Raw genomic sequence first — 71,389 nt, forward strand, 5'->3', positions numbered from 1 at the left:
CCCACTGTCGCCAAAGTGTTTGCTCATAGGGGGTTGTTTGATTGCTGGGTTTTTCTCTGTATGTATTATTGTAGGGTCTAGCTTACAATATAAAGTGCCTTGAGGTGACTGTTGTTGTGATTTGGTGCTATATAAATAAAATTCAATTGAATTGAGTTGAACCGTGTAACTTTTTTCCAATCTTCTGTGGTATAGTTTACAAAATGTAACTTCAGTTTGCCTGTTCGGAGAAGTCGCAGTCGGTGTGGTCTTCTGCTACTGTAGCCCATCTGCTTCAAGTTTTGACGTGTTGTGCCTTCAAAGATGCTCTTCTGCATACGGTATTTTGTATAAGAAGTGTTGACTTGAGTTAACTTTGCTTTTCTAACAGCTCAAAGCAGTCAATACGTTCTTATCCTTTCACATCTGGCATCAAAAAAGCATTTTTGCCTGGAAAACTGCAGCTCACTGGGTATTTTTTCTTTTTCAGAGCATTCTCTGTAAACCCTAAGCATGGTTGGGTGGGAAAATCCCAGCAGATCAGCAGTTTCTGAAATATATCAGAACAGCGCATCTGGCACCAACAACCATGTCACATTTAAAGTTACTTGAAAGACCCTTTTTCTTCATTCTGATGCTTACTTTGAACTGATCGACTTGACCATTAAATTGCCGAGATGTCACTGGCTGCGTTAAGAACCAGAATTAGCTAGCTAGTGAGTGTATACATCAGGTCAGAAAATATTTAACACGAACTATGTCAAGCCACAACCGTTTAGTTGTGTAAGAACTTACTAAGAGGCGTACATGGGACAAAAAAGTGTCTGCTTTCATTTAAATCCATATCACGGAAAACTGCGTAACAGACACACCTGTCCACCATGTTGATTTCACGCTTTGCCTCTCAAAAGCGTGAAATCGACACAAATGCAGAAGTTACAGTACCAGCATGAGGAGATAACATATTTAAAGCCTTTTGCACCCTTTTTGTCTGTTTGCTTCATCCAAGACTTTTGTCCCCTGCAGCCCCTTTTTTCTCTCTTTCTTTCTGTCCCTTTTCTTTTTCTGTTTCTCCTGTTTTTCGCCATAAACAGGCCTTCAACACTGTGTCCGCTCTGGTATAATACACACTCTGACAATAATGTGAATAATGTAATAAACAAAAGAAACAAGATTAACAAGATGAGCCTACAGAGAGTCTACAGTGCTCCTCTCTTTGTTTTTGTCTAATTTTGATATTAGTATGGCTTGTTGCGTGTTATTAGTGCATCTTTGAATAAGGTACAACCCAGACCCGACAGACAGGGAGCATTCAAACTGAATGTGAAATGAGAGAAGTGAGGTTTTTTGCCTTGCCTTTGCCATGCCTTCTTTTTTTGGTGACATCACTTTAATTACAGTTTCCTTTAGGAGCGTGAGGCAGAGACAGGCAGACTAGAGTTGGGGAGTTAACTGTTAACAGTGCAGCAGGACATCTGAACATACTTGGAAAATGACTCTTAGACCTACAAGGTATGTATGAATCAAATATACTCTCTATATTTTTAAAATCTTTCATGTGAGATATAACCAAAAAAAAATCCCCTAAGAATGAAGAACAATTTTCCAATTGTTTTATTTTTTAGAATCATTTTGTCAGTAACCATGTGCTCAAGCAGGTTAAATATACTCTGATGTGTGTAAAGCAGGTAATACTACTACTGATAGCTGACAGCTGCTGTTAAAATTAACTTCTTGCCTTTGTTGTTACAGTGAGTGAGACTAAAAGAAAAATCATGTGTTTTTGGGTGTAATGTAGAATATAGAAGTATAGAGTTACATATCGACGATGACCAGAAGAAGCATGTTTTTCTCTTTATTTTGTTATTCATTTATTCTTTTTTTGTTGTACATTAAAACATCAGTTGTAGTACATGATATGAGAGCTCAGGTTTTGCCTAAGCATGTTCTTCTAAAGACGAGTTTAATCCATGTCAAACATTTGGTGATTTTAACCAACAGAAGCTTCTGCCCTCCATTGTGCCTTCTGCCACATTGCTGCCAACTGCTCCTTATACCAACAGAAACAAACTTTGGAGCAACTGTCAGTGATCTTAATTGCTCTTAAACATTCAAACACATGGATGTAAGCATAGGGTACATACAATATGATTTGAAAGAACAGATTTCCAGTTAGGTAACATGATAGGGGAATTAAGCAGAAGCATAAATGACATTATGCTATGCCTGATGCTCATTAGTGGAACAAGGTGGTTCAGTTTCAGACAAGCTTATATCATTTTTGAGTGAAACCGACAGCCGCAATGGCGACATTACTCATCTCATTCACATGCATTTAGAGATGGAAAAAGTCTGTTTTTATCTTTTTTTATTGGGGTTTTCATTAGCACCTTAAAACTCTACTGCTGATCAGCTTGCTGCAGATGGGTTCAATACAAAGGTCATAGCTGCAAAGTACCTTGCTCCACAACCAGAAATGTATTCATCACATTTATTACAGGCTTTCATGTTCAGCTCTGCTCTTGTTGAAACAAGAGGCTAAATCAGTGGGTGGACATTTCTTCAGCAATCAGCTAGTTGGAAAACTGAACCTGGTCGAGAGAGAAAGGATGACAAACAGCACACAATGGATGTACAGTTAGGACATCTGTTCATTAATATGCTTATTTACTTCTTTTCTTAGAATAAGATAAGAAGAATGACATCAGTCTCATATCTGTATGGTAAATATTGTATGTAGCAGGGCAACTGTTGGGTTTGCAGAGACGATAGCCAGCTAAGTGCTGGCTAAAGCTACATATTTATCGCATGGTATTTTACATAAACTAAAGGAAAGAACCTAATGTACTGTTGATGTTTAACCGCCTATTTATTTCATGTCTCATTTTGTCTTTACAGCATCCCAGACTACAGCACCACTATATCATATGGAAACAATAACAACACCAATGAGACTCATTGTCCAGATCACGAACTATGGGAGTGGCTCACTGCACACCAACCAGTGTATATTCTGCTCATCACCGTGCTGGGAATTATGCTTAACATGTTCGTTCTGATTGTCTTCTGCTTCCACAAGAAGGCGTGCACCATAGCTGAAATCTATTTGAGCAACCTGGCTGCTGCTGACCTAGTCCTGGTGTCCTGTTTGCCCTTCTGGGCCGTCAACATGCTCAATGATTTTAATTGGCCTTTTGGTCATTTCATGTGCAAAGTTATCAATGTGGGAATTAAGATGAATGCCTACTGTAGCATATACTTTCTTGTTCTGGTTAGCATTGATCGCTATGTGGCGCTGGTACATGCGATGTCACATGGAAGAATGCGTAGTCCAAAATATGCCAAACTAGGGTGTCTGCTGACATGGGGTTTTGGTTTGCTTCTGAGTATACCTGTGTTCATCTTCAGGGAACTGGGATATATCCCTGAATATGGTACAGTGTGCTATCTGAACTATCCAAGCCACAACGTACACGTTATCTGTGATGGGATATTGATCATTTTTAGCTTCGTTATTCCCATTTCAATTATCTCCTTTTGCACTTTAAATATTATTCAGGCTTTGAAATCGCAAGCAATTGAGAGGTTCAATGCTGAAAACACAGAACGAAAGGCCACCATTTTGGTCCTGGCAGTCCTTGTAGCCTTCCTAATTTGCTGGGTGCCATTCCATGTAATCACCATAGTGGATGTGCTTTTACGAGGTGGGATACTGGAAGGCTGTCACTTTGAAAATGCTGTGGACATCAGCCTCCAGATCTTCACCTACTTAGCCTTCTTGAACAGCATTCTTAACCCTATCCTATACGTTATTGTAGGAAAGAACTTCCGGAAAAAAGTCCGAGAACTCTTCCAGCAGTGGGGTCACCGGACGAAAACGTCATCTGACTCCACACGTTCAAACCTGTCCTCTACTTTGAAAACTTCTGTATAAAATGCTGTCTGCAAATTGCTTTTTGCACATAAAAGCACAGAAGGATAGTGGGCAGTCATTTAATAATATTGTCTTAAACTAAATGGTTCAAATGAAATCTAAAATAAAATGAAGTTCATGAAATCGCAATGGATGTAGCTTTGTAATAATCAGACTTGATTCATACATTGTTAAGAAACTTTTTAACAAACTCTTTCTTTAGTATGTTAGCTGATGCACAACGTCTCACTGTTACGTTTAGAAAAGGTGGTTGTATTACAGATTACTACCAAATGCAAAACACTGTCGTTTAGCTTGAACTGGAAAAAAATGAAGATATATTTTATATATTGCAACAACTCACCAGTGTGTAATATTGTTGGATTCATATATTACAAACTTTAGTAGTCATCAGTATCTTGGCTGTATTGGTTGTGTGATGTAAATATGTGTACTGTAGAATAATTTATGTAAATACAACTTTTTTGTTATATAGTTTATTGTTGAAAATGCAAATGATGCCACTATTTGTTTTACTCAGAGCATAAAGATGTATAAATCAACATGCAGTCTTTCGCTTTATGAATCTTTATGATGCATTTGAATGTTAAGTTGAACATCCAAAGGTTCATGTTGAAACAGCATCTTGCTAAGTGTTTCTGGTGTTTCTGACTCAGAGTTTCCAGACTTAAAAATGTGACTCTTTCAATGAGTTTCCAGTTGTGACGCATAAACATGCTTCTTTTTGTTGGCTGTATAGACATAACTTTTTCTTTCTTTCTTTCTTTCTTTTTTTTATTGTATATCTGTCCCCAAAACCACCTTTTAATTGCCAAGTGTTTACTCAAAATGGGTTGTGGGCAAGGGTACACCCATAGGTGTCCTCAAAATGAAGGCAAATCTTGCCAAGCAGGATATCAGGCTTCACCACAATTGCTAGTGCTGAAAATTGTTGTGGAACAAAAGGCATGCAGAAAAAGTTACCTCAAATTGTAGAATGTCTGCCAGAAAATACACAGTTCAACCTCATTCCATGTGTTTTTGTCTGCTTTTTAAAAAGGTTCTGATTTTGTGATTTTTAGTCTTGTCCTTCAAATCTGAAATGTATGTTACTCCCACATTCATGTTCAATGTTCATTTTATTCTGGTTTATGTTGTGCTACTAAATGGGAATATTAATTAAAATTTTGACTATTCTGTAATCACCACAGTGGGGGATGACAGTCATTGAAGAGGTTTTAGTGCAGATGCCTCATTCATGTTTTCATAAGAGTTCACAGACTGTTTATTAAACATGGACACAGTCAGTATGACTTCACCCTGTTAGTGAAGTTCTGTTATGACACCTGAAAGTGAACACTTTCGACACCGTTTTCTTGGTGGTTTGAAACCATGCGTCATAAACACTGGCTAAAGACTTGTGTCAGTGAGCAACTCTACTGACTCTACTGAGGACTCCCTTTTTTTAATTCACTTTGACAGAAAACTGAGGGGAAAACATTTATTGAGGTCACACAGCAATGGCAATAACTGGAAGTTATAATGCAACTAAGGGAGTTGCCCCCTGCTCTCCAATAAAAAGAATGCAATCATATTTGGCTCAACTTTCAAATCATGAAGCTCATTTTGACTTTTAAGTGACAGTGTGTAAAATCTCATCAGTAGATGCCAGTAGATTGCAGATTGTAGTCAAATGAATTCAATTTCCTTAACCCTCCCAAGTAAAAAGCATAATCCTAGAAGTGGTGGTCATTGTAGGACAAACATGTTTTAGCTAGCTGCTGTTCATCTGTGCTAAGTGTAGTAAGATACAAACGTGACTCCAGTTTCTGCCCCAGAGTCTGTAACTATTTTGGTAGGCTGTCAGTCTACTGTTTAAACTCAGCAATCGATATGTAGCTTTAACATCTATTTACTCTAGAAATGTAAAACTTTGAGTCTGATATGAGTCAACGAGTCAGAGAAAGTCACCTCTGTCTGATGAGCGAATATTGAGGTGGGTTGTTTAGGACATTACTGTTGGCTGCTATTTGCTGCTGTTAGCCTCTGTTAGCCATGGCTAACTGCTTTTAGATGGCATAAGTGAAACTTTCGTTAAAATGGATATAACATTGTTGGACTTTGATACTTAGTTAATAAACTCTCATATGATGTAAACTATAGTCAGGCTATTTAGCAGAAATAAAGTAACATTAACTGGCATAATGTTAGCTTATAACCAGTGACTGCGCTGGTCAGCACGTTGTCACCTATCCGGAGACAATCTGCTGACAATAATTAACTGTGAAAATATTGGGAATAAATAAGTATTACTATGTATGTTTTCAAGTGTTGTAGCTCTAACTTCAGTTCAGGAGATAAGGCTCAAGGTGAAGTGGATGACATTTCATTAAGATGCAAGTGGCTTTGGCTTTTATTTTTAATTGATGAATACTTAGTACAAGAGAATGTTTCAGTTTGGTGGGAGATGTAATTACACACTAATCAATGTATATTTATACAATATTCTTTTCTATTTTACTAAATAATCCCACAAAAATGACTGACTGTACTTGTAACATGCAACATATTTTTGTGGCCTTCCTTTTGCAACACTAGAGATGCTCATTACTGAATTGGTTGCTAAGACGGTCTACTTTGAAGATGGCATGTGTGTAGTGTGTGTTTTGGCTGATAAACCATCCATTAGCCACACTCCATTAAATCAATTATCCCCTCTCCCTAAGAACTGAAATCATGGGACAAAGGTAATGACAAATGCATCAAACCTCCACTGATACACTAAAAGGTTAGACTAGAGTATATATTTGTTGTGAACATGCATTTTTTTTCTTTTCTACTTTTTGAGTCACTGTCACCATCCAACAGCTTCACCAGTTGGCTCAGACCCTCCAGCTGAGTTACTTATGGAGAACAACACAACAGCTGAGTTTGTCTGCAACCACACGGATGCATGGGACTGGGTTTACACCATGCAGCCTGCCTATATGTCGATCATCTGTCTTCTGGGAGTAATCGGCAACTCCTTCGTGCTTTGCGTCCTCTGTCTTCAGAAGCGGAGAAGTTCTGTTGCTGACATTTACCTGAGCAATCTGGCAGCGGCTGATCTCCTCATGGTTTCCTGTCTGCCGTTCTGGGTATCAACTATAATCAACAAGTTCCACTGGAGATTTGGGGAGTTCATGTGCCAGCTTATCAATATTGTCATTGGGATGAATTATTATTGTAGTGTGTTGTTCCTTACGGTTGTGAGTATGGACAGATATCTGGCTCTCACTAAACCATTGTCCCAAGGAAGGCAGAGGCAGGCTTTCTGGGCACATGGAATTTGTGTAACCATTTGGATTGTTGGTATCTTCCTCAGTTTTCCTGCTTTTCTTTTCCGCTCTGTGCAGTTCTTCCCCCATTTGGGCATTGATGCATGCTACCTAGACTACCCCCATGAAGGGTGGCGATTGCGGTACAACATAACTGTGAACATAGTCTGCTTTCTCATTCCTGTCCCAATTGCATCGTTCTGTAGTTACCACATCACTAAAGTCATTTTAAAGAGACAGAAGATGAGAAGAAGCAACAGCGGGAGCGCGGAGAGGAAGGCAGCGTACCTTGTGCTTATTGTTTTGGCTGTGTTCGTTCTCTGCTGGCTGCCTTACCAGATTCTGATCTTCTTTGACACCTTGGATCACTATGAGGTCATCTCTGGATGCACGTGGGCATATGTGCTGGACATTGGCAACCAGTTAGCTACGTACCTTGGCTACAGCAACAGTGCATTGAATCCTTTCTTGTATGTGATTGTTGGGAAGAACTTTAGGGAGCGGGCAAGGGAAGTGTTTAAACCCCTTCTATGCAGGAAAAAAGACCAGTGTGAGGCATCTGGTCATGGTAATGCCAATCTCATCTCAAGTAAACAAACAGAGAGCACGAAAATCTAAATTAATTTACACACAAAGAGTAAACTCTGTTTAAAATATATTTGTGAATGAATTGAATTTCATGTATTAATATTTTTTATGTTGTTGGATTACGGTCTAATAAGAGGGCCTGCCCTGGCCTTTGAAGCATAGCTTTACTTTTTAATTTTTGTTTTCAAATTAGTGTTTCATTTTCCAGTCAATTAAAGCTTCTCTTCACCCACACAAATGACGATAAACTCAAAGGTTAAAAATTACTTGTCTTACAGTAATTCTTTGCATGCTAAAAGCAAACATTAAATCTCTATGACACTATCTGTAAAACAAATTCAAACATGTAGAAAACTGATCTTTTCACATTCTTGGCATGTTTGTCCACAACCACATTGCACTTGTTTCCAGACAGTATCAATTTCTCTTAGCAACAAGCTAAAACAAGTCCTTCTGGCATGTACCGTTACTACAAGCTTAGTTTGGTTCTTTTCTTGGGAGGACCGATGTGTAACCTGTAATTTAGGAACCTATTTTGAACTGTAACCAGCTTAGTAAAACTTTAATAAAGTTGTCCTTGAACTGCACTGAATCAGTCATCTTTACGTTTTTATTGGTCAAACCCTTGATTAAAGTAGATGACAGCTTTAGAGGTTAAAAAGAGAGCTGACACCTTGTAAGAGAATGTGATATGGGGGCAACTAGTTGAACTTTTTCTCTCAGGAACTAAACAAACCAAAAGTTACCCCAGTGAGAAGCATGAATTACAGGAAAGGCTATGACATGGTAATGGCTACATCTACATTATTTCCAAAGTATACACCCATCCTGTGACAACGCCAAACTACAATATTTTACCTCTATATGTGTTTAACATTCTAAACTGAACAAACAAGTAACTTTAACAACTTTAACAGAGGATGTTAGCAACGATGAGAAGTTTAATAATTGTTTTGCAGAGGCAGACTAAATCTTTCCCACTATTTCTAAATAGTGGGAAACCAAATAGCATTAATTTCTAAAATGTTGAAACTGAGGAAAACGGTTGACTAATGTTTGCCATAATTCTGTATTGTTTAAAGAGAGGCAGGGTGACTAGATTTAAAAAAAAGCCTAATTCTGGAAGCAAACTGGTGTTTATCTATTTTGTCTATAAAAACACTGGGCTTTGCTTTTTTGAACGGTCCCATGTGTTAAATCTGGCATTTACAAGTACTCAAAGTCACAAATGTAGGACAGATATATAAAACTGACTAAGCAAGGAATGTTTGGCAATGAGCTGATCTTCATCTTCATTTTGGTATGCTGTTGTCATTTTTACCATAAAAGGGATTATACAACCTCGGACATACTGATTATTAGATAACTCTTCATCTAAATCTTTCAAGTAAAAGAAGAAAAATACTGATTATAGTTTACATTAACTCCAGTGTGATTTTAAGTTGGTTTAACATTTGTTATTGTTGCCATTACCGTGACTTTAAATTTAAAACATATCAGAACTTAATGATTTACAAGCTGAGGATAAATTGGGATAAAACTGATAAATCTGTTTTTATAGCATTTGGAAATCATTACCTGTCTAAACATTTCACTGTTTATACAGTTAATGCAATCACAAATGAAAAAAGATGAAAAAAACTAAAGGTTTTATTAATGATATCTCAACATCATAGCAAACAGAGAGGTCACACACAGTATAAACAGGGAGTAAGGCTGTAATTTCCTGAATCAGTCATATCTTTGCAGGACTGTTCGCAAGCTTTGAGCTACTCCCTCATTTATTATATTTTGCTTCCAAGGAGCAAGACTTTCTTGGAATTTTTTTAAAATCTCTGACCTCCCCTGTATCATTTATGAAGAGATATGACACCTCAGTATTTATCAATAAATATGTGGATTGGCACCTTTTTAGCTATATGCCGTATGGCCGGCCCTTGGCTGCATCTCTTGCCCTCTTTCTTTCCTGTTTCCTATTTCTTGTTGAATAGGGTTTTTTTTTTTCCAACAGTAGCCTTGGGAAGCCATATACACAGATAACCCTCACTGACTTCTGATGTACACCCAGTCATTTTGCTTTGAAATATGACAGGAACTGCATAGTGCAGGAAATAGAGTAGACTAGGGTTACCCCTAGTAGGCATCCATGGGGAAAATCTTAAGCAAGTTCTCTGGAATTTCGGAAGGTCGTTCAAAGATTTTCAGTCCAGTCCTTGTACCAGACCATTTTCAGGGGAATATTTTTTGTTTTGTTTTGTTGTTTTTTTGTTGGTTAAGCCACTTAACACTAAGTCATTAATCATTTACAAATGCACAAAGGCCCCTCACTTGTGGGATGAACCAGTATTGTCTATTGCGCCTCTAAGCATGGTGTGCAATGTGTCCTTAAAACATCTGAGGAAACTGGATAAGTGGCAGATAAAGGAAGTAGTGAAGGACCTAAAAAATCTTTCCTGTCATTAGGAAATGAAAAAAAAACATCCGGCAAAGTCCTAAGACAGGATCTGGCAAATGCATCTAGTCTTTTAGTTGATCTAGCTATCATTTACGGAAGCCTCATCATAAATGGTTTCAGTGGAAGGATGGTTTTCAAGAAGCAGTTCTTCATGAACGGAAACGGGGGGGGGGGGCTGAGGTACAGCTGATTACACAAGAACTGAACTGAAGCAGTGTGGGATGATGCTGACAAACAACAAAAAATTAACATCCCAAGAAGAGCGCGGGTGTCTTTCAAGAAGACTAGAGAGCTATTCCTGCAGACTAGTTAAAGAAATTACAAGAAAGGTCGTCTGAAAGCCGAAATTTCAGGCTGTGTTAAAGATTATAAGTGGTCATACCAAATACGAGACATTCAAGTTCATTACAATTGTGCAACAAAGCTTTTTATTTAAATACTGTTGTTTAATAAATGCTTGCACATGTTTCAGTGAATCAGTCCACTTCCAATTTTCCTAGAAAATGGAAAGTTACAAGGAGTGGCTCGATCCTTTTGCACAAGTACATTTTTCCATAGACCATGACGTAAGATGTTAGGTAAACGTTGTGTATCTGTCTAGTGTTTTGTGCTTTTTTGGGTTGTTCTGTTATTGTTTATTACCTTCAGCCTTTTTTTTATTCCGTTATAGTTTAGATTTTCACCTTTGTATCTTTCCTGCTTAGTTTGTTCTTAGTTCTGGCCATTTTGAGCTTTATATGCTAGCTTATTTCTCTTCATGATTTTATTCTCAGTCTGTCTCCTTTTGTCATTTGCAACCACAGCTATTTCCCTGAGTTTGTTTTTGCTGCCCTCCTGTGTTCTCTGTGTCAAATCTGCATTCCTGTTTCCTGTTTATAGCATAACTAAAGTTCGTTTGGTTGACTAAACTATTAAGTGCAAAAGTTGGTTGTGTTGTTACTGGTGAGAGCTGCTCTACATGATTTTAAAAGTGTCTCATTTTCCTTGATATCAGATGCAAAATGTGTCTATATGTCTACTGTTGTCTTCCTCCCCAGCGTTGATATTTTGTAGTGTTTTCATGAAAATTAGAGAGCATGGGAGCTAGCTAAACCCCACCCACCATATTTCCAGGTGGCAGATCAAGTGTGTGCAGATTACTTCTGATTGGATCACTCACCAACTTCTCCCACCTTTCTCCACTACTTAATTAGTTCTGATTGGATTTCGTTTCTCCAGAACATATTTATGACAGTTTTAATCCCTGTGCATTATTTTTATTTAGTTATTGTCTTGTTTTCATCAGAAAAAAATGTTCTTTGGTAAAAACTGTGATGAAAATTATTGGTAAATAACATCAAGACTGGTCCTGCACTGTGTTTCTCTAGGTTTTGGTCCTCCTTTGTTTTGTATTATAGTGTGAGTGCAGGATTAAAGCAGTTTTTTCTTATTTATTCCTGTGTTCAGCATTTTGGTCCAAATCCAACAGTACAATGACATAAATAATTGTTAAAGTTTCAATAAAATCATGCTTTCTTTGGTATATGTCATTAGTTTTTAAATATCTGTGATAATAGTAGTAGTATTTTCACACACTATAAACTGGAATGCCCAGAGTCTGCATTTTCTCTCCAAGACATGCTCCATTACTCCACCGTACTCCACTGACGTTTCAGCTGCTGCTCATAAATGAGCACCGTCCAAATTTTGACTCTTTGATAAACAACTTGATATATTCAACTGCTGGACTAGTGGTGTGGAAGAATGCAACTATATACAAAACAGCCTTGTTGTGTACTTTACCAAGAGCCCGTGAGCACAGTTAAGCCCTGTCTCAGATGTGTTATCTGTTATTACAACTTTGACCATCGGAGGAACATTTTGGTGAAACATACGGTAAGAACTTCTCTATTCCTTTTCAGTATTTGATGCTTAAAAGAAAAACAAAATAAAATGTGTCAATCAGTCTTTTCAAAGTAGTCATCCACTGATTAAATTAGAAGAAAAGATGCAATACACAACACAGAAGAGCTAACTGATTTTTCCAGGCTCTTGAGTGTTTTTTTTAACACAGAAAAATAATCATCTTGCTTATCTGGGGCTGTCTGCTTCATCCCCAGAGCTGAACTTTCTTAACTGGATAAAAGAAAGTCATAAAATTAGCCACTTGTTGATTATTTATATAACCTGTTTTATGTTCAGTACTATGCTTAGTTTCAAATTTGAATTCCTACTTGACATATTTCTTTCATGATGGATTTTAAATGGTTAGCTTTGACCTGTAATGATAACATTGTACTGAAGGTTTATGAATATTTATTTTTTCCTACTCAGTGGAGCCAATGGAACTCACAACTGTGCCAACAGTGTTGACTGAAAATAGCAGCTTGTCTCCAGTCACTGCAGAATGGGAGCTTATCCACACCATCGTCCCCCCGTACATCTTCACCATATCCCTGGGAGGTCTACTCTTTAACAGCTTTGTACTGGTGGTGTTTTTTGCCCACAAAGATCGACTGACTGTAGCAGAGATCTATCTGAGCAACATGGCGCTGGCTGACTTTATCCTACTGTGTAGCCTTCCTTTCTGGGCAATGAATATCCTCAACGAGTTCAACTGGCCATATGGAGAGGCCTTGTGCAAAATCGTCAACGCCCTAATCATCATCAATTTCTACACCAGCATCTTCACTCTGGTCATGATTAGCATTGATCGCTATATAGCACTTGTGAAGCCCATGAAGGCCAGCTGGCTGAGACAGACGCTCTACGCCAAGGTAATCTGCTTCATCCTGTGGATATTAGGGGTCTTACTGAGCACACCGACAATAGCTCACAGAAAGGTGAAGTTCTTTGAGTACTATGAGACCACATCCTGCGTTCTGGATTACACCCATGACAGCTATTGGAAGCTGGCCCATCAGATTGTGATAAATGTGGTGGGCTTTGTTCTTCCTGTTTTGGTCATTGTTTTCAGCAGTGGAAATATAATCAAGGTTTTATCTGAGAGGCGGGAAAGTGTTGGTTTTCATCACACCAGTGATAAAAAGGCCACTGTGCTGGTGTATGTTGTTACACTGGTATTTTTACTATGCTGGGGCCCCTTCCAGGTAATTACCTTTCTTGACATTCTCTGTAATGTCAATGTGCTGGATGAGAAGCTGTGGTCTGGCACTCTGGATATAGGAGGGCAATTCTCAGTATATCTAGCCTTTCTCAACAGTGCCTTAAACCCTTTGCTGTATGTCTTCTCAGGGCAGTACTTTAGAAAGAAGGTTAGCGCCATCTACAGAAAGACTAGATATCAACGCAGAGGATCAGACATGACCACATATCAACGCTCTGCTGTGTCCACTTACATCAACAGAACAGAGCAAATTAAACCTGTGGTCATTTTTAATGCCAAAGAATAAAATGTGTCTCCTACTGATGGCATCTACTTTCCTTTTGCTGCTTATGTATAAAACGACACAATAAAAAGGATATGTCTCTAAAACTATTATGTCATTAAACTTAACACAATAATAATGCTGTTATATGGCTAATCGGCACTATCAGATGATGTTTAATGCTGTGCTTGAGGAAATAATGTAAATAATGGACAGACGCTGCAGGAGAAATAGACTGAAATGCATTTACAGTCTGCATAATAACATTTTTTCTTGCATTGTGGACAAACAGCATTTGTTTCTTTGACATGTTCTATGGATTTATAGCAACAGACTTCTCAGTTTGACTTTGTTTGTCTTTTACGTCTTTAAATTTAAATAATTTGACATGTTAGTCAGTATTTATTCATTAGTTACAAACCATATATTTATAACTTATGGCTTTTGCCTTTCGGTTATCAACATATGGTCACTAAATCAAAAAACAATCCAAGTAATGTCAGACCCTTTTTATTTAGACCAATGTACTGCTTTAGTCATCCCATTTCCTTTGCCTGCTACGCCTTCCTGGAGGATTCTTGGAAAAGACTGAAGACATTACTGTTAGGAGGAAACCTTTTTTCCTCACTCGTGTTGTTGAAGAAACTGTGGACAATGCTCAATTAGTTTGTGTGTTTCCGTATGTTGTCAACACATTATAAGTAATTGACTTTAGCAGACTCCCAAACAGCCTACCTCACCATTTTCATTTCAGAGGTGTATGATGCTGCTTGCTTCTGGATGTTAATTAAACTTTTAAGCTAAGAGGAAATACTGTGGGTGGGGCTAAATGTTGCTGTAGCTTTCTTGCCTTCACCTAATATTAGACCTTCCCAAAATGAAAACAATTAGCATCCACTACAGTGCACAACCGCCCCATGGCTATTTTTCCAGTGCAGTTAAATGTTCTAATGAAATACTCAAGTGGCCTTATTTTTGATTTTTAAAAATGGTGCTATCTCGTAAATAATGTATGGTATTATATTTGTTATGTAATGTAATGTGCAGTGTGACAGTTTATCTGAAAGTGACCTAGTCCATCTCTCTGTCCAGCTGAAGACAGGACTGTCATAGACATTGCATTATGCATTTTGGGTGTTCAGTGATTTTCACTCTCAGAGCTGATATTAGATAAGTATTTAAAATCAGCTAATTATGTTTACTCAGTCAAACTATTTATTGGTGTTATTTGGTTATTTAGGCAACTGTATTCATTTAGATATAATGGTTTATCTCATTATGTAATGCCTATCAGTTTATCTCAATAATTATCAGAATATGCACATAGCTATTCATATTTTTGTTGCTTTTTACATACTGTATATGACTGAAAATACATATAATAGAACTATAAGTCACCAAAACCAGTACACTACTTTTTCTTAGGTATTTCTGTTTTGTTTTGGTTTAAAATTTTAGTCTCTCTGCTTTGAAGACAGTTGCACAATGCAGTGACAATTATTTAGCATTGCAAGTTTTCCCCCCTTTCAGTACAGACATGTCAGAGCAGGAAAAGATCTGGCAAAGCAGAGCATTGTTTCTCTCAGGTATTTCAGTAGAGAAATCATTTCTGTGGAAAAACAGAAGAGGTGTGCTCATTTTTTTATACCTACTACCACAAGGGCCACGTGTTCCAGCGGACAACATAACGGCCTCCACCTGACTCCAACTTTACTGTGAAAAGCATGTTAGTAAAGCATGTCAGCATGAAAAAAAACAGAACCCAGAAGCATCTAAATGGACTTCGGCCAGTTTTTTGTTTTGTCTCTGTACTTGTGTGTTTTTCTCTTGTGATGTCAATGTGACGTGTGTGAATAAATCCTGGTTTTCCTGGTTGTCCGGCTAAAGCATTCTTTAAGCATATGGTCATAGAGACAGTTATCAGTCAGAGCTGCAATACAAAGTGTCACAAATTTTTGGGACATTTGTCAGATCTTCACATTTTATATTAGTCAGAATTAATTTAGCAAAGCCTATGCTGGCATTTTCACAATCCAAATTATGCTAGGATATCCTGTAATTGAGTTTTAGGATATTTTAGAAGTTAGAAGTTTGGCTGCTAAATGCTCCAATATTCACTCTATGTCCACTTTTCTGCAGTTTGGTTTCAGGCTTGTGTAGCATGCACTGAGTCTATAGTGCTATGAAAATGTTGCTTTGCGAGAACCACTGTGGGACAGCCTTAAAACAACTGTGAAATGCAATTAAAAGATCCTTAAGATCCATCCTTTAAAAAAAATAGAAAAAAAACAAAACAATACCTGGTGCTTCTCAATCATCATGTGCTCCTTCTTCTTCTGTTACTATCAGCAGTCACTATCGTATCTATCAAGCTATGTTCTTCTGGTCGTTGTCAGGACCTGTTCTGAGTCCCGCGCTCTTATTAAACTCATCCACTTATAGAAAGAGAGCGAGAGAGAGCATGCATTTGAGAGAGACAGACAGAGAGAGAGAGAGTTAACAAACATTAACATATTTCTAGTCCCAGGCGATGCTTGTAAATGCACGAGACAACATTTAGTAAGTTGTCAGAAGCACATGACGTAATGCTATGATGTCTACAGACATACAACTGAATTTAAAAAGTACACACACACACATAGTTAAGTAAATTTAGTGCAATGATACAAACAATGCTACCGAACGAGGAAAAGTAGACGATTGGCTGAGCGAAGAGAGGAGGGGGTGGCAAAACATCGAGTCATCTCATACCCTCAAAGATATCTGACATCACTTTGATGTCAGTTTATTTTCTCCTTCAAGTAAATAAGTAGGGAAGAATCAGAAAACAACTGCAACTGGAGTTACTGGGAGAGTATAGCTGGCTAGATTGATGTGTTCTTTTTTCCATCTAGAGAACAGACTCTTTTCCCTAAAAGGTATGCATGAGCCTTATTTGGCTTGGTTTTTACTTGTCAGTGTTTTTCTCTGTGGTATAAATATTTATCAACAGCACAGATTTAGAAACGTGATGTCTGACAGTGTAAACATGTCACGATCTAGAATGGAGATGGTTAACTGGAATTGTCTCTGGATGTTTAGTGTTAGATCGTGGTTATATTTAGCTAAATGCATTAAGAAGATTTACACTGAAACAAACTCCAAACACATGTAAAAAGGAGGGTTTGTATTTTGTCATGTTTTTGTTTTAATCCGTATGCGTGCAGAACTAATTTTAGGAAGAATGTGGCAGCAACTGATGCAGAAAATGAGGTTGCTATAAATATCACTGACTCACTGACTCAAGTACATGTAAAGGTTCTGCAGGGATATGTCCGTTGGGTCAGTCCTGGTTAACAATAATCGGTTATTAGAAACGTAGATGCGTTTGTATTGTACGGTTGGAACTTTAAGTAACTGATAATGGAAAGGGCTCTGCAGGTATAATAGAAATGTATTCTCTTTTTTTTCATTACATGTTTATATGCAAAGAAAAAGACACATAAATAACTACTTAATAGCGGTAGACCGGTATTATCAGTTGGAATAATGGCTATAAATAATATAATAGCTGCTTATTTTTCTTAATAGAAAAATTACATTATTACAGATGTCATCAGAGTTGGGTATCAGGGTATTCCAGTTAATATTATGTTTTATCAGTGATGATAAATCCAGTGCCATGTACTCATGTGACTCAGATAATCATCCTATATAAACCACCTCAAAGATTAGAGTCTGGATTCTTAACCTTTTTCATTCTCTGGGGAAGAAGGAAAAATGATGGAAAAAGCAAATATCTCGTTGCCACGGTTGTGGCATGGTTCGATGATAGATTACGCAAAAGCGCCTCATCAAAATTCAAGTAACACGCAAAAATGCTTTTTATTCAAAACAATTATTATTCTCTTAATTTTGCATATACATATTGGGTTAATTGGTGATTTTAAATAAGTGTGAATTAATGGTCTCTCTCAGCCACAGTTTTTGTGTTCAGTTAAATTCTTTGCAAAATAAATGAAAATGTAGCGACATTTTGCATCAGTGTTACTCATAATTATATATATCTCTGTACTCCGTGCCGTCAAAATAATGTTCTCGCAATAATGTTCTGTTTTTAGAATAATATTTTATTTCTGGTGCTGTCCTCTGTTTCTCTGCAGCATCCGTTCCAACTCTTACTCTGTCAAGATGTCTGGAAACCAAAGCAACACAAGTGAAAACCATTGTGATTTTGACAGTAGTTTGATCATCACTCTGGTTCCACCCTACATCCTGGTCATCAGCGTGCTTGGAATCATCTTTAATGTGTATGTGCTGATGGTTTTCTGTCTCCACAAGAAGGCCTGCAATGTGGCTGAGATATACCTGAGCAACCTGGCTGGAGCTGACCTTGTTCTGGTGTGCTGCTTGCCCTTCTGGGCTGAATATGCAAGAAAGAGGTACGACTGGCCTTTCAGTGAAAGCCTGTGTAAAGTGTCATCAGCTGTTATCTACATGAATGCCTTCTGCAGTATTTACTTCCTTGTTCTGGTTAGCATAGATCGTTATGTGGCCCTGGTGCACCCGCTTTCCCATGAGAGGATACGCCGGCCGTTTTATGCCAAATTGGGATGTCTGTTTGTGTGGGGTCTTGGCTTGGTCTTTGCTCTCCCCATATTCATCTACAGGAAGTTAGAATTCAACTCTCAGTCAAATCTTACTGGATGTGAACTTGACTTCAATGAACATCAATATGTGGCATATGAGGTGATAACCATAATTTTCAGCTTCATCATCCCTATTATCATTATTTCCTTCTGCACTGTCAGAATTTTTCAGTCACTGAGTAACAGGCTAATGGAGGGTTTAAACACTAAGAAAATGGAGCAGAAGGCCACCACTCTTATCCTGGCAGTTCTCCTGGCATTCCTGATCTGCTGGGTGCCATTCCACGTGACAAAGATACTAGATGTGCTCCGATACACTCGCATTCTGAAATGTAACATCACACGGACCATCGTCCAACAGGTCTCTGTGTACTTTGCCTTCTTCAACAGTGTCCTTAACCCCATTCTCTACGTCATTGCTGGAAAAAACTTCAGAAGAAGAGCAAAGGAACTCTCCAAGCAGTGGAACAATAAGACAACAGAAACATTCAGCCTCATGTCAACTCGCATGACGACTCTGAGGCTGACAAAGTCTCAAGCTGCTCTGTGATCTTTTGAGTTTTGATGTGTGCTTCGATTATTTTAAATTAACTGGGTGATTATTGACCCAAGCATGAGAAAGAAAAATATTTAGGCAATCTGAATATATGGGGTTTATTTAACATTGTTTATTACACCGTTTCTCCAGAAAGCAGTAGTAAGGTTTGAGTGCCTAGAGGGGTCCTGCTATTTTTTTTCCCCTAATTCTATGCACATACAATACCAGGAATTCGGTGGATATCCATATTAAAGAAGCATATTTGAAAGTAACACACAGTCTCTGGAGCATTTAGAGTCTTGGCTCTGCATAATGTCAGTGAGAGTGATATCCTTGATATTATCATCTCAGGTATACAGCTCTGGCTGTGAACACAGCAGTCCCAACCACCTACTATTTAAGTCATGCTCAGAATAAAGTTGGCTTAGAGAGAAGAAGCTGCAACAGCAAGAATGAACTAAGAGGTGTTACTAAAAGCCAAGATAAAGAAGGATTAACTAGGACTGTTAATCAGGTAAAGTTAGAAAGAAATTGAAAACATCATCTTTTATTCTTTTGGGCAGTGTTCCCCGTTTCTGGAGAATGTGATGAAGAAGTGACTAATGGAAGATATATGTACTGTTCAGTGCCCTGAACACACACAAATATAATCCACATCTTTTGTTTTACATCAAAAGTTCAAACAACAAGGGTGGGGTTGCTTTCAAAGCCAATGATCCAGCTTTCTCTTAACATCATTTGAGACGCGAATCTGAATCTGCCATTCTACTGCTTGATTTTTTTTTAAATTCAGTTATATTTTGCTTTCAGATCTAATGCAATAATAACACTGCTACATAATTGAATAGCATTACCACATTTATTCTATATTACATAAGTAATGGACACAAGCTAATATAATGGAACAACTATACAAAGGAGATGAAAGAAGGTTATCAGCGTTAATAGCATTAACACAAGATTTTAATGGTTAGATGTTCCACACTGTACATGTGAGTGCTCAAATGTCTCTGTGCTGCAACATTATGCGGTTTTACTGCTACTGACTTCGAATACTTTAGTGATGAACTGTAAACCGCCAAACCTGTTGTGCTGCGCAGTATTTCTTACTGTTGTGTATTACATTGTAAAGTATTCCTTTCCTACTCCTGTGACTCCAAAAAGACATTTTAACCTACCAATACTGAAGAACTACCTGCACACTTGATTAGTTTTTGCATGTATGTATCAGTATATGAAAAACAGCGAATTGTATGCCTCGTACACAAACTTCGCTTTTACTGACAGCTTCTGTGTATGTATTGTGAAACATTTATACAGTGAACTTGCAATATATCACCTTGCCAGATCAGTGTAAATACAAAAACTCAATAATCCTCATTTATTGGCATCTTCTGTAGTCCGCTGTGATAAATAAACACCATCTACACACCAGGGAACTTTATGTTCTAAATCAAAAATAATGTTTTAAATTAAATGCACATCCTATTTTAAGTTACACTTCATGAGTTATTAGATATTTTATACTTTGGATTAGTTGGTGATTTCAATTTGGCAGTTGAATGTGGGTGTTAATGTAAATCTGTGTTGGCCCAGTCCAGTGTTGATTCCCCGTATGACAGCTGGGATAGACTCCAGTCCTCATACGTCCCAGAACTAGATGAATGGTTAAAAGAATAGATGTGGATGGTTATGGTTCTCAGCACCTCCAATAAGCCTTTATTTGGTAAGCTGTGATTAAACTACAAAGGACTAACGAACTCCAGGCATACCTGTCCACTCAGTGGCAGGCTTTGAACTGTCAACAGGTAGCTGTTACAATGTAAACAGCAGGCAGATCTCTACACTAGTTTTGTGGTTAGTGGGCTGTCAGTATCGGATTTATCTCATGGACATATTGGCACATCCAAGTAAACCTAACAGAATACACTGAACCACACTGGCACTATTGAAATGACATGATATAAATATTAATTTTCTTAAAAGTTCTGTCCATGTAAATGTTACTTTGTTGGGGATTAAACATGAACATAAAATAATGGTTTAATTTGAGAGAAAATTGCATGTGTCAAAGTGGAGTATTTTCTGTTTGTTTAGCGTAAATGTCTTCATATAGATATGATACAGAATAAAGGAAGCGATTTAGGGTTGAGCTCTAATATTCTATTAATCTATTAATCTCTATTAATGTAATACTATTTTCCTTTAAAATAGATGGGCTCAAATCATCACCAATCAACCACTCTGTGTAGTAAACTCCAAATAACTGGCTGCTGGACTAGAGGGCAATCTCCACTCCCACATGGGTGTGGCCCATATCTCTACACAAAAACACAAAAGTATGCAATAATTGAAATGGAAAAAAATGCCAGCCCAATGTTTAGTGAGAGATTCTCTCAATTATTCCACCAACTGATAACAATAGTATTTGCATTCTCAGCTTAATTGAGCAGTTCAAATGCCTTTTCAGATGTTATGTTCACAGAAGGCCCGACTCTATAAAAGTCCATAAAACAATACCTGAACCAACACCATAAAAAAGAACCATGCAAAGAGAAAGTGCTACTTGAAGTGTAAAAAACAAAGGCGGCATTGACTGAAAAGCAGAAGAGCTGGCAAAAGAGTGAATCATCTTATATAGTCTTTGTCAGACATTAGTTTCAATTCAGTTTACTTTCTCTTTAATGTAAGAAAAACAGAGACAGCTATTTAGTAGAAACTCGTTTGGCCTTTTTTTTTCCATCTGGAGAACAGATTCTTTTGCCTGCAAGGTAAGCTTAATTTTGGTTGTTTTTTTAATCCTTCAATCCTTCCTTTCTCCTCTATAGTAATATTTGCAAAGTGGCTTAACAAGTCAACAGTAAAAGGATTTTCAGCTTGTTGCCATTACTTTTTAATAATTCAACACATAAAACTTTAAAAATACCCTTCAGTTAACTTACCAGCTGTGCAAGTTAGGTAACCTGATATTAGTGGGTGTAACACAACAGCATCTAGGGTGGAACTGTCTCAACATGTAAGTTTGTGTTTTGATAATGTTTAACACCATAGAGCTGGAACTTTTATGGGATTACGAACACACGTGAAATTGTTCTACGAAGAAACTGGCTCTTGCTGAAGGTGAGGATATACAAAAAGTGTGGGTGCCATATAATATTAGTGACTAAATGAATTTAATTGCTAAATAGTAATACGCACAAAATATTATGCATTCATTAGACTGAGTGGGCAAAATGCAGGCAAACATGTAACCGCGTCTTTTCACCCATTTCATTATTTGGGTAAGAAAAAAGAATGCAGTTCAATTTTATTTATATGGAACTTTACAAGGTGTTTTGTGTTACAAAGTAAAGACTGTACAAGATTAAAGCGTCATGACCTGGTAACTAATGTAACCCAAATGCAAACTGTAGAGAGACAGAGCTAAAAAAAATAAAACAAAAGCTGAGGTGTGTATTTAAACTGTTAAGTCCACAACAAAAAGTAACCAGAGTTCACAGAAGGTCCTGGAGAAAATCCGGGAAGTGCAAAGATGAGGATACACTTAAAACAATTTTTTTTCATTTACTTAGAAAAAGTTGTGTTAAGTGGTTTCATACAACTCCTAAGAAACTGACTTAGTTACCTGCCAAAAAAAAAAAAAAGAAAAAAAGAAATCTCACTATAATTAGTTTTAACGAATCCTCTTTAGTTGAATTTACTGAACAAATAATTTGTTGTATGCGTTTTAGTTTGTTTTTCGGTTGTTTTTTTTTCCGTTTAAATTACTCTGTTTTAGCAGGTTACTTCAGGAAAACTGAACTCTAAGCCAGGAGGTAAAAGCTGAACGAATGACACAGGGAAATACCTACCAAAATAAAACAGGAAGTAAGTAACAACAACTGGAACAACAAGACGAACGAGCTCAGAGGGACTTAATGGGGGAAGTAATAAACTCTATAAATACAAAGAATTAGCAAAATATAGAAAAAAAATATAGAACTGAAGGCAAAGAATATTCATAGATGGATCAAAATCCAGCCTAAGTAAAAACCAAAAAAGTGAAGCTAAGCTTCAGGAAAATAATGAGAATATAATAAGCACAAGTTGTACAATAAATGTGCATAAAAGCCCTCATTTGAGGGTTTTTTTTTTTAATTTATTTATGTTTTAAATGATTGGTATCTATTGAAGTCACTATTACATACTGAATCAGAATCAGGCATTAATCTAAGACACTAAGACATTTCAGTGTTAGGACCGGTGTTTGTCTGAGGAAAGACGAGAAACGCTTTTAGCGCTGAAGCGCTGCAGTCGGGATTTAATGAGGAGATGCGGTGCCAGTTTTACGATTGAAGGTGTGGGCACAGCAGGTATTTTGGTGGCTTACCTTATTGGTGAAGTATTTGTAGGAGTGTATCTTTTACGGGTTAAAAAAAAAAAACTTTGGGAGTAGAATATTTAAAAGAAGCATGCAATCCTGATTTGTTAGATTTCCTGGACGCAGTTTAACGCTAAATGTAACGTTGAAAAAAACACATCTTAATGTTGATTATGGAGCTGAAGTGTTCGTTTATTCGGAATAAAATGAGGAAATATTATCAGCGTGCGTAACTGTGACGGATGGATCCCTTTAAGCTGTGAGCGCAGTGACAAAACCTTTGCTCTGTGCTGTAACTCGAGATCTCCACGGAATCCTAACCTTGCGTTTTTAGAGGTGGGCACTTCCTGCTCTTAAGTAGCAATACTAGAATTTTATTAAAAAGATTTTTACGTAGTTTTTTTTTCTGGCTATCAGAGACAAGCATATCATATTTTAAAACTGTAGCTGTTGATGTCATTATGTTAGCGCGTCGGGTTACTGTCTGAATAATATGGGTAATTTAGGCTATAATAGGTTTCTGCAGCATCGCAGCTCGTAGAATAAGCAGTGGAATAATATGGACTACAATATACTACAATAATATGCTCATGTTCAGATGATGGAGTAGTTTGGAATAAACTCGCTGCTGGATAAATCTAAGCTGCACCTGAGTGTCAGTCCTCAGAATCTCACACTGTCTCACAAGTTTCTAAGAAGAGTTCATCCTTAGACAAAACCATATTTCTTCTTCTTCTTGCTCTCATTTACCTTAACTGCTAGACTGTTTTCATAGAGAAACAGGTTTAAAACCTGCACTTACACTGTAATATTTCTTTCAGGACTTCATTGACACCTGCACTTTCACTTATTGGGCGTGCTCGTTTTTGAGTCTCTGCTCTTGGTAGGTAATTACTGAAATTAACTGACAAGATCTTTGTATATAAATTAAGGCACTGTTATGGGAGATCACCCCAACAACCTTTCACTCCCATGGGTACATTTTTGCAGCTGTACCATCATCATGCCACTTTCCCCTGTGGATTTTAGTCTTAAAGTCGACACTGTTCCTTTTTAGTAAACCCCCACAGTAGCTTTTTAATGCCAAAAGACGGTTTTATACCGGTGTAGATTAAATCTACCCCTAAATATAACGATGACAGCTTTGACCACTCACTTTGTCTTTATTAACTTCACTGCAATGAATGCTTTAAGCTAAGTGTGGTTATTTTCTTTCCTCTTTTGGAAAAAAAAGGGAAAAGAAACAAAAGAAAAATAATTGTGAAAGTTAGCCTACAATAATGTTTTATCTGTACTCTGTTCTCTATTTCTCTGCAGCATCCCTGTCAACCTCATCCCTGTAAAGATGTCTGGAAGCCAAAACAATACAAATTGTACTAATCTTGAGCCAAATAGTTTGATCTTCACTCTGGGTTCATCCTACATCCTGGCCATCAGTGTGCTTGGAATCATCTTTAATGCGTTTGTGCTGATGGTTTTCTGCTTCCACGAGAAGGCCTGCACAATAGCTGAGATCTACTTGAGCAACTTGGCTGGAGCTGACTTTGTTCTGGTGTGCTGTTTGCCCTTCTGGGCTGACTATGTAGGAAAGGGCTTTAATTGGGCTTTCAGTGAGAGCCTGTGCAAAGTGATACCTGCCATAATAAAAATGAATGCATTCTGCAGCATTTACTTCCTTGTTCTGGTTAGCATAGATCGCTATGTGGGGCTGGTGCACCCGCTTTCCCATCACAGCACGTGTACGCCATTTTATGCCAAGCTGGCATGTGTAGTTGTGTGGATTCTTGGCGTTATCTTTGCACTCCCCATATTAATCTACAGGAAGTTAATCACCAGTACATCAAATATTACTGCATGTGGCATTCCCTTCACTGAAGACCAACATCTAGTGTATGAGACAATAACCATAACCTTCAGCTTCGTAATCCCTGTTTCCATTATTTCCCTCTGCGCTCTCAAGATTATTCAAGCACTGAGAAACAGGCCAAAGGTGCATGGAACAGAGCAGAAAGCCACCACTCTCATCCTGGTAGTTCTCCTGGCATTCCTAATCTGTTGGGGCCCATTCCAGTTGAGCAGGACACTAGATGTGCTCGAACGTGTTGGCATTGTGAGGTGTCACACCATACTTGACATCTACAAACAAATTACTGTATACTTAGCCTTTTTCAACAGTGTCCTTAACCCCATTCTCTACGTTGCCATTGGGAGAAACTTCCAGAAAAGAGCTAAGGAACTCTTAATGCCGCAGAAATATAAGAAAACAAGAAGATCAAGCACACGCTCCTCACCCACACGCCTCGCAAGTGTCAAATCTGACAATGGCTTAAGCTAAGCAGGATTGTGACCTTTTGAGTTTTGAGGTGTGCTGCTGTGGTTGGTGATGTTATACAATGACAATTATTTATCCACGCATAAGAACTTTTTTTTTTTTTTTAGCATTTATGTAATGTGAATATATGGGGTTTAATTGTTTGTGAAACACTGCTTCTCCAAAAGTGATATACAGACATAACATATTTATTACCTAAATGTGATATATATTTCTGTTTTCTAATGATTTTTGGTCCCATGCAATATGAATAACCTTTACACTGGTGGATGCTCATATTAAATAAGATCAAAAACATAATATAACAATACAAAATCATATGAAGGACTTGAACAAGGCCCAGTATAAGAGCAGAGAGATGGTAGTGAACTGGTTTTGAGTAAGGCAAAAGTTACACATGTTAATGCAGTTCTTCTTGCAGGTACCACATTATGTTTTTTCTTATTTTCTGTCATGTATTTATATTCTTACAGTGGTGGATGCGCATGTTAAACTTAATATTATCAGTTATCACAGATTACAGTTTATATTAAACATGATTCATATCTTGAAGTCAGAATATATGCAAGTCTTTTCTTATGTTTATCAATTTTTTCAAATTTCAGTTCAGGATTGTTATGTTGAAGCTATTCATTGACATCATCCAAATATTCAGTTCGGAGTACAGCTGCTGTACAAGGTGACTGACCTGGCGTATGTCTATCTATCTATCTATCTATCTATCTATCTATCTATCTATCTATGTGTATATATATATATATATATATATATATAGATATATATATATATATACACATATATACATATATGACTGCACCATCTAAATAAAGCAAGCAGCCAGGTTCTGGGGAGTTTTTCTTTTTTGGCAAAACTCATGCAATGAGTTTGCTCTCTTCAATTGGGTCTGAGGGGCAAGTCAAAGTTGTGTGATTCCAGCTCAAACATTGAAGGATGGTGACCTTTAGAACCGAGGAAAGCCTCTGTTATCACACAGTACATACTTACACTACAGCATAATTCCTGTCCTGCTTGGCCTTGCCCTGCAGTGCTGCCAGGCAACTGCTGTTAGGTTGTGGTTTGTTGGCCTTGCTTGAATTGTTTGTGTGAATCTTTCTACCGGTGCTTTATCACTGTTTTTATTTTTCTTTATTCCTTCTCCTTTTCTGAGCCTGGAGGGAACTAAATTAAACACACTCATACAGCAAATCCTCACTACACATCACACGTCTTATTGTCTTAACCATCTTGTCTTGTTTCTGAATGTCTTGTATGTACCTGTCCTAATATGTCTTGTTCTTTTATTATTCTTGTATTGAAAATAAAGCTTTAAAAAAGTCTGAATTTTATGTGGATTCTTCCACTTTTCTTTTTTGTAGGATATCATAAAACAATCTCTGAAACAATATAAAAAGAATCAATGACATAGAGACTGTTAACAAACACTGTCATGGAAATGAAGGATAGAGGACCCAAGTGCAAGCACTTGGAAACACACTGTGGCCTTTCAAAGGCAGAGCAGAGGACCTACAACTGGGCTGGCACCTTTCAATTGGTTAAAGCATCAGCCGGTGATAGTGTTGGCATAATCCTTCTGGGGAACGAACGAGGCCAAGACAGAGACAACAAGAAAGATAAGACTCGTCTGCATCCTGGAAAGTGGCGTAAGTGAGCTTGGCTGGGGACTTGTGTCTCTGGGGACATCTCCAGAGATTTGGGAGGTCAGTTGTAAGAAGGCAAGGCGGGAAGATAATGAGGAAGGAGGCAAAGTTCCTCCTCATAGGTTGAATCTATGAGAAGTTCAGTAAAATGACCAACAGTGGTCAGATCTGAATGCAAAAGCTTTGGCTTTGGTAACAAGGGACCGAAGGGACACCAATGGACCCACGGGAACAAGGCTCAGGCACGTATGCATTTCCTCAGGACCAGTAGTCACTGACCTGATGAAACTTCTGGTCCAAATAAAACACAACTACATCTCAGAACCCGTGGGATGCTTGTAAATAGACTAAGCAATATTGTCAGGAAGTGAGAACTGTCTGGAGGCTCCTGCATTTTGGCATGATGTTTTAAAAACACATAGTTTTCTTTGGTGGAGCCCAGAATATTTCTAAATTGAGCTCTGAGGAATAAAAAAAAAAAGGAGGAGGGGCTAACTACACAGAAGAAAAAGTGGTAACAGAGAAAGTATTCTTACATAAACCTTGTCTGACATCACATTAATATCAGTTTACTTTCTCCTAAGTTAAGCAAGTAAGACTAGAACAGAAGACGATAGCCAAAGCTACTAGGAGAGTATCGCTAACGGTTTTCATGTTCTAGAGGAGATACGGGGTATGCAACTGTTTAATCTGACATTTTACTTTTCTTTATTTTACACTTGTTCTCCGTAGATGTAATATTTGGTTCTTCAACAACTTAAAAGGGGTAATCACTGTTTCTCATGAACAGTGTTTTCTGTTTCGCAGCATTATCTGTACTGATAATGTGCTCAATCATTATGAAAAAGTTTATTTTGTGTGTTTTGATAACATTTAGTCCCAAGGTGCAAGAATAGTTTCTCTGGGCTTCAGCACAAGGTAACTAAAACTGTTTTGTCCTGGTTTTCTACCACATGCATGTTTTATAATTAGAAAAACAATTTAAAAGAGAGTCTCTAAGCCAAGGGTCATCGGGAGATATAGCTGGGTGTCATCAAAGTTAATGGGACTACAGTAACTTGAAATACATCTATGGTTTTGTATTTTATATCAGTCTGTGAAGGTTCTCAGTCATCCAGGTCATCATAGTCAAAGGAGTTTGTGAAGAAAAGCGTCTGGACTTCTTTAAGTTGCTTGAAGACGTTTCACCTCTCATCCGAGAAGCTTCTTCAGTTCTAAGGTCAAATGGCCGAGAGTCCCAGATTTAAACCCAGTGGGAGTATCCCCCCAAAGAGGGACAAAGGACCCCCTGGTGATCCTCTAATCACATGAGCCAAGGTGTGAAAGCGGGTGTGGGACCTAATCAGCCAGGGTTTCGGGTGAGCTCATTGTGAAACCTGGCCCCACCTTGTTATGTGAATTCCTGAGGTCAGATGGCCCAGGATGTGAGTGGGCATTAAGGCGTCTGGGGAGGGAACTCAAAACTGGATTATAGATGGCAGACAGTTGGTTTCGTAAACCACCGCCTCTGTTCAAAGATGGTCGCTCACAGTGGACATAGATGGCCTCTTTCACTCCTCTTTCAAACCATCTGTCCTCTTTGTCCAAAATGTGAAATTTTGGACAGAGAGGACAGATGGTTTTTCACATTTTGGACAGAGAGGACAGATGGTTTGAAAGAGGAGTGAAAGAGGCCATCTATGTCCACTGTGAGCGACCATCTTTGAACAGAGGCGGTGGTTTACGAAACCAACTGTCTGCCATCTATAATCCAGTTTTGAGTTCCCTCCCCAGACGCCTTAATGCCCACTCACATCCTGGGCCATCTGACCTCAGGAATTCACATGACAAGGTGGGGCCAGGTTTCACAATGAGCTCACCCGAAACCCTGGCTGATTAGGTCCCACACCCGCTTTCACACCTTGGCTCATGTGATTAGAGGATCACCAGGGGGTCCTTTGTCCCTCTTTGGGGGGATACTCCCACTGGGTTTAAATCTGGGACTCTCGGCCATTTGACCTTAGAACTGAAGAAGCTTCTCGGATGAGAGGTGAAACGTCTTCAAGCAACTTAATGAAGTCCAGACGCTTTTCTTCGCAAACTCCTTTGACATTTTATATCAGTATTACTCAGAAATTAGCATCTCCCTGTCTATCATCATTATGGAAAAAATATTTGAAACTACTTTTCCATGTTTCTAATTGCTTTTAGAATTTTTTGGCTTTATTATCCTGTATTTCTCTGAAGTGTTCCTGACAAGTTTGGTACTCTAAAGATGTCTGGAAACCAGAACAACACAAATGCAAGCCTTTGTGATCCTGAACCGGGAAGTTGGACCTTCACTCTGGTTCCACCCTACATCCTGGTCATCAGTGTGCTTGGAATCATCTTTAATGCGTTTGTGCTGATGGTTCTTTGCCTCCACAAGAAGGCCTGCACAATAGCTGAGATCTACTTGAGCAACCTGTCTGGAGCAGATCTTGCTCTGGTGTGCTGTTTGCCCTTCTGGGCTGACTATGTAGCAAAGGGCTATTACTGGGCTTTCAGTGAAAGCCTGTGCAAAGTGGTAACTGCCATAATAAAAATGAATGCATTCTGCAGCATTTACTTCCTTGTTCTGGTTAGCATAGATCGTTATGTGGCACTGGTGCACCCACTGTCCCATCATAGAATGTGTAGGCCATTTTATGCCAAACTAGAATGTCTGTTTATGTGGGGTCTTGGCTTGGTCTTTGCTCTCCCTGCATTCATTTACAGGAAGTTACTTCATCATAGTCAATGCATTCTTGACTTCAATAACGATCAACATCTAGTGTATGAGGTAATGACTACAGTCTTCAGTTTCATAATTCCTGTTTCCATTATTTCCTTCTGCACTCTAAAGATTATTCAAGGACTGAGAAATAGGCTGGAGGGTTTAAACACTCAGAGAACGGAGCAGAAGGCCACCACACTCATCCTGGCAGTTCTTCTGGCATTCCTGATCTGCTGGGGGCCATTCCACCTGAGCAGGATACTAGATCTGCTTGAAAGACTTGGGATTCTGAGGTGTCACATCGTACTGATCATCTACAAACACATTTCTTTATACTTAGCCTTCTTCAACAGTATCCTTAACCCTATTCTGTATGTTGTCATTGGGAAAAACTTTCAGAAAAGAGCAAAAGAACTCTTCAAACAGTGGAAATGTAAGAGAACATGTTCATCTCAAGAAACACACACATAATAAGTCCTAAATCTAAGAACGGCTCAAGGATATTACACATGTTAAAGAATTTTCCTATCTTGAGGTCTGAACCAGTAGGCTCTAGGAGATGAAAGATCAGGCTTCAGACTGTCTGATGCCAATGAAAGCAATATCTTTGATGTGATTTTCTCAAGTACAAAGGTCTGGCTTCAGCACAACATCCTCAAATCTTCTTTTTGAGTGGGAGCCAAACAGAGGGAGGATGGCCTTAGAGAGAAGAAGCTACAACAGCGAATGCCATACATAGGCTCTGGTTTGGTAAATGGACTAGTTCTTATACAGTATTGCTCTTCATAAGTACTCAAAAGGCTTAAATGTTGAAATGAGGTGCTGCACCAACGCTCATTATAAGATTTAGAAGCATTATCTTGGACATGCAATTACAATGAGCTGTGGCCACCACATTCATGGTTGATTTAATCTGTAATTAAATTGATTTTTCTCTGTATTATCATCTTTACCTTACAACACAAAGCGCCTTAAGGCAACTGCTATTGTGATTTCGTGCTGTCTAAATAAAAGTGAATTAAATTGAAATTTAGTTGCAAGTGTGTTTCATACATGGAAAACCTTTATGGAGAAGAAGCATCTAGAAAGAGGGTGTGGAGATACATTGAAAAGAAGTGACAAAATTAGTGAAGAAAACTAAGCTGGATTTTATTTTTTCCCAAATTTGACAGTGATGCCACAGAACCATAATTTTTCAGATCCTGGTTATATAACAATGTCATCTGGGGATGGTGATGATTGAGCCCATACTGTCATAAGAAATGACCAGTTATAAACCATAAAAAGTATAAATAGCTGTCAGACTGAATTAATAATAATGTGCTCTAAAATGGTTAAAACATTTTTTTGCATAATCATAGTAACATCACCCAAATATGTAGTTAGGGTTACTGTAGTTGTGTTGGGCGACTTCCCTGGTGTGTACACACACACACACACACACACACACACACACACATATATATTTCCAGTACCTGGGAAAGCCAGCATCCATTCGATGACCTACTTTAAACTTAGGTCATCGCCTAAATGATACCAATAAGCAGTGAGCCAAGGATTGATCCTTGGGGAAATTTCTATTCCTCAAAAGATGTTTATTTTCTTGGTTAACTCTAACCCACTACTCTCTCCTCTTAAACTATGTTTAGAATTTAGAAACGAGTATCCCATGGCTTAAACTGTCAAATACCTTTTTCAGATCAAAGGCCACTGTCAACAAAATGATGATTAAGTAATTCCTGCCATGACCTTCTCAGGCTTCTTTGACATGACATTAAAGGAAATATGGAAACACAGCAATAATTACATATCAAATCCTGCTGTGCTGCTTTGAAAACTGGAATAATTTATGCAATTTTCAAGCAATAAATATAATATAAATATTATAGAAATGATCATAACACATTACAGTAACAGTTTACATCAGGCAGCACAGTGGCACGGCGGTTAGCACTGTTGCTTCACAGAAAGAAGGTCCTGAGTTTAATTCCAGTACAAGACCAGGGTCTTTCTGTGTGGAGTTTGCATGTTTGCCCTGTTTTGTCGTGGGTTCTCTCTGGGTATTCTGGCTTTCTCCCACAGTCCAAAGACATGCTGTTAGTGGGGTTAAGTTAACTGGTAACTCTAAATTGCCTATGGGTGTGAAGTTGAGTGCGAATGGTTGTCTATCTCTATGTGTTAGCCCTGCGACAAACTGGTGACCTGTCCAGGGTGTACCCTGCTTCTCGCCCTAAGACAACTGGGATAGGCTCCAGCCCCCTGCAACCCTGAAAAGGGTAAGCGAAAGAGAATGGATGGATTTAATATTTTATGTTTATTTGTCACGGTTCTGGGTCATTTTGACCCAGCATTTTCAGTTTCTTATATTTTCTTTATTATGGTTTGTATTCTGATTCTCTTGTTATGCTTTGTTGATTAATATTTTAATTCTATGTTTCAGTTAATTCTGGTTTAGAGTTTTGTTCTTAGACTTTGTGTCTTGTGCCCTTGTGTTTAGTGGAGGTTTAGTTCAGTATCAAGTCTGTGTCTTTGTGAATTGTTTCTTCTTTCCTATTTTACTTTGTAAGGTCCATGTCTTATGTCAGTGTATTCAGTTTTGCCCCCGTCTCGTCAGGCTCATCAGGTCCAGCTGTGCCCCCCCCCCCCCCCGTATATAATCTCCCTGTTTTCTTCAGTGTGTATTTAAGTCGCGTCAACTCGTGTGCTGATCATTGGTTGGTCTGTGTATAAACCGTGTGTTCCTCCTGCTGTCAACCTTCATGTGCCTTCGCCCACCTTCCTTCATGTTCAGGTTTGCTGTTTAGTTTTCCCCAGTATAGATTATCTTTAGTTCCGTTTTGCCATTTTCACCTTGTGTTTTATTTTGCAATAAACCTCCTTCGCATCTCAGCGAGTGCCTGCTCTTGGCTCCACATTTATTCCTCCACAGGGCTCACCCTGGTTAACTGTGACAGTATTATTATTATTATTAGTAGTAGTAGTAGTAGTATTATTATCAGCAGTAGTTAGCTGTAGTAATAAAAATAGTAGTGTTGTAATTACTATTTATTGTTTTATCAATGTATCTATTTTTCTTTATCATTCACATTTCTTGACCCTGAAGGGATCTAAATTAAATGCACTCATACAGTAAATCCCCTCAAGTACGACACATCGCACATGTCCTATTGTTTTTCATCAAATAAGGCAAAGGAAGATGATATAAACATTACAGAAAATATAAACACTTACCACATTGAGTATTTTTTCATTCTTTATCATAAATCAGCTAAATTATATTGCATTTCTCTCTCTTTCTCTCTCTCTCTCTCTCACGCCCTTCCAAAGAAAAACTTGCCAAAATGTTGGATTCTTGCTTAATGTATTTACAAGCATCCTCGGCAAATAGGATGTTGTTAGTTTTTGGAACGTAGGACTGACAACAGCTGTCGGTCTTATATATAGTAAAAGGATACAGACCCAAATAAAAACATTATGGAGACAGACTCTGGCCTCTCGAGTGGCTGGTGATGACAAGGCAGGACAGAGTACCCACATCTGGATTGGCACCTTTCAGGTGGTTGAGGAGTGAGCTGGTAACAAAGGTGACAGGATCCCTCTGGGGGCTGGACAGGTGGCCAGAGACAGTGAAGACTCCTCAGTATCTTGACAGATTGCTGGTGATTGCGGAAGTGGTGGTCCTCTGGGGTCTTGGCTGGGGTGTGGGGCTGATGTCAGAGGGGACCTCTCCAGAGGTTTGGGAGGATGCTGGTGATGAAAAGGGAGGGAGGAGGCGGGATGGAATGCTACAGAAAACCAAGGAGGGGTCACAGATCATGAGGCAGCAATTGGCCTAGGTTACATCAATGCCACTGGCGACTCAGGTTGAACCAATGAGAAGAATTGGAAGATGGCCAGCAGTGGTCCTAGGTGGTTGAGGTTGGGGGAGTGGCTTGGACCCTCCAGCTCAGATGCAGATGGCTCAGGGCCCACATCAATAGGCTGGTGGAGCTGCTCAGGTCCATTTGGATACACTGAGTCTGATTGCTGGGACTGCACGAGTTTGAGTTCAGAATTTACACATGATTAACAGGCTTGTGATACTCGGGTTCAGCTGCTGTCGGTCCTACGTTCCAAAAAGTAACAACAACATCCTATGTGCTGAGGTTGCTTGTAAATACATTAAGCAAGAATCCAACATTTTGGTTTTGATGACAGAAAGTTTTCTTTGGAAGAGCCCACAAGGGCGTGACAAATATTTACGTATTTCTGAAGACATTTCTTTAGAAAAGTAGAGGGATTAACTACACAGAGGAAGTGGTGACAGAGAGAAGATGCGTATTTTGTCAAAAATTATTTTGATATCAGTTTTTTTTTTTTAAGTTAAGCAAACAAAGGCGTTAGTAAGAGGTACAGGAAAAGTGTACCTGATGGTTTTATGTTGTCTTTTTCTAGAGACACATGTTTAATTTAACTTTTTTTACTTTTCTGTTTTACCTTTGTTCGGCTTCTTTTGTTTCTGTTTTTCTACATTATTTGTGACTGAATTGCTGAATAATTCTAAAAACATAAAGGGAAAATTCTTCAGTTAACCTAACAGCTTACAAGTTTTGAAACCAGCATCTAAACTGGAGATTATCAATTAAACTATTTATGTTTTGATAAACTCGCCTGTTTTAGAACATTTATGCTAAAGCAAACACGCATATAATTAATAATTGCATTAGAATACAAGGAGCTGTGAAAATGACGATATGCAGTGTTTGTGCTGTGAACATCAGTGACTCAAGAGACTTTTTTGATGAATGTAATACTCAAGAAAAACTTTTATTTGACAAACAGATCTTCTGAACAGAAGATCAGGCTTTGCCTGCTGGGATTGCGTCTGCATACATTCAGCTATAAAATCACTCTGGGTGCATGCTGTCTCTGCAGATGCTTAAAGTTCTGTTAGCAGTGTAATCAGAATCAGGATACTTCCCTAATGAAATTATGTGTTTACAGTAAGACAATAGACAACAAGAACAGTAACAGACTAAACTAAATTAAATAATGCAATACATTACAAAGTTTACAAAATATATGAATTAGCTCTAATATATACAAAGAGCTCAATCATAAATATCAAAAATATGACAGAGATGAAATATATATGACTGACATTTTACTCCAAACTTTGTTATTTTCACTGTAGGATGTGCAAAAGGGTGTAACTATTGCATTGTGTACTGTGCATTAGATGGAGGAGTTGTACAGGCAGGAATGATTTCCTGTGTTGTTCAGTGGTGCATTTAGGTCATCTCAATCTCTGTGTACGTGCTCCTGTGACTGGCCAGAAGGTCATTGAGTGGGTGGGTGGGTGGTATTGTGCGCTATTGTCCTTATCTTGGACACATCTCCGACACAACCTTAATGGGTGATTGAAACTGGGGTCACAGTTTTCCACAGGTTCCCACAACAATGCGACTGTTTCTGTCTCGGTGCAGTGTCTACTTTACCGTCGAGCTCTTGTCTATTTGTGTGATAAAAATAAAAGTGATACACGTATCTCCACTCCTCAACTGAATCCACCATTTTCCTCTTCACACACAAAAACTGAAATCATCTGTAGCACAAGTGCGCAGGTAGAAAAAAAATCATGTTTGGCACGCAGATAACTGAAGAACCTCTATAACATGAGTAAAGGCATAATTATAACAGGAATGAATTTTATAGAGTAACGCATTACAGTATGACATTCCTGAAAAATGTAATATGACTAGGGTAATGCATTGTATCCAGCACAAGCAGTTGGGCAGTGAGCAAAAAAGGAGCCCATAGAGGCACAAGGACAATACAGACTTATGGGAAAAAGTAGGCAAAAGTTAATGACATACAGTTTGGCATTAAAACCCATGGCGAGTGAAAAGACTGAAAAAGAGTGAATTCTCAAGGATATTATGTATGCTGGTGTAGGGAAGCTGCAAAAGGTTTTAGGTCTTGTGATTTCAATAGCAAGAATACAAATATGTAGTTGGAAAGACACCATAATTGTTCCCTTTTACTGCGCTGGGCACTCTACTACTGTAAGTTTCTAGAGAATCTCATGTAGAAGTAATCTATGACTCATACTGACTCATAATTGATTTCTGACAAATGGTTTCAGATTTAATCAAACAATAACAGTGCTACTGATTATTATTTACAGAATATCAATCAATCAAACAACCTTTATTTATATTAAACAGTTGATAAAATTTTGCAGTCAAAGTGCTTTGCAGATAACAACATATACCAAAAAAAAATCCCAGCGTAGTCTGTGTGTGTCCGTCTGTCCCTCCCTTCCCCTCTCTCTCCTCTCGCCTTCAGGTGAAGCCTGTTCCACAGATGTGAACCGTACTAACAGAAGTCAATGCTATATCTCCTGTTGGCATTTCTGCTGGCTAGCATATAAAGATTAAATCATGTTGGACCCAAAACTGAACCTTGAAGGGCACCAGAATTAATCTGGTAGCTTTTGGATGATTGATCCTCCATACTGACATTAGCAAGATATGACTGGGATCATTTTTAAACTGATTCAGAAAGGCCAGTAAAGCTGTGAAGTCTATTCTAAAGAATGGAGTGGTCTACCATATAAAAGGCTGTGGTTAAATGAATAAAATTAATAAAACTGAGGGCTTGTAATGAACAATTCAAACCCTCAATTCAAACTCTATCCCCTACCATCTAGTTATATCAATATATGCTAGATCTCTAAGTGTTCGAATGTGCTTCTGCTGTGAAAATTATCATTGAGTGGACTTTATATTTTGTGGAGATGTTTTACTCATCTCAGAGGCTTCTTCAGTATCATTAGTGGTCTCATGCTAATATTGAGCATCTCATATGCATCCACAAAACAATTTGCCTACTACTCTGTTGTTCTTCTAATAACAGTTATTAATTTGATAATCATTCATGTGATTGTTAATCTTATTTCCATCTCTTATTTAGACTTAAATGTTTCATGTTATAAGTGAATGATTTTAATTGGAATGGGTATGACACAGAGTAACAATTCATATAATCATCACTAAGGTCTGAAACTTTATAAATAAACAATTCCCCTGCAGATGATGAGTTAGTTGCTTTACAGCTGCTCTTTCAAGAATTTAAGATATAGACAGCTGGGTCAAGTGATGACTTTTAAGTAATGGCTCATTTACTGCCACCTTAAATGTATTTATATTAAAGATTGAAGGATTAATTTCAGGACTTTTTTTATTCATTAAACTTTTATAAATAACAATCAATTTGTGTGAGAAAAATGGTGCCAAGTAAATCATCAAATGGAGGAAAGGACAAAGAGATAATATATATAAATATTTACATCAAAAATTTTCTGTTTCGTTTACATCGGTCAACTCAGTTATGTTTATTTCTAGACCACCTCAGTGTCACTAAGGGAAGAAATAAACACAGACTACTAACAGAGAATACCATACAGGAACCATACCAGACCATACGAGGAACAGAATACATGAATAAGCATGAAACCAGATTTATACAATAAAAAGATAAGACCAGTGGTCCAAAACCAAAGACTATGTGCAAAATACAACCACATTCCAGATCCCACAGGATGCTTGTAAATGCACTAAGCAATATTTCTGTGAATTATCATGACATTCTGACATTTTGGCTTGAAGTTTAAAAACAGACAAATTCTCTGTAAGTGTCCCAAAGGGGGTGTACTATATTGACAAACCGAATGCTGAGATCTTTGGAAGTAGATATAGCAAACAGACAGAAGCCTATTCGAAGATGGGAAAGTGACATGGGGCTGACAGCCACAGAGTTGGAACAGCAGAAGAAGTGAGGACACAACGATCCCAAAGGGAACATAAATCAAGGAACAAAGCTAGAAAGAACCATAACAAAATTCTGAAGTAATGGGAAATAATATTAATTTAATATACAAAACTAAAACATAACCCCCTTCATAACCCCCAAACAAATCATGAACCAACAAACTCAAAACACTGTGTTACTGATCCAGGAACCATGACAACTGTTATCTTTTTTCTGTGGTATTAGCATTAAAACCCATGATGAATAAAAAGATATAGGTGAAGAAATGCGCAGTGAATTGTAGCAATGCCCTTAACTGCATAAGCCTAGAGCAGCATAAATAAGGGATGGTCCAGGGTCACATGATTTAGGCCCAACTCTAAGCTTTATGAAAAGAAAGGATTTAAGTTTAATCTAAAGTTTAGAAATGGTGTCTTCAGAAATGGTCACGAGCCTTAACGTTTTGAGGAGCAAAATGCGAGAGTCAAACAGGAACTAAATTCAAATCAACATTTAATACTAAAGAGTTCATTGAAATTTAAAAAAAGTCCACTACAGTTTACAGAACAAAGCCAGTAAATCTAAATTCCAGATCTCTCAGTACACCAAGCAAGGAAAGAGGACCGCGGGCGATGCAACAAAGAACAAAGAGGAGACTCAGACAAAATATACAAAAGATAATGAGGGGAGGGGTAGCATATGGGGAACACAGCTGAAGGTGATTAGGGAGGTAAAATCTTATACAAAGCGCCAGAGACACATGACCATCAAAATAAAACAGGAAGCAACTACACAGGTTAAGGAGACTTAATATACAATGAAACACTAGGGGAGGAGGATTATATACATAAACATGGTAACATAAACGTTATGGTAACATACAAAAATACATACTGCAAATGCTTTTTTCCTCGAACAGCGCCTGTAACACGGCTACCTTTAAGTATACGTACGTATCAGTAACACACAAATTACGTTGCTTATGGTTTTTTTACGGAACACTGCACAAACAACATTACAACGTCTCTTAACAACCGATAAAAATATATACCGTATATATACTACTTATCATTTTGATTGGTCTACTGTTACCAGGCAAAATGTTTCTGGCCGCATGAAAAAAAATATGCATTAGCCGCACGTCAGTATAAGCCGCAGTGTTCACAGTGTGGGAAAAAAGTAGCCACTTATGACCCGAAAACTACGGTAAGTAAAAACAAATACTCAAAATGTAAATGGAACCTATAATGTAAAAGTAATCAGAACTAAAGACTAAAAGTGAAACAAAGATACAAAACTCACAAAGTCAAAGACTCAGGACGATCTCTCACAGTTGGATTTTTGGAGGATCTAAAGAGCAGACTCAATATACTGTATATTTGTTATTTTTACTCGTCTAGTGATCACTTGACCCAGTGGCACTGAGCAGGAACATGCAGGCTGCAGTGCGTGAGAAAGTATGGTGTAGGTACTTCACAACCTTTTTTGTATATAGAAAAACTGCAAACAGTTATGCATGTTGGAAGGAAATTTTCCTCTGTGGCAACACCATCAACTTACATAGAGATGTGAAAGAACACAAAGCCCTTCCTGAGGGGCAAAGAACAACTACATAGCTCATATACACTACAAAAACAGCTCTACTCCATCCATCCATCCTCCCAGTCTCTTCTGCTTATTCTTTTCAGGGTCGTTGGGAATCTGAAAAACTAGCAAATGAATCTAACTGCTGTATGCCTGAGATTTTACACCTTAATTTAGATTTTCACATAAACAAAACAAAAGCTTTCTATAGGACAAACTTTAGTGTCATTAAATATTTTTTTTCTATATTTTAGGCCTTTATTGATTGTGACAGTGAAGAATTGCTGAGGGAGAGAGGGGAAGACATGCACCACAGGGCTCTTTTCTCAAACTGAAAAGTTGTTTATGTGACCGTACGCTTGAAATAAGAAAAACAATTTTATTCTTATTGTGGAATTTCACACAAACCACTGCCATACCCTGTAACTGGTTAATAAAGCTCAAGATGAGCTGAAATATCTTATTAAGAAAAAGTCAGACATATTTTCCTAAAATGTGCAAAACTTGCTTGTTAAGAATATTTTTTCTTAGACAGAAAAATAAGAAACAAATGTGCATAAACAAGGGTTGTTTTTTTTTACTTTCTTGAAAATCGTTTTATGCAGTGCAGGTGTGTAAATAATGTCTCAGTCATGTCTGATGCTGCATTAGGTCAAGTATTATTGTTCATCATAGTTACTTCAGCAGACTGATTAACTACATAAATATATGGAGTGGACCCAAAAGGTTTATTTAACTCAAGAGTCTTAACCATGAAAGCATGGCAGGAGCAAGAGTCTCAGGAGTGGAATCGCTGTAATCAAAGGCAGAGGAGAGTTATTTCTGGAATACCGGCAGTAATTTAATCTTTACACAACGCTTACTTGACAAGCAGAAAAAAGGAGCTCTGGGGGAGGCAACCTAGCAAGTGCCTTGGTGAGGCGTGAGATGAGTGAAACAAGATGTTTGACCTTTTCACTCGTGACCAGTGATCCAGAGGTAAATGGTGAGCAGGAGGGGAGGCAAGCAAGATGTCCGAGCTTTAGTTATTTCCAGAGCAATAAAAGGAATCATCAAGCTGAAAAAGCAGAGGGGTGAGTTTGCAGCGGTTATGGGATGGCGAAGTAGACCATATTTAGTCAAACCAGAAGAGCGACAAGTAAGTTGAATGCTGGTCCTGAGCAAAGGAAAACTGGAGATGCAAAGCTAACACAAGGAGTAACACGATATATGCTGAAAATACCACCGAGTTTTAGCACAAAATCTGATGAAGAGTAAAAGTCTGAGCTGGTCTTAAATGCAAATCCAGTGATTGCTTCTTCAATTGCTCACAGGTGGGAAGAGGCAGGCACAGTATTCAGAATCTGGAAACAGGAGCCGTAGTAGAAAAACACGCGACACACCACCCGAATCATGACAGGCTGCCCATTTTAGCTACACAGCACACTTAAACAACACAAGCTGACACAGAGATGAACATTTATATTTCAGGTCTCCATTTTTATATGCTCATGCACTGTCATCCTTTTGCAGATCACAAACAGCCATAGCAATGTTTTAAACTTTTGGGGTTTTTTTTATATCTTCAAGACTCAGCTGTTCTTTTAAGTATGACTAAAACGGTCCATGCATCTGACTGTCCCCATATGACCCAGCGCTTTATGTTTTCTTGTTTTTTGATATTCATTGTTTATTGTTAGTCCTTTTGGCATTAGATCCTAGGTTCCTTACTTGTAGTTATTGTTCACTGTTTAGTAGGTCTCCTTTGCGTCATCTTCCCATCTGTTAAAGTTCCCCTTGTTGTTTACTGTGTCTTATCTGTCATGTTTCTGGTCTGCCTGGTTAATGATGTCATGGCTGTGTCTTGTCATGTTTTCCTGTTATTTTGAAAGTCCAGTTTCCATGTGTTTGTGTTTTAGTTTACATTTCCTGTGCATCGTTATGTTCATCCTGGTCAGCTCTTTATCTCATGTGTCTCCACTTCCCCTGATCACCTCATGTGTGTATTTAAGTCATTTGTCTCTTAAGGTTCATTGTCAGGACATCTGCCAATTTCCCTCATGTCATCTAGTCACAGTTCCAATCACAGTCTGAGTCATAGCCTTTTGTTATCATAGTCAGTCATAGTTTCGTCATAGTTTTTCTTAGTTATTCTTGGTGTTTCATAGTTTCATGTTTTCAGCCGAAATAAAGGCTCGCCTTCTGTTTGCAAACCAGCTCCTTCCTTCAGTGTATGCTTTTGGGTCCGCTCTAACAAACACACTGGTGCACCCCACCGTGACATTATGTAGTTACTATGGACTTAAAATTTAGGATATAGTGGTTGTATTGATGTATAGCAATTTGAAATGCTCAAAAAAATGCACACTACAGCATGTAAAAATGTAAAGATAAGTTCTGGCAGACTTGGTACTATGGTGAGCTTGAAAGGGTTAATCCTCAGTTTATTTTTCTGCAGGTAATTATTATTATTTTATTTTTTTTATTGACAAATGACTCTTTCCTTTGAATAAATGAGTCAAACTAATGAACCAATCACCCATTGTTCCCTAGATGCTTAATACGGTGGTAGTAACTGCTCTTTTGCAAAACTGGTGTAACCAGTACTTTTTTAAGTCATTTGTGCTTCCTATATGTGACAAGCTGTGTAACCAGGCCTGTATTTCTTTTTAAACGTGTGTCCAAACCATGTGTTAGACTCTGACAGCTTCTTATAAAAAAAACCCATCTGTGTTAGGTCAGTGACAGAAAACTTTATTTAGATATGTCCAAGTGGGTGAAGTATATTTATAAAGTGAACTTGGGAAAATACCCCGAGAAATAAATATAGCGAAGAGACGCACATGAGGAAAAAACAGAGAAGGGGCTGACTGAAGAGTGAAGGAGGCGGTGATAGAGGGAGTCATCTGGCATATTCCTTGTCTGGCATCACTTTAATATCAGATTACTTTCTCCTTTAAGTTAGGAAAGTCAAAGACAGAGACAGACAAAGTTACAGGTCATATGCTTAATTTGTCTTACTTTGTACTTTTATGTGTTTTCACCTCTGTTCTCAGTAGTCAAAATAGTTGATAGGTTGGTTAAAAATTGAAAAAGTGTAAATCATTGTTCTTCATTGACAGTGTTTTCTACGTCGTAGTATTAAATGACAAATTGTAGAAACATTCTGAAAAACAAAACGTCTTCAGTTAACTTACCAGCAGAGACGATTTTGACAATTCCAGGAACAGTCTCCAGCCGAGACGATCACAGATTACAACCATTGTAATCTGTCACTCTCCAGGCTGAAGACTGTTATCTGGATTTGTCTCAACGTGTTTGGTGTTTTTGACACGCTACATCCAAATACAAAAAGAACCTTTATGCTAACAGGCACACACATATGATAAAGAGATCTTTAAGCATTTAATTTAAGTTATTTTTAAGCAGCAGCAAATCTGTGTTGTAAATATCAGTAATTTAATATATTTAAATGCTAAACAGTATCACACAAAAAAGTTGTCATCCCTTTGTCCCTTTTTTATATTTTTCAGCCTAAGTAATAGAGAATGGACAGCTCGTAGAGCTCTAGAGAAAAACAAACAGAAATGAGTTTGTTTTTCTAATAAATACAGTAAGAACAGTAAATTCAAACTGAGTACTGCTACGTTTTTACTACAACTACAGGAAAAAGAAGGAAAGCAAGAAGAAAACAGCAGGCTAAGGTTTTGTCTTTGGAGAACACTCACTCTATTGTTTAGCAGAGAAGGGAAATGTCTATAGAGCCAAGGATACATACCAGAACATGCTCTCCTGCTTTTAAAACTGGTGGAACTGCTTCGTTTTTCCAGTAATTTGGGAATCTGCTCTTTCTGATTGTTACTCTTATGAGATGTGTCACAGGTCTTATCAATTAAGTCTTGATATTTTTTTATTTATTATGATTTAAAAAAAAGATAAAACTATATACATCTTTTGCCATAGAGTGTGATAGTCGCTTAATGATGCATTTCTACTTCATTAAACTACTAAATACAGCAGGTTTGTGGTGATTCTGCTGCTTGCATCGTTAGTTATTGCTGAAGAATCAACATTTTGTCTTCATTCTTTTACTAATTGTACTAATTGTGTGAAGTATAACTCATGTGTCATGCAGCAATCTCCAGAATAGTTGAATACATGATGTGTATACTATTTATTTTCTGTTAATTTATTCTCTTTCTACTAGGTGACTTATTAGATAAATTAGTGACATTGTTTTTAACAAGTTTGAGATTTTTGCTTTCTGTAATTCCAGGTGTTATTTATTTCCAAAACTGTAACAAATCACAACATGGTTGCATTGTTGTTGTGTTGTGTGAGAATTAATGGTGCCGATTCAAAAAAAAAAGAAAAGAAAAAATAGGTGTTCAACCCTAATAGGACATATACACAGAATGATGATTTGACAAGAATGCCAAAGTTTACACAAACACTGTCCTGTGCAAAACACTGGGACGTATGGCTGTTGACGGTGGCTTACCACTACTAGCAAGCCATAAAAGACCTTTAGGTTTGTCAGCTGTCCATCCAGTGTCTTCCACTTGTCCTTAACAGGGTCGTGGGACCTGGAGTCTGTCCCAGCTACCATAGGGCGATATGCAGGGTACACCCTGGACAAGTCACCAATCTGTCACAGGGACAGCACAGAGAGCTCTTGACTTGACTTATTATAGCTTGACTTATTATAGCTGATAACAAGAGTGCACAAACAGAGCAAAAGCAAGAGGGGAAAACTCTAAAGAAAAATTATGTAAGACAGCTCTGAATTGCCACTGTAAACTACAAGCAACGCTGAAGTTCAGAAATTCAGTATGCTCCCAGCCAACGCAATCCATTATGCATGTTGTCTGAATTATTGCTTTATCTTCATGAACATAAATAACCTTTTTTTTTTGTTTTGTTGATGCTTACAATAATATTTTCAGGATTCCTGGAAATTTCTCATTAATTGAACACTTATATGCCTTTATAGATATTCAGCTCTCTTCCCAGCAAATAAATATCCAGCAGAGTTAGCAAAACTATTTTTTCAAAGATTCATTAAGAAATCCAAAATTCACAGTTGCATATCTATAACATGGCTAGTTGTGCTCCAGATTAGAAGTGTGGAGGCTACACTGTGGCAAATGAACCAATTAGGGTATGTTAAGGACAGACCAAAGAAGAAGGCCACCACTCTCTTCCTGGCAGTCCTGATCTGCTGGATAATATTCCGTTTAAGTGAGTTACTAAGTGTGCTCGAAATAGTTGACTTTCTAAGGCGTCATCTCATACTGGTCATCTACCAACACATTTCTCTATATTTGTCCTTGTCCTTAAGCCAGATCTCTTCAATATCTTTGGGAAAAGTTTCAAGAAAGAGCAAAGGAATTCTTTAAACAGAGATCCAATCCAAAAATAAAAGCATTCAGCCTTGCACAGACAGATTCCAGGCTTGGCCCTGGAATCTAACACTTCAATCTGATCTGCAGAACTGTGATGTTTTCAGCTGTGATGTGTGCTTTGATAATTTTACATCATTTTAATGGCTTATCCAAAAAGAGTAACTAGTAAACTCCTCACCAACCAGCCTTAATCAGTCCAATTCGGCCCCCACCTCTTCCCCCCACTCTCACTCAGCACTGGATGCCCACAGGGTGTAACAGGCAGTGGGAGCCAACTGTGTTTAGAGTGAATACTGGACCCAAATGCAGACCCAAAAATGGAGCGTGAAATGTGATTTGTACTCAAAGCGAGCCATTTGTTATAGCTGATAACAAGAGTACACAAATAGAGCAAAAAGAGGGGCAAAAACTAAACTAGAACCTAAACTGGCAGAAACTAAACTATGATAACTGTGACATAAGATATGAACATGATTGAGAGCAAGTGCGTGCAAGAACTATGAGAAAGCAACACAAACATGGTGCATGAGCAAGACCTGAGCGACACTTGACATGGTGGAAGGAACACAGACGACCTGACAACCACTGAATGAAACACACACAGATTAAATACACAGAGGAGGCGATCAGAGGAAGTGGAAACACATGGGGAAACAGCTGACACAAATGAACACCCAGCCCACGCCTTCTACACCTATGACTGCACACCAACCCACCCAACCAACGTCACTGCCAAGTATGCCGATGAAACCACGGTGGTTGGGCTTATGGATGGATGAGATGCACCGTACAGGGGAGAGGTAGAGAAGTTGCCCCACTGGTGCTCAGAAAATAACCTGTGGCTGGACGTCCATAAAACAAAAGAACTCATAATGGATTTCAGGAGGCACAGACAGATGCACTCCCCTCTGATTGTAAATGGAGAATGGGTGGAATCTTCAGGTTTCTGGGCACCCACATCTCCACTGATCTCACCTGGACTCACAACACCAATGTCCAGCAGAAGGCCCAGCACTTCCTTCATGTCCCAAAGAAGAATAATCTGGACTGGAAGCTAGTGCTGGCCTTCTTCCACTTCTCAGCGGAGAGCATGCTCTCCTACTGCCTGGGTGTTCAGTACACACGAGCCACGACTGAGAACAGGAACGCTGCACAGAGGGTAATTAACGCCGCTCAAAAAATAATTGGCTGCCCCCTGCTACCCCTTAATGCCATTGCCAGATCCTCCTGTCTCAAGAAAAACAGGGCCACACAGGTGACCCCTTGCACATTGCTCACCACCTGTTTTACATGCTGCCCTCTGGTCGGTGCCTCAGGTCAATCAATCAATCACCCCCAAAATTACAAACAGCTTCTTCACCCAGGCCATTCGGACTGTCAATAAACACTATCCTCCCACACCCCACACTGCCCAGTCACCTCAATAATCGAAACCATGGTATGAGTCCCCGATCACTCAGGTCACTCACACCCAAACTCTATTCAGACCAAGTCTTTTTTTTGCACTACGTTGTGGTGGATTTTTGTTTGATATGTATAACTATGTAACTATATACACTATATATCTATGCGCACTGAACATATATATTTAACTTTCATGTGGAGTCTTAAGCACAAGACATTTTTGCTTCACCGAGGTTTATTAAGTTGGTACAGTAACAGGGCAGTTAATGTAGGGTGAGAGTTCTCCTGAATAATTTACTTAATAATTAATTAATTTAACGTCTTTCATGCAGCACAACCAAAACAGTAACATTGTAACAGAGATCCTGAACACATCACAATAAAATATCATACGATATAAACACACACACACACACACACGCACACAATAAATGTTACATGGTAGCAGAGATACTGAAAACAACATAATGAGATCACTGTCATGTACACACACACACACTATAAACCTACACTGGAGTGTTTATTTTTATGTTATGCATTTAACTCATATATTTGATGTAGTTAGGCCAAGTATTATTCACATTAATATCATAAGATTATCACAAAAACTATGCTATTTGCTGTACTAATGTGTGACCTTTGACCATGTTGTGACCTATTGTCAGAGGGTAAAGCAAAGGGTTAACCTATTGGTGTCACTTTGGACCGGGCCCTCAGCCAGCGCCAGGTGTGAACTCTGGCCGGTATCTGACCCCAGCAGCTGTGCGGGGCGTGTGGGAAAGTTACCCAGCAGCAGGGGGCGGGGATACTGGTCCCTATATTAGGGGACCAGAGGACGCCCCCAGGGCTCTTTTCCTCCTGCTGCTGCTACCTGTCCGTCTCTGTGTTGCTCTACTGTCTGTGCTTAAGGCTGTACACCCCGGGGTTTTGCTTTGCTTGCTTTCTGCTATGTAATTCTCTTGCTAAATGTCTGTATGTATTTTTCCTGCTGTTCATATGATTCAGTGTATTAAACTCTGTTCCAAGAATTCTACTCTTTTACAGAGCATCTTTTTGAGTGTCTTGGTTTTAATTGGATTTGGATCTCCACATCGTTGGTGGAAGAAGGTTATCAGAATGGCTTCAAAATTTGCGACCACAACGTCCAAGCACTTTGTAACTCTTTTGTTCTCTGTATAAATTTCTCCTGTTTGCTATCTACTATCTCTAGTTTATCCTATCACAGTTGGTGTGGAGCACCCACAATGTTGTTGGACATGTACAATCACAACAAAAGGCTGTTCTATTCTATTCTATTCTATTCTATTCTATTCTATAATATGCTTCACTTACTTTCTGTATGTAACAGTGTTTTGCAAATCCAGATAATCCAGATATTTACTTAATAAAAGTGCTGCCAGTCTGATTCTGCTTGAAGTAGTGAGGTTTTAGTTCTCTTTGAGTATTTTCCAGATGGGACATATCCCATGGCTAAGAGAAGGTATTTCAGTGGTTTTGACTCTGATGCTATGAGCTTTGTGGTATTTTTTTATGGGAACCCTACTATTATACATGGGAGTGTTACATAAAAACTGGAAGTTCAGACTGCTCTTAATTCTAGAAGTTTTTCCTACTCTTGGTTGTGCATAATGTAATGTCAGTGAGAGTGGATAACTTGATATAATCATCTCAAGCACACAGCTCTGGCTGCCCCAATCAGGTGCTGTTCAAATGCTGGCTTGTGAGGAGCAGCCAACCACAAGAAGGTGGACTTCAACGGACTGTGAAGTCACTTCAGCAGCTTAGTTAATTTTAAAATGCTCAAGATGGACTGTGCTTTCTAATAGAGAAACACATAAACTGTTTTCAGTACAAGACTGAATGTTTCTGTCACTGATGCATATCACTGAAATATAAAATTAATATAAAATGAATTGCCACTGTTGTAATCTGTGACTTAGCTGGTGCCTAGCATGTGTAAATATATGTGTGACCTGCATAAGGTTGCCAACCATTGTCTGGGCATCCTTCATTGTCAATAAAACGAGGCCATAGTTACATACCTTCCTTTGAACACTGGCATAACTGTTTCCTTTTTTCTAGTTATTTTGGAATCTGCTTCTTTGGATTTATGACTGGAAAAAATGTGCTTCCAGCCTTGTCAGCAAAGTCATGAATGCATTTAATGAAAAAAGTATGAAAACCACATATATTTTTTCCCTTAAGTTTAATAGTTTCTTTATGATTTTACTTTATTAAACTGATTTTGTTGTACATTGCATTATTAGTTACTGCTGAGCAATCAAAATTTCTGAATTTATTATATTTATCTTATCAATTCTCCTACCCATCATTCCTTTACGTCAATGAAAACATCATCAAGGTTAAGGAAAGGAAAGAGTTTAGGAAAGGGAGATAGGAGGGAGTTTTGGAAAGCAGCCTCTGTTTTTCCTCCATGTCATGTAGTTTTACTTCCTGTCTCTGCCCTTGCTTATCCCCTGAGTATCCTCAGCTGTATTTTATTTCCCACTTGTTTCATTTCCTCTCGTCACCACTTGTGTAAACATTGTCTCTGTCTTGTATCCTTCCTTCCTGTATTCTAATCTTGGATACTCTGTGCTTTCTCGTGTATTTTCCAAGAACGTTTCGGCTTTGTGGATTTCCTAGTTTTCTATTTTTCCCTAGAATTTGTGCTCCTAAGTCTAAACAGCATTAAAAGCTCCCTTTTCATTTACATCTGTCTATGATTCCGACATTTGGGTCCTCAAGACGAATTTGACTTTCGCAAAGCTAGCCTTGACCTGAAGATCTCACATATTCTCCGCACTCAGACACAGAATCAAGAAATTTAACGAACTCAGGAGATTGTGTTAGATTTCATTACTCTGGAAACAACCATGCAGTCAAGTGTTTTTATAGAGCAATCTCTCTCAATATGAATAGAACAAGAGAGCTGGCATGTGTTAAACACACCTCAATCCTTTATGCCACAGGATGCTTGTAAATTTATTGTGCAGCAGTTGATGACTTCTAACATAATGTCCCCATCGAACTTGAGGGCATTATGTTTAGAAGTGGGAAAATTTCTTTGCATTTATAAAATGATCACTGAGAAATTATGTTTAAAAATCATGACAACTGGGCTGAGTGAAGAGCAGAAGAAGTCTGAATCTGATGTCTCTTCTTGGATTCTGCTGAGTTTGTTTTGTGTTTCAGCACACTTCATATTTCGCTAAAATGCATCCCCATGCAGTACAAACAATTTACTCTAATGCTAATTAATGTAAAGACACAGACAGATAATGAGACTTTTCAAAATTTAAATTGTTTTACTGTGGCTGCATATTTGAAGATACTCATACCTGGGTAAACCTGTTTTGTTGGTGTTGCTGTGGGGGAGACACTATGATCTTAGAAAGCATGCTCAGCACTAAATACATTATAATGCAATATATAATACATTGGTTATGCATGCATTCTAATATGATAATGGAAGAATTAAATATATAATTTTGATCACTAAATGCTCCATTAGTGATAAAAATTATTTGGTTGGTCTATTATTTAAGCCAAAGATGAATAACAAGAATGCAAACAATCACTGAAGAAAGACATAACCTATTGTTTACACAGTAAACACCAGTGATTGAATTGCCACTATCAACAGTAGTTTATCATCAGAGCTGACAGCACTGCACCTCACTCTTCAACAGTCAACACTTAAACACTGTTATTTCCCAGATGATCTGATGATAAACCTGCCACACTTCTTACTGCAGCTCTGCACTGACACTGAAACCCACAAACATGGTTAGGAGGTGTTAGTTCACATGGGCCTAAAAACACTGAATGGTGATTTTTACTGACTGAGGCAAAGCATGACAAACTAGTCCTACCTGCTGCTGATTGCAATTGTATATGTTCCGAATTCAACCTGAAATATCAGGCTATTAATCTCCAATTTTGACCATAGAAATAGCGATCAGATCTTGGTTGTAATCATGAGGAATAAAATAAGGGATGGTTCGGGGTCTCCTGAGCCAGCCATAAATCTTTTTTTCAAAATTTAAAGATTTAGTTCTAATCACCAAGACATGTATGTTGTAAAACTGAGCCTGAATTCTGATTGCCACAATTTTTATGTCCATTGAAATTCACTGGAAAAATAGTGGGAATATAGTTGGAATATTTTGGGGGGGAATATCTCTATATTATTTTGTAACATCTTAACTTTGTTAGAAAAATGTCACGGTTAGGAACATATTGTCCTTTATTTCTCTGCAGCATCCTTGCCAAAGTATTTCTTGACACTGGAGATGTCTGAAAAACAAAACAATAATAATTGCAGTCTTGATGTAAACAGTGTGGTCTGTCCTTCCAGACTATATCAAGGTCATCCGCCTGCTTCAAATCGTCTTTAACATGTTTGTGCTGATGGTTTTCTGCTTCCACAAGAAGACCTGCACTGTGGCTGAGCTCTGCTTGGCTGCAGCTGACCTTGTCTTGCTGTGCTGTTTGCCCTTCTGGATCGAATACATAAAAAAGGGCTAAAAGTGGCTTTCTGGTGAAAGTGCATGTGAATTGTCATCAGCTGTTATCAACATGAATGCGTTCTGCAACGTCTACTTTCTTGTTTTGGTTAGCATAGACTGTTATGTGATACTGGTACACCCGCTTTCCCATGAAAATATGAGAATGTGTTTTTATGCCAAACTGGGATATCTGTTTGTGCTTGGTGATTTTTGGCCCTGTATTCATCTAATTCACCATCTAAATCTGAGGGTTCAGTCAAATGTTACTGAATTCACATTTCACTTTATTAGAACCATAATCTTCAGCTTCATCATTTCTGTTTCCATGATCTCCTTCTGTACTATCAGAATTATTCACACACTCCAGAGACTTGAGCTAGGAGTGAGTTAAGCAGTGAAATGGCAGATAAACTGAAGACACAAGGAAATCAAGATAAGTACAGAGCACAGACATAAAGATACGGCCTGGTTACCTCCATGAGATAGCTGACAGACTGGCATGGAGTAGATGAGTAGATGCACTGCCCTTAAGTATAGCCTTGTTGATTGTCATCAGTGGATGGCAGGTGAGTAGAACAGGTGAGGAACCAATGCTCTGCCCACAAAGCAGACACAGAAAGACACAGGATGACCACCATGATGGATGATGGATATCCTTGATAGGATCCTCTCAGGCACACAGCTCTGGCTGTAAGCACAGAAACCTCAACCAGTGGATGTTTTAAATTTTGTTATTTGAGGAACAGTTAATCAGTGTTTTCCAATAGAGAAACACATTTTTTGTCCTCTGTGCAAGATGACTATGTTTCTGTCATTTACACATATAATCCAGATTTACAGTTAGGGTGGCCCTGTTGTATTATGTGAATTTACAACATGTATGACTGCAACAATTGCAGTTTGCATCCATGCTCTAGGCAAAGGACAGAGAAGTAAATAAAATAAAATAAAAAAGTATTCGAAAAGAAAAAAGAGAAAACAAAAGAGAAAAAAAGTGAGTTCTACTTCATTTAATTATAAACAAATAGTGTCAGCTGACAGTTTTATTATTTCTTGTCAAAGAATCTAAATTTTGTTTTCTTCAACTTATTGTGTGAAGTATTTATTCAACTCATGTCCTTTGCAACAATTATGTCTGGGATTATTAAATTACATTAACACGGGGGGGGGGCATTTAATATTGAATCAATATCTACTTTTATGCATAAAGTTTCATCGTCTGTTTTGAGGTTTTCATGAATATTTTGGAGAGTAATTTAAATCTCTGCTCTTCATTTTTGAAAGGTAGTTTTGTTTATAGTTTTGTTTGGTGTGGTATTATAGCCCTGTGATTCTTCTATATCTTAGCGTCTTTTACCTTTAATATAAACGCGACTGTTTTTGTGATTTGGCACCATTCAGATAAAATTTTTATTTAACTGAATATGTTCTGGTAATTGTGTGGATTCTTTATAATTTATTATCTGTGGTTGTTACTTGAGACCTTACTTCTTAGCTTTTGTTACTGGTGACTTTGAGGCTGTATTTAGCTTCTTCCCTTTTTTTTCCTTGTGTCTCGTATCTAGTTGTCTCTGTCATAATGTCTCCTCGTGTCGTGCTCAGTCTGTCTTATTGCACTATTTTGGTTTGTATGTAGTCTGATTTGTCTGCTCCCTTTTATCACTTCCTGTCTTTACTTTTAAAGTTTCTGTTTCTGGCCATGTCGTTTAGTTTTACTTGCTTTCTCTGCCCTTTCCTATTTCCTGACTTACCTCAGCTCTGTTTTGTTCCCCAGTTGTTTCACCTCTGTTTGTCACATTTTGTGTGCATGTTGTCTCTGACTTTCTTTGTTGGCTCATCAGTATTATGGTGTTCTTACAGCAAAGTCCCATATTGGTATTTTAATCGATAACGACAACATCTAACATGTTGGCATTAAGTTTATAAATGAAAAATATAATTTCTCTGGGTGTCCTTAATTCAGTCATTTCAGTCATTTTTTATAAAATGAACCCAGAGGAAAAAAAAATGTTTAGAAATAACTAAGTACTTCAATAAAGAGTAAAGGAAGTGGTCATAGACGGGGTCTGATAGCTCTCTTATCTGAATCACTTGACTATCAGTTCTTCTTTAAATTAAGCAGTTCAGAAAGAAGACTGTAGCAGAAGGTACTGAGAGAGTGTAGCTGGCTGTTTGTTCTTTTTCCATCTGGAAGACTAATTGACTAATTTGCCTGCAAGGTATGTATATGCTTAATTTGGCTTGGAATTTACTTTCCTATGTCTTTACCTTTAGCTGGAATATTTGCAAGGTCTAAAACACTGTCCATCAGGAACAGTGGTTTTGACTTTTTGGCGTTATCTGTATAATCGTGGCTCAAGAGTTGGCAGTTTGCCTTTTAATGGGAAGGTTGCCGGTTCGAGCCCTGGCTCCGACAGTCTCGGTCGTTGTGTCCTTGGGCAAGACACTTCACCTGCTGCCTACTGATGGTGGTCAGAGGGCGCGGTGGCGTCAGTGTCCGGCAGCCTCGCCTCTGTCAGTGCACCCCAGGGCAGCTGTGGCTACAATGTAGCTTGCCATCACCAGTGTGTGAATGGGTGGATTGACTGAATGTAGTGTAAAGCACTTTGGGGTCCATACGGACTAAGTAAAGTGCTATACAAATATAGGCCATTTTACCATTTACCAAAAACAGGAAATTTCTTCAGTTTAACAGCTGCACATGTTTTGGAAGCAGTGATGTCTTTAGGTGTACAGTAACGCGTCGACAAGTAGACGGCAGATTAACTAATTTTGTCTCAGCATGTTTTGTGTTTTCATAAAATTCAGTCTCATGCAGTAAGAACGTTTATACTAATGTATTTAACACAAACGAAAATGTATATTATAAACACTTCAGCCCAAAAAACATAATAAAACTTGTGAACTTGTTTTATGTAGCTGGTGCTGTAACGATGATGCTGGAAAGCACGCTCAGCTCTAAATATGATGTAAAATGTGCATTGGTTATGCATGTTTTCTAACATAATGATGGTCTTTAAAATTGAATCAGATACTATCAATCCATCCATTTTCTTCTGCTTATCCAATTTAGGTCGTTTGGGGTCTGAAGCCTGTTAGTTATATATCAGTCTTATTCAGAATTGGGTGCATCTATATTTTGTGTCATCATAACAAATTATGTTAGAACAATACCAATTAAAATTATATGTATGTTTTCTATTTTGATATCCTTTATTTCACTCCAGCATCCCTGCCAACTGAATTCCTGACACTGAAGATGTCTGGAAACCAAAGCAACACAAGTGAAGACCATTGTCCCACCATTGTTGAAAACAATATCTTGGTCTTCACTCTGGCTTTAACTTATGTCATCAGCGTGCTTGGATTCATCCTTAATGTGTTTGTGCTGATGGTTTTCTGCCTCCACAAGAAGGCCTGCACTGTGACTGAGATCTACCTGAGCCACCTGACTGGATCTCACCTTCTTCTGGTGTGCGGTTTGCCCTTCTGGGCTGATTATGGCAGAGCCGACTATGACTGGCCTTTCAGTGAAAGCCTGTGCAAGCTGGTACCAGCTGTTGTGATAATGAATACATTTTGCAATATTTACTTTCTTGTTCTGGCTAGCTTAGATTGTTATGTGGCACTGGTGTACCCACTTTTTCATGAGTTGATGAGTAGGCCATTTAATGCCAAACTGGGATGTCTGTTTGTGTGGAGTTTTGGTTTGGCCTTTGCTTTCCCCGTATTCATCTACAGGAAGTTAGAATTCGACTCTCAGTCAAATACTACTGAATGTACATTCTACTCCATTTCACCAGATCAATATCTGCTGTATGACGTGAGAGGCATAATATTCAGTTTCATCATCCCTGTTATCATTATTTTGTTCTGCGCTGTCAGAATTATTCAAACTCTGAGAAAGAGGCTAATGGGGGTTTTAAAACCTGAGAGAACAGAGCAGAAGACCACAACTCTCATCCTGGCAGTTCTACTGGCATTCCTGATCTGCTGGGTGCCATTCCACGTGACAAACATACTACAAGTTCTCCAATACACTCACATTCTGAAATGTCACATCATAGTGGTAATAATCAAAGAGTTCTCTGTTTACTTAACCTTCTTCAGCTGTGTCCTTAACCCCATTCTCTACGTCATTATTGGGAAAAGCTTCCGGAACAGGACAAAGGAATTCTTCAAGCAGTGAAAAAAGCCTTAAAGGTTGAATAATTAAACTGGCAATTATTTATCCAAGCATCAGGAGCCTTTGCTTTCAGATATATATTCTTACATTGGCAGCGTAATGCGTGATCGCAGAGAGAAGACGCTATAGCAGCTTCCCTAACTTAAAAAACATAGTCTGTGAGAAGGTTTTTAAACTCAGTTGTCTGTTTTGGGATTTTTGTTTTATTTTTCATTATTATATGATTGTGTTTCTGCCACTGATGCATGCAGGGTTGTGTCTATCTCACTAGATGACTTACCTGGGAGCAGAGTGTGTAAATCTATGTGTGACCTGCATAAAGCTGACAGCTACCCTCTGGGCACCTGACAGGCACCACTGTTTTGTTGTTTTGGGGTTTTTTTTAATGTCTTCTACTGCAATTTCTTCTTCTGAATTCTCGTACATGCAAATAGTGTTTGGCTATCTGCAGCTACTGTATTATTACTTATTGTCAATGAATTAAACAAATTCAGTTCCACTCACCATGTGACTCATTTTTTCAAACAAATCACAACATAATAACTATTATTATTAAACTAATAATTATATTAGTTTAATAAATTACATCATACATTTATGTATTGAACTCTCAAAGAACATATGAACAGAAAATATAAAGATATAATAATAGTGTATTTTCTGTTTCTTATATTCAATTCAATTCAATTTTATTTATATAGCGCCAAATCACAACAAAAGTCACCTCAAGGCGCTTTATATTGTACAGTAGATCGCACAATAATACATACAGAGAAAAACCCAACAATCATATGACCCCCTATGAGCAAGCACTTTGGCGACAGTGGGAAGGAAAAACTCCCTTTTAACAGGAAGAAACCTCCGGCAGAACCAGGCTCAGGGAGGGGCGGCCATCTGCTGCAACCGGTTGGGGTGAGAGAAGGAAGACAGGATAAAGACATGCTGTGGAAGAGAGACAGAGATTAATAACAGATATGATTCAATGCAGAGAGGTCTATTAACATATAGTGAGTGAGAAAGGTGACTGGAAAGGATAAACTCAATGCATCATGGGAATCCCCGGCAGCCTACGTCTATTGCAGCATAACTAAGGGAGGATTCAGGGTCACCTGGTCCAGCCCTAACTATATGCTTTAGCAAAAAAGGAAAGTTTTAAGCCTAATCTTAAAAGTAGAGATAGTGTCTGTCTCCCGAATCCAAACTGGAAGCTGGTTCCACAGAAGAGGGGCCTGAAAACTGAAGGCTCTTCCTCCCATTCTACTTTTAAATACTCTAGGAACAACAAGTAGGCCTGCAGAGCGAGAGCGAAGTGCTCTAATAGGGTGATATGGTACTACAAGGTCATTAAGATAAGATGGGGCCTGATTATTTAAGACCTTGTATGTGAGGAGCAGGATTTTGAATTCAATTCTGGATTTAACAGGAAGCCAATGAAGGGAAGCCAAAACAGGAGAAATATGCTCTCTCTTTCTAGTCCCTGTCAGTACTCTTGCTGCAGCATTTTGGATTAGCTGAAGACTTTTCAGCGAGTTTTTAGGACATCCTGATAATAATGAATTACAGTAGTCCAGCCTGGAAGTAATAAATGCATGAACTAGTTTTTCAGCGTCACTAAGAGACAGGATATTTCTAACTTTAGAGATGTTGCACAAATGGAAGAAAGCAGTCTTACATATTTGTTTAATATGTGTGTTGAAGGACATGTCCTGGTCAAAAATGACTCCAAGGTTTCTCACAGTGTTACTGGAGGCCAAGGTAATGCCATCCAGAGTAAGAATCTGCTTAGATACCATATTTCTAGGATTTTCAGGGCCGAGTACAATAACCTCAGTTTTATCTGAATTAAGAAGCAGAAAGTTAGCGGCCATCCAGGTCTTTATATCTTTAAGACATTCCTGCACTTTAACTAATTGGTGTGTGTCATCTGGCTTCATAGATAGATAAAGCTGGGTGTCATCTGCATAGCAGTGAAAATTTATGCTATGTCTTCTGATGATGCTGCCTAAGGGAAGCATGTATAATGTAAACAGAATTGGTCCTAGCACTGAACCCTGTGGAACTCCACAATTGACCTTAGTGTGTGGAGAGGACTCTCCATTTACATGTACAAATTGGAGTCTATTGGATAGATATGATACAAACCACTGCAGCGCAGTACCTGTAATACCTACAGCATGTTCTAATCGCTCTAATAGGATATTATGGTCAACAGTATCGAACGCTGCACTGAGGTCTAGCAGGACAAGCACAGAGATGAGTCCACTGTCAGAGGCCATAAGAAGATCATTTGTAACCTTCACTAAAGCTGTTTCTGTGCTGTGATGAGCTCTGAAACCTGACTGAAACGCTTCAAATAAGCCATTCCTCTGCAGATGATCTGTTAGCTGTTTGACAACTACTCTTTCAAGGATTTTTGATATGAAAGGAAGGTTGGAGATTGGCCTATAATTAGCTAAGACAGCTGGGTCTAGAGATGGCTTTTTGAGTAAAGGTTTAACTACAGCCACCTTGAAGGCCTGTGGTACATAGCCGATTATTAGAGATCGAAGAATTAATTAATGGCAGGACTTCTTTGAGCAGTTTTGTAGGAATGGGGTCTAAAAGACACGTTGATGGTTTGGAGGAAGTAATTATTGAAGTTAACTCAGAAAGATCAATTGGAGAAAAAGAGTCTACCTTAATATCAATGGTACTAAGAGTAGCTTTAGATAATATTACATCTGTGGGATGAATATTGGTAATTTTTTCTCTAATGAAAAAAATTTAATTTTTGAAGAAGTTCATGAAATCATTAGTAGTTAACGTTAAAGGGATGGTTGGCTCAAAAGAGCTCTGACTTTTTGTCAGCCTGGCTACAGTGCTGAAGAGAAACCTGGGGTTGTTCTTATTTTCTTCAATCAGTGACGAATAGTAAGATGTTCTGGCTTTGCGGAGGGCTTTTTTATAAAGCAGCATATATATATATATATATATATATATATATATATATATATATATATATGAGTCACCTCGTCTCAAATCAACATGGGCCTTCTGCTCGAGCATCTCTGACTTGAATAAAAATTTTATGACTCAAAGTTTATAATGTACATAAAATTCTGTTATATACTGTTACAGTGGCAAATACATTAAAGGAGTCCATATTTAAAAGGCTGAGGTCTGCATATGTTGGAGTGATCCTGAAAGCTGGAAAGTCGTACTTCAGATTAATCTAAACACTCAGGTTCACATGTTTGATTCGCCAAAAGTTGAGTACTTGAGGCAAATGAGTGACTTTTCACTTTCCACACAAATGTGTTAAAAACTAAATATACATAAAAAATATGTCATTAAAATTCTGACATGTAAGTTTTAAATTTGCAGTTTATTGAGCATCACTGAGCAGTCCTTACCTTTAAATCTAACCTCTTTTCTTTCTCAAATGTCGTGCCTGTCTTCCTACATCTTTCTCAGAGTAAAGTTATCTCTCACTCTTTCTCTCCCTGTGAAATACAGCAGCTGGGCCTTTAGCTAGCAACACACTGTGCGACACACAGCATACAAACAGTTGGTGTGTTCGCTGTGTGTTGAGCTGATAGAATTTAAAATTACCTGCCACTTTTAAAAAAACTCACTTATGTGAAAATAAAGTCAATATTTTGAGATTGAAGTCGAAAATGGATTTTTAGAAAAAGGTCTAAATATGGAGATTACTGTTGTTGTTTTAAGACAAACTGCCATGGCTGCTATACCCTCTAAAAATGCCGTGTTTAGTTTGTTGGTGAGACAAATCGATCAGCCGTCTTGTGATACAACATCTTTTTTGCACGAGGCTGTGACCATCGATAACTTTGCATCTGTCCATTACAAGCCATTTCCTTTTGTGCAAATCTACTCGTGCTGTAAATTCTAAATCCTGTAAAAGAAAAAATGGTTATGAATGCTTTCTAAACTGTTGATGGCCTTTAAAATGAAGTGAAATACATTAATAAAAATAATGTTGGTCACTTAAAGATGATTGCTGTGAAGTGCCATATACATGACCATCTAACAAAACTACTGAAAATATAAGCAAAACATCTGTCTATCAACTCAAGAGAAAAAAACTGATTTATACAGTAAATGTCAACAACTAAATTATCAGTCTATCAACACTTGTTTACCATCAGAGCTGACAGCACTGCACTGAATATCACCTGCACTTCCCTTTTTATCAGAGTACACTCAAATCTTGTCATTTCCTGGCAATACTAGTGATGATCTGATAGAATAGAACGCCTTTATTGTCACTATACGGTTGTACAATGAGATACAGAGCATCTCCTACTCAGTGCAAACATGCTGGGGGGGGCACAGTTCTGCAGCACTATATACAGATGAACAGTATTAACAGAGGGAAAAAATATATATATACGGTATATAAAATGTACAAATATACAAGCCGGTTTTAAAAAAGTAATATGTAATAAATAGTGTTGTGTATATACAGTTGGGTTATTGCACATAGAATTTGGTATTGCACAGTGGTGGTTCATAGAGGAAATGGGAAGAAAAAAATGGGGGGGGTTACCGGTGCATGTGTGATTTCAGGGTGGTTATGGCTTTAGGGAAGAAACTGTTTTTGAGTCTGTGGGTTTTTGTGCTGATGCACCTGTAGCGCTTCCCTGAGGGAAGCAGGCTGAACATGTTGAAACCAGGGTGGGAACTGTTCTTGATAATGTTTGCTGCTCTGCTGAGGCAGCGGGAGGAATAAATGTCCATCAGGGAGGGGAGAGGGCAGCCGATGATCTTTTGTGCTGTCTTGACTACACTCTGAAGCCTCACTCTATCCGCCTTAGTGCAGCTGCCGTACCATACCGTGATGCAGTAGGTTAGCAGGCTCTCAATGGACGAGCGGTAGAAGGTCAGCAGCAGGTTGGAGTTCAGCTTGTACTTCCTGAGGACTCTCAGGAAGTGCAGCCGCTGTTGGGCCTTCTTGACGCTGAGATGTTGTCTGTCCAGGAGATGTCAGCAGAGATGAGGACACCAAGGAACCGGAAGGTGTGGACCCTCTCCACACACTCCCCGTTGATGTAAAGGGGGGCTAAGTCAGTGCGGTGTCTCCTGAAGTCGACAATGAGCTCTTTGGTTTTCTTAGTGTTCAGTGCCAGGTTGTTTTCTGAACACCAGGCTGCCAGCTTCAGGACTTCCTCTCTGTAGTCTGCCTCGTCTCCCTTTGAGATGAGTCCAACTACCTTGGTGTCATCAGCAAACTTGATGATGAGATTGTTGTTGTGGGTCGAACTGCAGTCGTGGGTGTAGAGAGAATACAGGAGGGGGCTCAGCACACAGCCCTGTGGGGTGCCGGTGCTCAGTGTGCGAGTGGAGGAGAGATGAGGGCCGAGTCTTACAGTCTGGGGCCAGTTTGTGAGAAAGTCTTTTATCCAGGCACATGTGAGAGGAGGGAGGCCAAGAGTGACCAGTTTGGTGATGAGGATGTCCGGGATGATTGTATTAAAGGCTGAGCTGTAGTCCACGAAGAGCATTCAGACGTAGCTCTGCCGCTGCTCTAGGTGACTCAGCACAGCGTGGAGGGCTGTGGCGATGGCATCTTCTGTGGATCTGTTTGTGCAGTATGCAAACTGGTGGGGGTCGAATTCTGGGGGGAGATAATCCTTGATGTGCTGAAGGACTAGTCGTTCAAAGCATGATTACCGGCGTGAGGGCCACAGGGTGGTAATCATTCAGGCTGGAGATGGGAGACTTCTTCGGCACTGGGATGATTGTGGCTGATTTTAGACAGGATGGGATGGCTGCCTGATCCAGTGAGAGGTTGAAGAGTCTGGTGAAGATGAGGGTGAGCTGGTGGGCACATGCTCTTAGTACCTTGCCAGGTACTCCGTCGGGACCGGCCGCCTTCCTGGGGTTCACTGCTAGGAGCACACGTCTGACATCGTGCTCCGTTACAGTGAGTGGAGTGGTGCAGGAACCAGGTGAGGATGGGAGCAGGGGTGAAGCAGATGAGTGCTGCTGTTGCGGTGTTTGAAAGCAGGCGAAGAAGCTGTTTATTTCCTCTGCCAGCTGCACACTCAGGTTTTCTGTTTTCACAGTGCTGCCTCTGTGGTTTATGATGTCTTGCATTCCCTGCCACACCTCCCGTGTGTTGTTGCTGGACAGGTATGGCTCTATATGCATGCTTGATGTTGGAGTAAACATGGTCTAGAGTGTTTTCTCCTCTGGTGGGACATTTGACAGATGATAGACCTCTGATAGACCTTTGGGAGTATAGTCTTTATGTTGGCCTTATTAAAGTCACCTGCAATTATGTCAACACCATCCGGGTGGGCCTGCTGCTGTTCGTTAATGGTGTTTAACAGGATAAAGAGCGCCGTGTTTACGTTGGCATTGGGTGGAATGTACACAGCTGTGATGATCACTACTGTTAGCTATCTCCGTAGAAAAAAAGGCCGGCATCTTACTGACATGTACTCGAGGTTCGGGGAGCAGTGACTGTTTATAATTGTCCCGTTGTTGCACCAGCTTTCATGCACGTAAATACAGAGCCCCCCCTGCTCTTACCGGAGTCCTTTGTCCTGTCCCAGCGAAGCAGAGTGCGGCCTGCTAGCTGCACGCTAGCATCGGGTATTCCCGGGTGAAGCCAGGTTTTGGTGATGATCAAGGCACAGCAGTCACGAACATAGCAATTTCCCACTAGTTGTAATTCCAGGTCATCCGTAACAAGCATGCCACAGTTTAGAGAACCAAAAACAGGTCTCGCCTATTATAAATATAATTTATACATACATAAATATATAAGTGATATGTGCCTACACATTGCTTTTTAAAGGAGTACCCTCAAACACTGTTATATAGAAATATATATATCAATATAAATAAATGTTGGCTGTCATCTTAAGTACCAAAGGAACAACTAATCTTCTGGGATCTGCTGCAGAAATTCATTTTTTGCATTTGCCACCATTTTCATGTGCAATGGTGCTCCTGTTTATGAGTGTATATATGTGTGGTGTGCTGTGTGAGCTTCTGGGCTGATAACAGATGGTCTTTCACTGATATCCTATGCAAAGTGTCATCAGCTGTTATCAACACCAATGCATTCTGCAGAATATACTTCCTTGTTTTGGTTAGCATAGATCATTATGTTGCACTGGTGCACCTCCTTTCCTATGAGAGGAAGAGTAGGGCATTTTACACCAAAACTGGGATGTCTGTTTGTGTGGGGTCTTTGCTCTTCACGCATTCATTTACTGGAAGGTCAAAATTCACCCTCAGTCAAATGTTACTGAATGCACATTTAATCTCACAAAAGATCCATATCTAATGATGGAGAGGATGATGATTATTTTTAGTTTTATCATCCCTGTTATCATTATTTCCTTCTGCACAGCATTAGTCAAGTTCTGAGAAACAGTCTAGCAGAGGGTTTAAACAGTCAGAGAATTAAGCAGTTGTCATGTTTTGCAGTTTTTCTTGGCTTATCTTGTGTCTTCTTCTTATAAGTGAGCATTTTAGTTTGCTTTTCATTGCTGTTCTTGAGCTTTAGTTTTAATTATTATTTTAGGCTGAGTTTTGTTAGTGTTCCTGTGATTATTATTGCATTTCTGTGTTCTGTCAGAAATATCACTCCTTCTGGCATTTTAAAGTCCCTGTCTTAATGTTAGGCTTTTCCCTGTTTTGTTGCTTCATCTTTTTAATTTGGGTCTTTGGCCTCTTGTGGTCTATATTTTTTTTACCTTCCCGTTTGTGTCTAGATTCTGCTATGCCTTTGTGACCCGTGGTAGGTACCTATTTAAAATAGGACAGAGCCGTAGGCGCACAGTCAGTTAAAAAGAATTTAATTTTTAATACAAAATAAAAGTAACAATATAACAGCGGCACTTAAAAACAATTAAAAGCTTTACCTTATTTAAAAACGATAAAACTGTATGATTGCCCGTGAGACAGGACAAGCGCTGCGGGGAACCATTAAAAACAAATCAACATAACACAGGTTAAAAAGGGACGGCAACTGACACACGACCCCAAATGGGCAAAACACTATAGAGAAAAACAAAAGCTTCAGTGCCGTCTTCACTCAGGCCCTCCGCTGTGCATGCAGAAGCGGTGAGGGAAAAAAAAAAGGATTTGTTCTCCCTGCAGCGCCTTCACCGTTCGCGACAATATGTCTATACACATTTAAGAAAAGGGTTAAAAATACTAAAAGAATCAATATTTGTGGTGCCTACTGATACAGAAAAAATAAAATAAAAACAAAACAAAACAATCGACAGCCGCAACAGTCAGTCTGTCGACTTACACCAGTTTAAAACAAATTAAAACACACTGATGTGTCGGGTCCTTTGCCCGCAACCAGAAATCCACCGGGCAAAGCAGCAGCTCGGTACTCTGTGAATAAAAGGCAGGAGATCACTTATGCTGGACAATAAAACACAGGAATATTCCTCAACTTAATTGTTTTGTTACCTGTCCACAAGTTCGTGTCACACCCTAATAACTGTGGGTCAGTGGCGATGAAGTCCACTGTACCGTTCTCACGGGAGCAATGTTTCCCACCTACAAGGGTGCACATAACTATAAACCTCTGCCAACAGCCAGAGCTCAAATGGTACATTTTTGTGTGCCTACCGTTCTAATAGAAGTTTAGGGGGACCCGCATCAAACTTTCATGGAAAGGAATTTAAAAATACCAACTTGCCCAGCTTGGACCAAGCACTCGCAGCTTCAGGTTTGCTAGAGGAATACCTAATTGCCCACACCTGAGCTTATAAAAAGGGGCAAAGACCGGCTCCGCCCACCAGGGGCGGTTCCCAGACTCAGGTCTCACCTGTCACACCTTGTTATCTCCAGCTGTGCTGATTCACCATGATTACTTTGTGTGTGTGTTTAAAGCCTCTGGCACCGATCTGTCTAGTTCCTAGTGTGTTTTCTCCTCCTGGTGTTATTTGGACTTTCTAAGCCTTTGTTTGGATTTTTTCTTTTAGAATTGAGTCAGCTGCAGTGAAGCTCACTTTTTTGTTTGACAACAGGAGATGTATCACTCCTGTAACACCTGTAACATTCAGCAGTCGCCTCATTGTTCTGACACACACAACAAAACTATTGACTACACTACACACTAACTACACACTAACTACACAAGCTTTGCGCTAAACGTCTCAAATCTCTCACATCTCAAAACACCGCTGTCACTCCTAAAACTTCCCCCCGTTTCTTAACAACTAGATGCCACATTGCCATATCATTTTTTGATTGGTCGACACGGTACTTTTTTGGATGAATAGGAAAGGGGGAGCGGAGGGTTTTGTTTTTATCACAACTCTGGTTTTATGTGGCCTATCAACACAATTTAAAAACTGGTATAAAGTCCACACTTTTTCCGTCAATTGTTCCGTCTGTCCTGCTCACATCTCCAATGGTTGTACACATTGTCATTAACGTGGCTTCACTTCACATCAGCCACGCCGCTTTGCTAGCTAAAACTCCGGTGTCGGCACATAAGGACGCTGTCATAGCCTGTCAACCACGTTGATTGGCTGCGTATATACGAATGTGAATCGCATTATTGGCTGGACTATGGGATAAGGTGGCATCGTTCTAATCCAGGGGTGGGCAATCTCAGTCCACGAGGGCCGGTGTCCCTGCAGGTTTTAGATCTCACCTTCGGTCAACACACCTGAATCACATGATTAGTTCGTTACCAGGCCTCTGGAGAAGTTCAGGACATGTTGAGGAGCTAATTTAGCCATTTAAATCAGCTGTGTTGGTTCGAGGACACATCTAAAACCTGCAGGGACACCGGCCCTCGTGGACTGAGATTGCCCACCCCTGTTCTAATCCCATACGGGAGCAGCCAGTCACTTACTGACTAACACTGCAAAACAGAATTGTTAAAGTATTAATTTTAATTTCAATTCAGGTTAGACTTTTTTTTTGTGCGCAACGCAGATTTTCTGTGCGCAGAGACCGTGCCAGCAGTACGCAATTGCTCACGTACGCAGCTTAGAGGGAACATTGGACACAGCTAAGCATTTTGAAATTTTGCATAATTTTAAAAAGTTTAAATTTGTTCAGTAGCCTACTGAACAGCAGAAATGCGTCTTTCTCTTCAAAAGTAAGGAAAAGGGGAAAAAAACAGCGTCCGACAGCGCTGTAAACAACGGTAGACTGGTGGGTAATAAGCAAGCGAATAATGCAGAAAACAGAGATTTTTTTTAGATCAGAAACTGTACACACAGAGAGAGAGAGAGAGAGTGTCAAGTGTATTTATAAAATGATTACTGAGAAATTATGTTTTAATGTGGCTGCAGATTTGAAGATACTCATACCTGGGTAAACCTGTTTTAAATTGGTTTTGCTGTGGGGGAGACACTATGATGTGCACACTCAGCACTAAATACATTATAATGCAATATATACATTGGTTATGCATGCCTTCTAATATGATAATGGAAGAATTAAATATATAATTTTGATCACTAAATGCTCCATTAGTGATGAAAATTATTTGGCTGGTCTATTATTTAAGCCAAAGATGAATAACAAGAATGCAAACAATCACTGAAGAAAGACATAACCTATTGTTTACACAGTAAACACCAGTGATTGAATTGCCACTATCAACAGTAGTTTATCATCAGAGCTGACAGCACTGCACCTCACTCTTTAACAGTCAACACTTAAACACTGTTATTTCTTAGATGATCTGATGACAAACCTGCCACACTTCTTACTGCAGCTCTGCACTGACACTGAAACCCACAAACATGGTTAGGAGGTGTTAGTTCACATGGGCCTAAAAACACTGAAAGGTGATTTCTATTGACTGAGGCAAAGCATGACAAACTAGTCCTACCTGCTGCTGATTGCAATTGTATATGTTTAGAATTCAACCTGAAATATCAGGCTATTAATCTCCAATTTTGACCACAGAGATAGCGATCGGATCTTGGTTGTAATCATGAGGAATAAAATAAGGGATGGTTCGGGGTCTCCTGAGCCAGCCCCTATATGCTTTTATCAAAATTTAAAGATTTAGGTCTAATCACCAAGACATGTATGTTGTAAAACTGAGCCTGAATTCTGATTGCCACAATTTGTATGTCCATTGAAATCCACTGGAAAAATAGTGGGAATATAGTTGGAATATTTTGGGGGGGAATATCTCTATATTATTTTATAACATCTTAACTTTGTTAGAAAAATGTCACGGTTAGGAACATATTGTCCTTTATTTCTCTGCAGCATCCTTGCCAAAGTATTTCCTGACCAGTGTTGGACAAGTTACTTTGAAAAAGTAATTAATTACAGTTACTAGTTACTTCTTCAAAAAAGTAACTAAGTTAGTAACTGAGTTACAAGATTCTAAAAGTAATTAATTACTTGAAAAGTAACTATTGCGTTACTTTAAAAAAAATGTTTCACCCTCTGGGGTCCAGGGTATAATTGGCAATTTTGATTCTCCCTCTACATTTCACCTTTAAAAACTATTTACTTTGCCTTGTTTGGTATCATTCTTTTCAGCACAACCTCACGTGTCTGAATTTACAGTTATGTTTTCATTTAGACATACTGTATTAACACAATTAATCTAAAATCAGACAAAAAACATAGAATCTGAGTAAAAAAAAGTTATATTTTACACTGTAACAACCACAAACATGTTTATTGAATCATATTTCATAACTTTTAATGCAAATATAAACTGTCAATTTTAATTTTTATATTTATTTATTTCTTTTTAAATGACCATTTCAAACTACTTACATAACATGCATTAAATAAGATGCCACACAAATTATTTTTGCCACTCCAAAAATTTCTGTTCACTATAAAGGAGAACATCACAGCCTGATACCTGCAGGTCTGACAGCAGCAGGTGTATCACTCCTGTTTCTACCTGGAGACAGCAGTCGCCTCATTGTTCTGACACACAACACAAAACTATCCACAACACTACACATTAACTACACACTCCAAACACGCTAAACGTCACAAATCTTTCACATCTCAAAACTCGCTCTCTCTCTTTTTCTGCTGTCTTTCTTTCTCTCTCTCTCTCTCTCTCTCTCTCTCTCACTCACTCACTCTCTCTCTCTGTCTCTCGCCGTCACTCCTAAAACTTCCTAAACAACCAAATGTCATGTTGCCATATCATTTTTTGACTGGTCGACATGGAGCATTTTTCCACCAACACGAAAGTGCTGATTTTGGTTTTGGTTTTTTATTTTTTGCTCATAAGCAGAGAGTGCTTGCTAGCGCTGTCTTTAGAGAGTAAACGTGACGAAACTATTGAGGAAAAAAATGCTGCGTATATATTGCTTATCATGACTCTGGTTTTACGTGACCTGTCAACACAATTAAAAACTGGTATATATCACCTTGTTGCTTTGTCATCTTGAAGTGGTCATGTGATTGGCTTACCCCGACTGCTTTATTCTTCCTCAGTCAAGCAGCAGCACTCATGCATTGTTTTGCTCCCTTAGCTCCAGGTGTTGTGCCAAAAAGTGATCGTCTGCCAGAAAGTGATTGCCGTCCGTGGGAGCGCGTGCAGCTGCTTAAAGCTGTAGTGCCTAGATTACTTACAGCTACTTCAGTGCAACTGATATAAGATGCGGTAAGTTGAAGACAGCTTCAACCGTCTGTTTGTTGAAAAATAGTAACGCAACCGGGCCACATTTTCTTGTCAGTAACAACGTTGTAACGATAGGAATAGTAATTAGTTAGATTACTCGTTAAAGAAAAAAGTAACGCCGTTAATAACGCTGTTACTTGTAACGCCATTATTCCCATCACTGTTCCTGACACTGAAGATGTCTGAAAACCAAAACAATAATAATTGCAGTCTTGATGTAAACAGTGTGGTCTGTCCTTCCAGACTATATCAAGGTCATCCGCCTGCTTCAAATTGTCTTTAACATGTTTGTGCTGATGGTTTTCTGCTTCCACAAGAAGACCTGCACTGTGGCTGAGCTCTGCTTGGCTGCAGCTGACCTTGTCTTGCTGTGCTGTTTGCCCTTCTGGATCGAATACATAAAAAAGGGCTAAAAGTGGCTTTCTGGTGAAAGTGCATGTGAATTGTCATCAGCTGTTATCAACATGAATGTGTTCTGCAACATCTACTTTCTTGTTTTGGTTAGCATAGACTGTTATGTGATACTGGTACACTCTCTTTCCCATGAAAATATGAGAACGTGTTTTTATGCCAAACTGGGATATCTGTGTGTGCTTGGTGTTTGTTGCCCCTGTATTCATCTAAGGAAATTCAAATCTGAAGCTTCAGTCAAATGTTATTGAATGCAGTAGGAGTGAGTTAAGCAGTGAAGTGGCAGGGAAACTCAAGACACAAGGAAATCAAGACAAGTACGGAGCACAGACATAAAGACACGGCCTGGTTACCACCATGAGATAGCTGACAGACTGGATTGCGTTTATATAGCGCTTTTCGAGACCCTCAAAGCACTTTACAATTCCACTATTCATTCACTTTCACATTCACTCACTGGTGGAGGTAAGCTACAGTTGTAGCCACAGCTGCCCTGGGGCAGACTGACAGAAGCGAGGCTGCCATATCGCACCATCGGCCCGCTGGCCAACACCAGTAGGCGGCAGGTGAAGTGTCTTGCCCAAGGACACAGAGGAGAGGATCAAACCGGTAACCTTCTGGTTACAAGATGAGCTTCCCAACCCCCTGAACCACAGTCGCCCTCAGAGTAGATGAGTAGATGCACTGCCCTTAAGTATAGCCTCATTGATTGTCATCAGTGGATGGCAGGTGAGCAGAACAGGTGAGGAACCAATGCTCTGCCCACAAAGCAGACACAGAAAGACACAGGATGACCACCATGATGGATGATGGATATCCTTGATAGGATCTTCTCAGGCACACAGCTCTGGCTGTAAGCACAGAAACCTCAACCAGTGGATGTTTTAAATTTTGTTATTTGAGAAACAGTCAATCAGTGTTTTCCAATAGAGAAACACATTTTTTGTCCTCTGTGCAAGATGACTATGTTTCTGTCATTTACACATATAATCCAAATGTACAGTTATGGTGGCCCTGTTGTATTACAGAAGTTTACAACATGTATGACTGCAACAATTGCAGCTTGCATCCATGCTCTAGGCAAAGGACAGAAAAGTAAATAAAATAAAAAGTATACAAAAAGAAAAAAGAGAAAACAAAAGAGAAAAAAAGTGAGTTCTACTTCATTTAATTATTGGAAACAAATAGTGACAGCTGCTTATTACTGCTTGGCAAAGAATCTAAATTTTGTTTTCTTCAACTTATTGTATGAAATATTTATTCAACTCATGTCCTGTCCAACAATTATGTCTAGGATTATTTAACTACATTAACACGGGGGGGAGGCATTTAATATTGAATTAATATATACATTTTATGCATAAAGTTTCATCGTCTGTTTTGAGGTTTTTCATGAATATTTTGGAGAGTAATTTAAATCTCTGCTCTTCGTCTTTGAAAGGTAGTTTTGTTTATAGTTTTGTTTGGTGTGGTATTATATCCCTGTGATTCTTCTATACATTTATTGTAATTTGCAAGGCTTATTTTGTACTTAGTGTCTTTTACCTTATAATATAAACACACCTTGAGGTGACCATTTTTGTGATTTGGCACCATTCAAATAAAATTTTTGTTTAACTGAATATTTTCTGCTAATTGTTTGGATTCGTTATAATTTATTATCTGTGCTTCTTACTTGAGACTTTACTCAAGTTTCTGTTTCTGGCCATTATGTGTAGTTTTACTTGCTTTCTCTGCCCTTTCCTATTTCCTGACTTACCTCAGCTCTGTTCTGCTCCCCACCTGTTTCACCTCCATTCATCACATTTAGTGTACATGTTGTCTCTGACTTTCTTTGTTGGATCATCAGTATTATGGTGTTCTTACAGCACAGTTAGTCCAATATCGGTATTTTAATCGATAACGACAGTATCTACCATGTTGGCATTAAGTTTATAAATGGAAAATTTTCTCTGTCATTTTCTCTGAAAACATTTTTTAGAAATAACTAAGTGCGTCACTGAAGAGTAAAGGAAGTGGTCATAGACTGGGTGTGATGTCTCTCTTATCTGAAATCACTTGACTATCAGTTCTTCTTTAAATTAAGCAGTTCAGAAAGAAGACTGTAGCAGAAGGTACTGAGAGAGTGTAGCTGGCTGTTTGTTCTTTTTCCATCTGGAGGACTAATTGACTAATTTGCCTGCAAGGTATGTATATTCTTAATTTGGCTTGGAATTTACTTTCCTATGTCTTTACCTTTAGTTGGAATATTTTCAAGGTCTAAATCACTGTCCATCAGGAACAGTGATTTTGACCTTTTGGCATTATCTGTATAAAAAAGGAAATTTCTTCAGTTTAACAGCTGCACAGGTTTTGGAAGCAGTGATGTCTTTAGGTGTACAGTAATGTGTCGACAAGTAGACGGCAGATTAACTGATTTTGTCTCAGTATGTTTAGTGTTTTGATCAAATTCAGCCTCATGCAGTAACAACGTTTACAGTAATGTGTTTAACACAAACAAAAATGTAAATAATAAACACTTCAGCCCAAAACATAATAAATTTAAATTGTTTTAAACTGTCTGCAAATGTGAGGATGGATATACTAAACTTGTGAACTTGTTTTATGTAGCTGGTGCTGTAGTGATGCTGGAAAGCACGCTCAGCTCTAAATATGATGTAAAATGTGCATTGGTTATGAATGTTTTCTAACATAATGATGGTCTTTAAAATTGAATCAAATACTATCAATCCATCCATTTTCTTTCGCTTATCCAATTCAGGTCGCTCGGGGTCTGAAGCCTGTTAGTTATATATCAGTCTTATTCAGAATTGGTTGTATCTATGTTTTCTGTCATCATAACAAATTATGTTAGAACAATAGCAGTTAAAATTATATTTATGTTTTCTATTTTGGTATCCTTTATTTCACTCCAGCATCCCTGCCAACTTAATTCCTGACACTGAAGATGTCTGGAAACCAAAGCAACACAAGTGAAGACCATTGTCCCACCATTGTTGGCAGCAATAACTTGATCTTCACTATTGCTCCAGCTTATGTCGCCAGCGTGCTTGGATTCATCTTTAATGTGTTTGTGCTGATGGTTTTCTGCCTCCACAAGAAGGCCTGCACTGTGACTGAGATCTACTTGAGCAACCTGACTGGAACTTACCTTCTTCTGGTGTGCGGTTTGCCCTTCTGGACTGATAATGAAAAAGCCAACTATGACTGGCCTTTCAGTGAAAGCCTGTGCAAGCTGGTACCAGTTGTTATGAGAATGAATGAATTTTGCAATATCTACTTTCTTGTTCTGGCTAGCTTAGATTGTTATGTGGCACTGGTGCACCCACTTTTCCATGAGTTGATGAGTAGGCCATTTAATGCCAAACTGGGATGTCTCTTTGTGTGGAGTTTTGGTTTGGTCTTTGCTTTCCCCAATTTCATCTACAATAAGTTAATATTCAACCCTCAGTCAAATCTTACTCACTGTTTACTTGACTTTACTTCACCAGATCGATATCTGCTGTATGACGTGAGAGTCATAATATTCAACTTTATCATCCCTGTTATCATTATTTCGTTCTGCGCTGTCAGAATTATTCAAACTCTGAGAAAGCGGCGAATGGAGGGTTTAAACCCACAGAGAACAGAGCAGAAGA

General features: G+C 38.6%; 6 protein-coding genes and 1 long non-coding RNA gene across 12 annotated transcripts in view; 6 read left to right on the forward strand and 1 right to left on the reverse strand.

Moving 5' to 3' along the window:
* Positions 1–553: 553 nt before the first annotated feature.
* LOC100691617 (B2 bradykinin receptor) lies at positions 554–4,921 on the forward strand. Its single transcript, XM_003442851.5, has 2 exons — positions 554–1,491; positions 2,878–4,921. The coding sequence occupies exons 1-2, from the start codon at positions 1,472–1,474 to the stop codon at positions 3,911–3,913; spliced, it is 1,056 nt and encodes a 351-aa protein (XP_003442899.1). The 5' UTR covers positions 554–1,471; the 3' UTR covers positions 3,914–4,921.
* Positions 4,922–5,727: 806 nt separating this feature from the next.
* On the forward strand, positions 5,728–8,373 carry LOC100691346 (B2 bradykinin receptor). Of its 3 annotated transcripts, none has more exons than XM_025901203.1 (2): positions 5,728–5,888; positions 6,491–8,373. In XM_025901203.1, the coding sequence occupies exon 2, from the start codon at positions 6,799–6,801 to the stop codon at positions 7,825–7,827; it is 1,029 nt and encodes a 342-aa protein (XP_025756988.1). In that variant the 5' UTR covers positions 5,728–5,888; positions 6,491–6,798; the 3' UTR covers positions 7,828–8,373. The 3 variants fall into 3 exon arrangements, with proteins under 3 accessions (XP_025756988.1, XP_019204750.1, XP_025756989.1); XM_019349205.2 differs by having other exon boundaries at positions 6,761–8,373; XM_025901204.1 differs by lacking the exon at positions 5,728–5,888 and having other exon boundaries at positions 6,272–6,639; positions 6,761–8,373.
* Positions 8,374–11,850: 3,477 nt separating this feature from the next.
* bdkrb1 (bradykinin receptor B1) lies at positions 11,851–15,282 on the forward strand. Of its 2 annotated transcripts, XM_025901201.1 has the most exons (3): positions 11,937–12,127; positions 12,566–13,008; positions 13,487–15,282. In XM_025901201.1, the coding sequence occupies exons 2-3, from the start codon at positions 12,574–12,576 to the stop codon at positions 13,556–13,558; spliced, it is 507 nt and encodes a 168-aa protein (XP_025756986.1). In that variant the 5' UTR covers positions 11,937–12,127; positions 12,566–12,573; the 3' UTR covers positions 13,559–15,282. The 2 variants fall into 2 exon arrangements, with proteins under 2 accessions (XP_003442897.1, XP_025756986.1); XM_003442849.5 differs by having other exon boundaries at positions 11,851–12,127; positions 12,566–13,727.
* Positions 15,283–16,398: 1,116 nt separating this feature from the next.
* Positions 16,399–20,754, forward strand: LOC100690814 (B2 bradykinin receptor-like). The gene is made up of 2 exons (XM_005477165.4): positions 16,399–16,538; positions 17,763–20,754. The coding sequence occupies exon 2, from the start codon at positions 17,791–17,793 to the stop codon at positions 18,796–18,798; it is 1,008 nt and encodes a 335-aa protein (XP_005477222.1). The 5' UTR covers positions 16,399–16,538; positions 17,763–17,790; the 3' UTR covers positions 18,799–20,754.
* A 785-nt stretch (positions 20,755–21,539) lies between these two features.
* LOC100690540 (B2 bradykinin receptor) lies at positions 21,540–26,209 on the forward strand. The gene is made up of 3 exons (XM_019348485.2): positions 21,540–21,557; positions 23,968–24,029; positions 24,464–26,209. The coding sequence occupies exon 3, from the start codon at positions 24,492–24,494 to the stop codon at positions 25,479–25,481; it is 990 nt and encodes a 329-aa protein (XP_019204030.1). The 5' UTR covers positions 21,540–21,557; positions 23,968–24,029; positions 24,464–24,491; the 3' UTR covers positions 25,482–26,209.
* Positions 26,210–62,527: 36,318 nt separating this feature from the next.
* LOC106098059 (uncharacterized) lies at positions 62,528–63,518 on the reverse strand. 2 transcript variants are annotated; one of them, XR_001224147.3, is made up of 3 exons: positions 63,335–63,486; positions 63,173–63,262; positions 62,528–63,094 (listed from the first exon to the last, which is right to left on the reverse strand). It is a non-coding gene; the product is annotated as an uncharacterized LOC106098059 (long non-coding RNA). The 2 variants fall into 2 exon arrangements; XR_003215316.1 differs by having other exon boundaries at positions 62,528–63,262; positions 63,335–63,518.
* A 3,751-nt stretch (positions 63,519–67,269) lies between these two features.
* Positions 67,270–71,389, forward strand: part of LOC109195918 (B2 bradykinin receptor-like) — a 4,661-nt gene continuing 541 nt past the window's right edge. Inside the window, exons 1-3 of one of the 2 annotated variants that reach the window (XM_025901193.1) lie at positions 67,270–67,322; positions 69,841–69,937; positions 70,667–71,389. The exon at positions 70,667–71,389 is cut by the window's right edge and continues 541 nt beyond it. In XM_025901193.1, the coding sequence (XP_025756978.1) occupies positions 70,699–71,389 (691 nt within the window). In that variant the 5' untranslated portion in view covers positions 67,270–67,322; positions 69,841–69,937; positions 70,667–70,698. Of the gene's footprint in view, positions 67,323–69,805; positions 69,938–70,666 lie in introns of those variants that run through there. The other variant, XM_019348656.2, reaches the window with a different exon arrangement.

The sequence above is a fragment of the Oreochromis niloticus genome, linkage group LG19, assembly GCF_001858045.2.
Source record: "Oreochromis niloticus isolate F11D_XX linkage group LG19, O_niloticus_UMD_NMBU, whole genome shotgun sequence".
Classification (NCBI taxonomy): Eukaryota; Metazoa; Chordata; class Actinopteri; order Cichliformes; family Cichlidae; genus Oreochromis; species Oreochromis niloticus.

Coding starts and splice junctions, on each gene's coding strand:
- LOC100690814 (XM_005477165.4), top strand. CDS start 17,791: ATGTCTGGAAACCAAAGCAACACAAGTGAAAACCATTGTGATTTTGAC.
- LOC100691617 (XM_003442851.5), top strand. CDS start 1,472: ATGACTCTTAGACCTACAAG. Junction 1,492..2,877: donor ATGACTCTTAGACCTACAAG/GTATGTATGAAT, acceptor TTGTCTTTACAG/CATCCCAGACTACAGCACCA.
- LOC100691346 (XM_025901203.1), top strand. CDS start 6,799: ATGGAGAACAACACAACAGCTGAGTTTGTCTGCAACCACACGGATGCA.
- bdkrb1 (XM_003442849.5), top strand. CDS start 12,574: ATGGAACTCACAACTGTGCCAACAGTGTTGACTGAAAATAGCAGCTTG.
- LOC100690540 (XM_019348485.2), top strand. CDS start 24,492: ATGTCTGGAAGCCAAAACAATACAAATTGTACTAATCTTGAGCCAAAT.